General features: G+C 36.9%; 1 protein-coding gene across 1 annotated transcript; it reads left to right on the plus strand.

The window, feature by feature from the left end:
- Positions 1 to 28,105: 28,105 nt before the first annotated feature.
- Positions 28,106 to 40,704, plus strand: AADACL2 (arylacetamide deacetylase like 2; the record flags this gene model as incomplete). Its single annotated transcript, XM_084231447.1, has 5 exons — positions 28,106 to 28,243; positions 31,120 to 31,342; positions 33,233 to 33,302; positions 35,517 to 35,688; positions 40,102 to 40,704. The coding sequence occupies 5 exons, from the start codon at positions 28,106 to 28,108 to the stop codon at positions 40,702 to 40,704; spliced, it is 1,206 nt and encodes a 401-aa protein (XP_084087573.1).
- Positions 40,705 to 64,636: the final 23,932 nt, after the last annotated feature.

The raw sequence follows: 64,636 nt of genomic DNA on the forward strand, positions 1-64,636 counted from the left end.
TGGAGGAGGCGCATGGAGCCTAGAGACACGTGAAGAAACTGCGCTTGTCTTGTGGTCGTGGACGGGGTGACACAGATGTGGGTGAGACCCATGGGGAGGTGACAATGGCAGCTTTTATCTTGATGCTGATTTTGCTCTTTTCCTTCCGGGCTTGTCTGGTTGTTTCTGACCCTTTGAAGTGGGTCCCCACTGGAAGATGCTTTAGACTTGGGGCAGGCTTTGGGGCCTTGCTCTGGGCCAATCCCATATGGATGGACTTTTATCCATGAGGGGATGGGTAACTTTGGGTGCTTGATTTAGAAACTAGATTCTTTGCCTTTTGTATCCACCTGGCTGCTTAACCCCACCCTCAGGTCCCAGCTACCTTCCCTTTGGTGGTGATGGGATTTGGAGTTCCCAGTGTCTTTGGCTTTGACCCGGGGTGGGGGTGGAGTCCACAAAGCCTATATGGAATTTGCTTTGGGACATCCTTTTCCCCCTAACAATTCTGATGAACTATTTTTCCTGGAGTAGAGAACTTTTGCTTTCCACAATGGACAAATACCTGGAGAGACTGGTTTTCTTTCACACTGGAACCTGAAAAAATGTTCATCTAAGACTGCATCCCAACCTCCATATATTCGATCTTCATCACCATGGAAATGGTGGCAAAAAGTGAAAGGGGGGAATTGTTAGGGGGAAAAGGATGTCCCAAAGCAAATTCCATATAGGCTTTGTGGACTCCACCCACAAAGACACTGGGAACTCCAAATCCCATCACCACCAAAGGGAAGGTGGCTGGGACCTGAGGGTGGGGTTAAGCAGCCAGGTGGATACAAAAGGCAAAGAATCTAGTTTCTAAATCAAGCACCCAACCCAAAGTTACCCGTCCCCTCGTGGGTAAAAGTCCATCCATATGGGATTGGCCCAGAGCAAGGCCCCAAAGCCTGCCCCAAGTCTAAAGCATCTTCCAGTGGGGACCCACAGCAAAGGGTCAGAAACAACCAGACAAGCCTGGAAGGAAAAGAGCAAAATCAGCATCAAGATAAAAGCTGCCATTGTCACCTCCCCATGGGTCTCACCCACATCTGTGTCACCCCGTCCACGACCACAAGACAAGCGCAGTTTCTTCACGTGTCTCTAGGCTCCATGCGCCTCCTCCAGGTCTCCTTCTGGCTCCATCCTGCTTCCTTCCTCAGTCTCTTCTGCAGCTTCTCTTCCTGCTCAGCTCCACCCTCCCTTGGGTGGGGCAGGGAAACTCCCCCTTTCCTGGGGACCACCCTGTTACAAAACCAGTCACCAATCTTTGTCAATCTGACCGATTGATCTTCCTTTCTCTTAGTTTTCAAGAATCCAAGGAAGTTTGATTCAGTTCCTCACCATTTCTCACATAGTTTTACAAGGACCTCCTAGGTAGTTTCCTGGCTCTAGGTTCACCATCCTTATCACCACCACTAAGATAGTATTTGAAGAACACAAATCTGTCACCCCCTTTTCTCTGCCGCTTAAAACTCCCTAATGCCATTTGAGAATAAAAGCCAACTCCTTAACAAGGTGTATAGGCTCTTGATGATCCCCTCTTAGCTTGCTTATTCAGACTCGCATCTAGTCATTCCCTTACATGACAAAATAATTTGCAGGTCTCAGAATGTGCCTTGATTCCTCCAACGTCCAACATTTTGTCCAGGCTCTTTGCCAGAATGTCCTCATTCTATTTTTCACATGGCCAGAGTGGCAATTCAAAAAAAATGTATTTTATTTTGTTTGTTTATTTCCCACATATGGTAAAAACATACAGTATTCGTCTTTTTAAATCTGATTTATTTCTCTGAACACTACTCCCTCAAAGTTTATACAAGTTGTTAGAAATGGCAAGGTTTCATCATTTTTTATAACAACTGAGTAGTATTCCATTGTGTATATATTTATCACATCTTCTTCATTTATTCATCTGTCAAAGGGCATTTAGGTTGTTTCCATATCTTGACTATTGTGAATAATGCTGCAAAATCTCTAAAATAAATCTTCCTTTTCTTATTATCTGCTACTCATCGATGAAAGCATTTATTATTGTGAATTATAATTGTTTGTGTATAGTCTCTTGCACCACTACACTGTGAGCTCAAGTAAGGATAAAGTTTTATTTCTGTCTTTTTTTTTTCCCCAGTGTCTAGCACAGTGTTAGAGAACAAGCTAATTGTTTAATACCTTTCTAATTGAATGAGATATGACATGACACTGGAAAATACTGGCTAAGAAAACAAAAAAAGGAGTAAGGAGGAGAGTTAGCTTATTGTCTTAGGTGCTAAGGAACAAGTCAGGAAATTTTAGAGGAGACCCATCAGTACATACACCTATGCTGATGTAAAGATTAGAAGAGGGTTTTCAATACTGATGACTGCCCCAGCACAAAATTCAGGAAATAGGTCATTGGATTGGATAAATTAAGTCATCAATGCCATCAAGAGAGTTATTTCAAGTGAAGTGTAAAAGATGCAGAAGGGCTAGGAGGTGAAGGAAAAGGGTCCTCAGCTAATTGGGATCAAACAATACTTCTTAAACTTTACTTTGTGCCACTAAGTGGGGATAGTTTGCTCAAAATGCATATTCCAAGACGCCACACCCAGAGATTCTAATTCAATCAGTCTGTGGGTGGTCTTCATGCTAGAGCCTGAAGTACACCAGATAAAAGAAGAGACAACTGATGTAGAGATCAAGAATAGTGCTGAACTGGAGCCCCAGAGGAACCATGACACCTGTGTCAGGTCTTCCCAATCTGGCCCAGTGGTGTGGGTGTTCTGCAGAAGCAGGCGTCTTCTTCCTGGAGCAAAATATATATACCTAGTGTAGGAATTGAAGCATGGATGAAGGTCCAGGGGAAAGCAATTCAGTTGCAAACTGGGCCACTTGCTCACAGCAATCACATGAACCAGCAAATAAGCAATAATTTTTGTGAGCTAGAAAGCATCTCCTGTTTCTCATCTACCCTCCAAATGTCCTGCGAAATTCTTGTAGCTCATTCTATGGACTAGAAATATGCAGAATAAGGAATTCTGGGAAATGTAATCCTATCTAGCCAACTCAACACATTATTGCAAAATCACCACAAGGGGTGTGTGTGTGTGTGTGTGTGTGTGTGTGTGTGTGTGTGTGTGTGTGAAGAGGGGTTGGGGATCACTAAATGAAAAGGCTGGGGAGTCAACCTTTCCATACAGTTAATGGATCAATATTGCAGCAAAAGACAGAAGAGAAGGGGTGTTGATTCTGGTGCTTGAATGGAGGGACATTCCTTCCTGCAGGATCAATAGAAAGAAGGGAGGACAGGCTGGCGTGGGGACAGTGGTATAACTTGCACCAAAACATACTTGTTTGAAGAAAAGGAAAAGAATCAGATAATTAGACCAGAAAGGAGGATGAACACTTTCAAAGACAAAGAATTAACTTGTTACACTCGTTTTGAGGGTCCTCACATAAGCAAGCTTCCAAGAGTGACAAAATCTGCAGTCTTCTGGTTGTGGATACAAAACGAATTGCTGCTTTTCCAAAATTCAAACTGTGACATCATTTTAAAATATAGTTATGAAGCACCTGCTTGTTCATTTACTAAGCACCTGCTTGTGAATTTAAGGACATTTACAGAGGTCACATTTTAGCATATGGTCTGCTTCTTCCTCTGAGAAGTTGTTGGCAGCATAGCTGTTCACAGCATGGTGTACTGTGCTAGCACCAGCGTATGAAGTTAGGGAATGCCATGCTGTGCCAGCAAGTCCATCTGAGATTTCTGGCAGAGAGAGACCCTTAGGGAGACTTTGTGTAGAAGGCAGTGTTCTTCTTTGGAATGTAAGATTTCAAATGAAGAATGTACCCAGACACTCACCAACTTCCCTAACCAAAGTCTATCATGAATGTATGACCTAAACCATCATCGACCAATACACTGAGTCTCCTTCATTTCTTCCTGAGATAGTTATTTCTCTTAGCTAGCTTTCTGTGAAAAATAGAGAAATTCCTCTTTTATTTATTCCTTATTTTATTTAATATTTTTACTTATTTAGCATGAGCATTCTATGAATTCCCCTAGTCCCAGGAGGTAAGGTTTGATGAAATATATCAATTCAAACTATCCTTACTTTATTTTATGATCTTTTAATGATTTCACCAGGATCTTCTAGTCACTATATTACAAATTTTTTTAGTTAATGTCCTGAGAAGTATCAACTTAGAGAAAAGAATTAGACTTGAATACAGATTTCTAGGACTTGAATTCCAGTTTTCCCACTTCTTTGGGCAAGTTAATATCTGGATCAGTTTCTTCATCTATAAATGGGGATACCAACAAATACCTCACATGATAATTTTCAGGATTAGTAAGTCCATACATTATTAGTCAAGATATAGATTAAGCTTTTAATTAAAAAATATTGGAGTTACCAATGAAAAACAGGATGGAGTTTTCATAAACTATTAAAAATAGCCCTACCACATCATCCAGCAATCCTACTTGTAGGCACATACCCAAACTATACAAAAAACAATTTGAATATATGAACCCCTATGTTCATTGCAGCACTGTTTACAATAACCAAGTTATAGAATAGTATTCAACACAGATAAGCAGATAGAGATGTATATATGTACACAATGGAATACTATTCAACTATAAAAAGGATGAAATCCTGTCATTTGTGACAATGTGAGTGAAAATGAAGGGGATTATGCTAAGAGAAATAAGCAGAAGGAGGAAGACAAATACTGGATTATTTCATGTGGGCCATAAAAAACAAAAATGGACAGACAAAAATAAACCCTTCACATCTGCAGAACTGAAGCTACAGCAAAGAGTGGGATGAGAGAGGAAGCAAAGGGGGCAGGAGACCCAATGGACTATGATGGAGGATTATTGGTGCTTTGGTGGTGGGCATGATATGATGACGTATTTGAAGAACTATAAGCCTATACTCCTGAAACACTCAATGTTATATACCAATGTTACCGCAATAAAAATAATTTAATTTTAAAAATAGGGACTTAAGTAAAATAGAACAATTTCTTATGTAATATTTTGAGGCAGTAGCTCATTGGTGTCTCTATGTTCTTAATATATAGTTTCTATTTGTGTATGGGTCATCTCCCAGCCAGCAGTGTGGAGGAAGAGAGAAAGGTGGCAATGCAATCCTCTTTTAAGGTGTGACCCAGAAAATGCACATATCACTGTTCTATCCTATGGGCCAGAGGGTAGTCATGTGGTTACATTTAACAGTAGGGGCACTGAGACCTGTAGTCTCTATTTGGATGACATGCATCCAGTTAAAATTGTTAGGAAAGTAGTTTATTATTGAAAGAAAGATTGATAAAATTGATGTTAGGGAATAATGAGTGATTTACATTAGCTACTCTCTCACTGTTAGATTTTTAATATGGTAAACACACACATATATTAGTTGACATTTCAGTTCAGATTGGACACTGCACATCCCAGGTAGCTCTGTTCATGTTCAGAATGACTGCTGAATCCTGCAAAAATTCCCAATTCTCATAAGATTTGGGTTCACAAAATGAACTTTGCAGTGTTGTTGGGGTAATGACCTTGAATGATGCTCCTATGTACTGCTATGCCTGTGGCTCCATCTATCCCTAGGTTGGCCCAGCTCGCAGATGAAAACTGAGACCCCTGAATGCTGAGTCAGAGACCTGCTTTTGTGCAATATGTTTCCAGGTGGCCAGGACCACTTGTCTGAGTGCAGGTGATAAAGCCCATCCCCCAGAGATCTTGACATACAGTTAATTTTAGACAGATTGATGGTTTAAAGTATACTTTCAAACAAGGATACTTCATTTTTCCATATCGTAATTTGATTAGTTTTCCTTGTCAATGAATCAGGTTTTCCCTCCATTCTTTTTGTGATTGATTTCTAGTTTGATGCAATTGTGGCCAGAAAAGATACTTGATAGAATTTCAGTCTTCTTTATTATTGACACTTATTTTGTGACCCAAATATGGTCTAGCCTTGAGGAGTTTCCATGTGCACCTAAGAAGAATGTATACTCATTTATTTTGGAGAATGAAATGCCCTATAAATGCCTATAAGACCTGTATATTTGTTTATTGCCACCAGGAAAAAAATACCAGGTGGCAATAAATAAATAAATATCAAAAATTCCCTCTGGTGTTCAAGAACACTCCAACACATCCCAGGGGACACACTGAGGGACGAGTCATGGAGCAGGTTGGCAAGGTAGGCCTCTACTGCTCAGTGAGGAGCCCTCTTGTTATTTATTTAGTAATAATGAACAAGCATGATTGATTATGTGACAATGGCAGGAAAAGCAGGGTCCAGAGGAAACAAAGGATATTCATCTAATGGGGAACAGGATTTCAAAGGGATCAAATGGTAATCAATTTTATGGGGAACAGGGGAGGACATATTGACCACATATATAGGGAGACCTTCCCGTGCAGGTGCTTGGTATAATTTCCCTGACCACACAATCACTCAACAGCTACCTAGGTGTCCCTGTCCACCTTGTTATGTGGGCCATGTCTCAAGGCAGTCATGCAGGAGTGCCTTATCCAATTCTTTCACACACACACACAGGTGCTGAGGCCCTACATGGAAAAGAGGCCACAATTTCCCTAAGCATCAATATTTGCACTTACTATTCTTCTGTTACAGTCTTGCTTTAGATTTACAGTCCATAGGGGTTGGTCTTGGATGCTGTACTTATTGTAGTTTTGAATGAAAACTCTTCATTAATTAGAATGACTAGAGCTCAAGAGCCTGTACAGGGTAGTGGTCCAAGAACCCATCCTATAGGGTATGGGCCAGATGTGAAAGTTGCTGTAGTTGATTGCCAAGGGACACAGTCTTCCTTGGTGCTGCTTCATTTGATTCAAGGGATTTGCAGTCACCATCTGGCCAAGGGTGATATGGCAGATCACTGGTGGTGTTTGCCTAGAAGCCCCAAACTTCAACTGACTCTCGACACACCATAGTTCTCACATCCAGAGATATGTTCTCCCCAAATATGGAGCCACTCAGTTTGTTGCTGCCCCTGGAACAGCCAGCAACTATGCTAGCTACTGTTTCCCACTTCTGCTATGTTTTCAGCTTTGTCCTCCCACTCGGGATTCTGCCAACTCCAGACTTTTTGGTTACCCCCTTTCAATAACGCTGGTGAATGGCTAGTCAGGTGACCTCTGGTGATAAGTTGATACAAGATATATGAAATATTAAGCTATTTTATGGATGTTCTTAGGAAGATATTTTCCTCATATGACTTTGCTGTGTTTTTTGAAAAGTACTGTTCACATGCTTCTTCCCAGTACAGTTTTTCAGGGTAACAAAAGACATATTTATTAACAGACCCTAATTTCTTTAGTTAATAAAAATATCACACTCAATGATAATAACACTAAGGATATACTTATTTTAAATTAAACCACCTTTTTTTAGTATTTCCATATTGGGGTATTTAATTTTCTTGAAAAACTAAGACTTAGTCCAGCTATAAAAAAAAAATGAGGCACAATTAAAGATGAGACATGTTTATTATAAAGAATTGCAGAATTCTTTAACAAAAATATTTCAAGACCCAGATAATAAAAATACTTCAGGCAATATGTAGTAAATATTTTCATTTAAATAAAAGCATAAGAAAACTTTTCAGGAATATTGTTCTACATTATATCTAAAATTTTATAATAACAGAGAAAGTAAAACTAGGGATACAAATATTAATGGCCAGTCATCAAAACTAAATTATTTTTTATCATAGACTTTGTTATATGAACAAAGTAGGTAAAATCATCAATCTGACTAAATATAAAATATATTTCTAGCATATAATTATTTTAAAATGAGAATTATCAATTTTAATCTACCAGTTCAAGTGTTTATTCAGCCAAGGAAACAAAATAACGCTCTTAAATATTCCAGACATACAGATTTATATTAGAAATTTTCTCAATATTAATATGTAGAACATTCTTATCTCCACTGAATTATACTGTACAAAGACATGTAGCAATTGCTTCATAACTTACAATCAAATATATTTGATCACTAAAATTCCTGGAGTAAAACATCACAATTGTATGAGATGAAGTCCCATAATAAGGTGAATATAATAATGGTGCAATTTTCAAAAACAGAAAACAGAATATGGAAATTTCTGTTTTCACAATGATGAATTTGGTTTTACAAAGTCTGGTTCTGGAAGCCAACTTTTGAATATTTTAGCAGAAGTGGAGCAGTAATGCAAGAAATGATTTAATGAAACTGAGGAAAATGAATAACTATCTTAATTCTTAGTTTGAGAAACGTATTTGACAATTATATTTATCTTTCAAATATATCTTAAAGATACTCAAAATTACACATAGTGCTTATAGCAGAGTTTATTGTTTGGTTAAAGGGAAAAAGTAAGAGGCAAGTAAAATGCAGCATTCATTTTTGATAAAGTAGAATGACTAACATTTTAAGTAGTAGGGAGATATAGAGAAAAACTCAAGCAAAAATTTCTTCTGTGTTTTCTATATAAACATCTATATGAGTTCTGGACTGTTCGTGAGTGCTCAGCTGGTAGAAAGGAGGAACTCTACCTGTTATAGGACAGGGAGAGGGGTAGCCCAAGCCCCGCAAACCTGCCTATTCTATGCTTTCCAGACCAATAGGTCCTTCTTCAGCTACTCTAGAAAGACAGTTCATTCTCTGAGTCCCTGGGCCCCAAGGGAGTGTAGAGAAATAGGAAAACGGAATCCAATTTGCATAGAAAGTTAATTCATCTTCACTGGACTCTGGTGAACCGAGTTATTCAAATATCAGCTAAAAATACAGACTCTAGCTAATAAAACATAGATATAAGTATCTGTTTTGAAAATGCCTGTAAGAGGTCATGATATGATCTTGAAGTTTACCAGCCCTTTGTTTTCCCAGAATAAGTACTCTGTAAGGTTCGGGAAATCTCAGTGTCCCTTATCTATCTTTCCAAATAAAATCTTAATGAAAGTAGTTTAAATCCTTTTCTGGGATTCCGTATTCCTATTCTCTTCAACCAAATGGGTTGCAATTGCTTTAATGTAACTTGTTTTATTGTAATATGTGGGAGGGTATTTTGATATTAGTTAATTAACATGAATGTGTAAACACTGTGCACCCAAACCAAATCGTGCTACCTTCAGAGAACTGTCAGAAAGAAATTAAACGGAACACCAGTAAAGCACATTTGATGCATAAGCAAAGTCCTTCAGCACAACTTGATTATGTTCTTTATGAGGCAGCTTCAAGCATTTATTTATTTTAAGCGTGAGGCAATGGAAGTCTTAATTGAAAGTCAGAGCTTCGGAAGAACTTCAATTTTATAGTGAAATCATGACTACACCTTCATTTGTATTGTGCTGTTAATTTGTTGTCTTGTTTGGGCCTCTATATTCCAGATATTGAATGAAAAATTATTTTCAATGACACACAACAGCCACATGTAGAAACACCTACCTTTGACCCATGCTGGTATTGCAGTGAATAATGATAGGTCCTGTATCTGCCCTGGCTCTTCCTCACGTATTGAACAAACTTTATCAAACCATCTACTGAGGCAGCAGTGCCATGACCTGGCCAGTTGGTGAATTGCACTCACTTTCCAAAGTGACTTGTCTGTGAATTCCTCCAACTTGAAATACTTGAATGATGAAAAATGATGAAGGACTACTTGGTGGTCCTCAAGCAGATACAAAAGTTTTCAATTCAAAAGACTTCATAGAAATGGGGCAGAAATGGTGGCATTTGATAACTCCATCTTCTATATCTATGGTTATCCTGGCAATAACATTAGAGTTATTTCCTAAAAGCATTTACCAAAGTAGTTTGAGGTACATGGCAGTGATTCCTGGGTAGTTATATAAAAATGCTCATCTCCAGAATTAACTATTCTAATATAACAGCTTGACATAGTCCTTGCTTTCCTCAAGGGAGCATGTGTTGAATCATATGGAGGCGTATTTCTAAATCTGTTCTCTCCGCTGTATGGTTAATACCCAGAGTTCAACTCTCCAGGAAAAAAGAAGAGCTCCAAAAGACCCATGGTCTTGGGGACTCTGCTAGATGAATATTTCTGAATTTAGTGATTTTTGTCAGTTGACCACATTGGTAACAATTCATTTTTAGGGTGCATTCTCATGCATTTTAAGTGAGGAATAAATTCGTGCTGAAGTTTAACTGGTAAAATGAGTTTCCCAACTTTCTCGGTTTATGTGCTCTTTATGTCTCAGAAACTTTTTATGACACCAATAGCCAAAAACAAACAAAACCCTTCCATTAATTTTCAAATAGCACCTTTTTTTCTTTCCATCACAGTAATCATAGAAAACTGTTTTACCAACATCTGATGTCAATAAGATGGATGTGGTGGGAACTAATAATGAGCCACTCTGAAAGGATAGTTATTGTAATACCCCACAGATGTCAAGATATGTTTCACTTGAAATTTAAAAAAAAGTCTTACTATAGTGTTGTATGTTTTTTGCAGTATCTTGATGTGTCTTGACACATAATTTGAGGGAAAAAAATCTATATTGAACCCCTATATCTTCACCACCCTTCTATAGGACATATTTCTATGGCCCTGCTAAATTTAGAGTTTTTAGTTAGATTTTTCTTTTTCTAGTTGCTCTATTGCTTGACTTCAAGCCATTGGTTAGGGCATTGATTAGCATGTTAAAGTAAGCACGCAGTTAACCAATGTGTTGTGATAACTATTCCTATAATATCATTATCAAGATTTTCAGTGTAATCTGTGATTGAAATGTGTTAGTTGGAATATATTCCCAGGAGATGCTCAAGGAAAAGCAGAGACAAATGTTCAAAGAAACGTCGTAGGTGTAATTTGTATATTTCTATACTTATCCTCAATAGAAGTGCAGGTATAATTGTAAATCTTGCCATTGATTTAATAACTTTTGGAGAAAAGTTCATAGTTACATTAAACATACACTCAATTATAAGTTAAACCCTATATTCTGTAAACATTACAAAGCATCTAAGAGTGCACCATATAACTGAGAATATGTTGTATATCCTCTGTTTTGGAGAGCCAAAATGCAAACTAACATAACAAAGGCTTTGAGAAATCTCACATTAATTAAAAAAAAATCTGTTTATATGTGTCTTATCCCAAACTGATCACAAATGTCCATTTGATGTATCACCCCATCACATTGTGACTCCAACGATCATATTGCCTGCCTTATCATGTGACTGTTTAAAAATGAACCCAGTATTTCAGTCAAAAGTGTCCAAAAGACTGATTCTAGAAACATTTTTTTTCCTGATCAGATTTCCACTAGGTGGTAGTATTACATCAAAATCCTTCACAAGAGTGGTCTAGCAGCTCTGATTCAGTTCCATAGCATTTACTGTGTGTCTGCTTTGTGAAAGATACTGTCTAATTATGTATTATACAGGTGGAAACCTTCTTGAAACAAGGATGCAGACTTCTTCACTCTCAGAATAATGTTTTTTCATTGTGCACAACATGTTCAAAAAAGAATCAACTGCCCAGTTTTCTTTTTTAAAAATACTTTGTATTGAGTTAATATTGATTTACATTATCATTTCCATAATAGGAGTGTAGGATGTTGCTTTAGTGTTAGTGCTACACACTTCACAGGAAAGTTCATGTGCTTTAACCATATGGGTTGAACAATTTTTTTCGTTTGTTTTTCACTTTTTTTAAGGGAGGGTGTCATGTACCTCTATTTATTATTTTTGTACATAAGGTCAAATGTAATGTTCTTTAGGTTGGAAGTATACTATAGAAAGCTACTGTTTCTCCTATTAGTGAGAAAATTATTAGTAGCTTAAGATAGGGCTTATTTGATAGAGGTTGAGAAGTAACTGTCAAACGTCCTATATCTGTAAGTTTGAAGCTCCTAGGTTGGAAACCTTTCTACTGGGCCAAACAATTTTAATCAAGAGTTTTGTAATTCCCTGGGTTTCAATTCAAAAGTCACACCTTCGTCTGAGTTGAGGCTGAACTTGAAGAGGCAAAAGATAAGGATAAATACAGGAACCAGGGCAAAATCATAGATCTGGGACATAGAACTATCGTGGTGGATGGTTTTATTGGAAACACTAGAATAAAACACTTTGGTGAGCAAGGAATTACAAACCATAAATATTAAACTTGGCTAGGTTACTGACTCAATCTATCCATATTCTTTTCCATGTGACTCCTGGGATTGCATGATACCTTCACTCCTCTAGGCACATATGACAATGTGCACCTAATGACATTCCCTGTATGGGTTATCCTAAGGTTTTGGGCCCTGGAAACATGAATAGTTTTGTAGATTGAATCAATTAAAATGTGAGATGGGAGAAAAAGTAGATGAGATTTGAGATAAGGGATCTTCAGTAACATTTCTTCACAAGGAATTTTCAATTTGCACTTAAAACAGTTCCTGGAGCACTTTGACTTTTCGCCTAGACTAGGGTGACCAATGACTCAAAGTGTTAGAGTGCTCACTAGCACAGAGCAAATGAAGGTTCACCATTGGAGATAACTAGATGGGCAGTGTCTATTTGCGGTGCAAATATCAGGACAGCTGTTTCTCATGTGTGATTAACAAGCAGAGAAAAATAGTTGAGTGTCATTTCAGTGACTTTGGTCTTTGCTCTTTAAAGGGTATCAACAGTGGCCCTCCCCCTTCCAACTCCTGATGGACACACAGTCAGAACTTCATAAATGTGACCACAAAAGATTAGATGAAGATAGAGGGCCAGGCAGCCAGAGTCTGGTTGGGTGTGTTTTTTCAAGACACCCCTCGTGTGGGCCAGGATTTCTGTTTCCTCTGTCAGCTTGGCCCAGGTGCTAGGTCCAAGGACTCATTCTGCAAACTGGATGTTACCTAGTGATTTTTAGGGAGTGGAATCTAAAGAAAATTTAAGGAGACTATCTCACTTCTATTTTAACTATAGAGTTCTGAGATTGTTTGCAACAAACACGAAGGGACCACTATACATCTGCAGCAGATTGGCCATGAATACTTTTGGGAGAGCAATAGAGCACCATGAATTTAAAAATTTCTGGAGAGGGTTATTTGAACAGCTTTATCATGCTTGCTGCTGGTGCTTGAGCATGTTTGAGCATGGATACTTACATGAGGATGCATACACACACACGATGTGAAGACAGATGCAGAAATTGCAGTGATATGGCCATAAGCCAAAGAATGTCAACAACCACCAGAAGCTGAGTCAAGAAACAGATTTTCCCCTTAAGCCCCTGGAGGGATTGTGACTCTGCTGATAACTTCATTTTCTCTCAGTGAGGTGCACTATGGATTTTGGACCTCCGGAATTAAGTGAATAAATTTTTGTAGTTTTAAGTCGTCAGGGCTGTAGTAATTTCTCATAGGAAAATAGTACAGTGTGTATTCAGCAAACATCAATGGCATAAATAGGAAAGCTTTATGCAGAGACCATGTCCACTTAACTAATAAATAAACTGAATGTTTGTTGTGTCAAACTATATATACTGTACATGTTTAATGTTTACTGCACAGGAGTCCTGGAACTATTGCCAACCTCATATTTCAATCCAGCAGTGGTTTTTACTCCAAATGCCTATTAGAACCATTTAATTGGGGGCCTGTAGGGTTTAGACATTGTCATTAAAAAAGTTTGTTAGATGATTCTAATGTGCAGTTAGATTGAAAATTGTCCGTACTAAGTTCTTCATAGTTACTGACCAATCCTCACGATAACCATCAATGACTTGAATGTGAGAAGCTTCAGAGTTTGCAAGGTAATGTTGACCCTTACACAATAGGGGCAGGGGTGCTAAGGGTTCTGACACCTCCCCCTCCCACCTTGGGAATACCAAAATGCCTGGGTGCTTCAATTCCTTAGAAAGTCCTCTGTCTTGATGGGTTCCACTTTCAGGGATTCAATTTAATTCAATTTAGCTGGAAAATATTTTTGACTGAGTAACATAATATTTAATAGTTCAAGGTATTATTTAATAGTTCAAGAAATAATTAAGACAAAACAGGTTTCACAAACAGAAATTCTTCACATAGTTCATTTTGCTAACTACAAAGGTTGGACTTAAATCTGGAGATAGTACTTCTGATAATTAATTCCTGGATCCTTTCAAAAATAAGCTAATTTTTTTTTAGCTTAAACATTGATTTATTGTCAGTTAAATCTCAATGATTTTATTTCTAGGATTTTGTAATTTTAGAAAAGCTGGCCTTAATAGAGGTTCAGAAAATGTCAGAATATGGTAACTGTAAAGCACTGAAGTTTTTCAATATTTATTACAATGGGCCTACAATACTAGAGACACTGTTTTTGGCTCTGAGGTGCAATGGCAAACAAGATATAACCTCTGTTCTCAAGAAGTTTATAATCTAGGGCAAATAAGCTTCTAATTCTCTTTTTGTAACAGTAATTCTAATTGAAAAAGTCTAGATTATAATATACCTCTGGAAGTTTATTCTCCAACCCTCACAACCCATGCTCATTTATTTTAGCAAGAACTTTAAAAGATAAATGTCTACTTCACTACTATTAATAATATGTTCCTTTAATAATTTAAAAAAAGCAACATGTAATAGGTGGTCTGTGTCAATATGATTAAATAGTTCATTTTTCTGGTACCAAAAGATTAAACATTGGTGCACTAGTAGCTAAACTGCAAATTTTCTTTAAAATTTTCTCGGCTCAGAACTTCAAAAATCTATGGAAACTTTGAAGTTCAGCTACATTTCATCAGAGGCTGATTTGAGATCTAAGATTCATTTTCCTTTGCAGGACTTTATATGTGTAGCCATATGCAGATGCACAAGACCACATTTCATACCCAGTTCATCATATCTTTATTAACTGCTATGTGCCCTCTTCCTAATGAATGTCTCCAGGCAACTAATGATTATGTTGTAGAGCAACCCCGATACAAAACAGGGTGCCTGACTGTGGGTCCTCACCCACGCGCTTAAAAGGACTTATCAGTGCTCTACTGCAGGCACATGCAAAAGGTTAATAAAAGGTTTATTTATAAGGGAAGGGGAAACGAGGAAATGTACAGCTCAGGGAGAAAAGTGGGAGACAAAGTTTTAAATGAGTCCTACCCGATCCGCCAATCAGGAATCCAAAATGGCGCTCTAAGGGCTGGCCGCCAGCCAGGAGCCGTGAAGCCAGGAGGCGAGCGATAGCGAGTCCCCCAAGGCCCACGTGTTTGGCTTTTATATCCAACCTGGCTGCCCAACTCCACCCTCAGGTCCCAGCCACCTTCCCTTTGGTGGTGATGGGATTTGTCTTTCCCAGTGTCTTGATGGCTTTAGTCTGGAGTGGGGGTGGGGTCCACAAAGCCTGTATGGGATTAACTCAGGATATCATTTCCCCCTAACAATTAGAGTTGATTTTTAGGTCATTGCAGCTTTTTCCTTATTCTCAAAGCAAAAATACTTCTTAAAAAAAAGATGAAATGATAAGGGTACAAACCCACAGTTAAGCTAGTACAGGAACTTTGATGCAGGAAAGACCACATATTTCAAGCATTTCTCTCACTACAAGAGACCTGCAGTTCTGCTGCTTTTTCTACCAAACAATTAAATTCTTTTACCTGTCCAACACCTGAACAAGCCAAGGAAAGACATTCAGAACAAGACTCGTGCAGCAGAGGGTTCTATTAATTGGCCAAGGAATGAAAGGAGTTCATGCTCTACAGGTCTCCTCCCCAAAGAGGGGAGAAACTGAAATACAAATGGGGACGATTAAGGATAAGCTAAAAAGTTTGCATCAGCAACATTTCAGAGAAGTAGGCAGGGATTTACTGGAAATGCATTCACACCTCCTCTCTCCCCTACCCCACCCCCATTTCACCCTCAGTTTGGTCTTTACCAGCTGTCATGGTGCTGGTGGGCATGCTTTCTACTCTGGCTGTGAGGCTGTATCTTACTTAACTGGTGTCATTCTTCTACCTCCATTCTGATCTCAAAGAGTCTTGCCTGCTTTTGTTTGCAAAAAGATTAACAGGAGCAGAGCAAGTATAAACAGAACAAGGACAGGGAACTTATGGTTACTGGGCCCTGTGATACTTTGACAACTATAGGCCAAGCAAATTTGACAACTATAGGCCAAGCAAAATGGTGCTGTCTAGTGTTTCCATTCCTGCTTCTGGCTTTTCCTCTCCTTCTGATTCTTGATTTCTCTAAGAGAGGTAACTTGTCAACACAGTAGTATAATGTGTACAAAGTGAAGGAAAGACTTCAAAGGGCAACTGCATCCTTGGCTCTTAAAAAAAAAAAAAATGCAGGTTACAAATATTTCACAAACATTTGGCCTCCTGGGGACAGCCTAGGCCTTGCTTCCCCTGGAATAGCAAATAAAGCAAAAATAAAGGAATGTTTAAAGGAACAAGGAAAAAAAATTAAAGTAAAGGAAAAACATACACACACACCAACTCCCATGTTGAGTTTCCATGGAAAATCCAGGTAATTTGCAGGAAACATATCTGAAACAAATTTACCTGAACGATTTGGATTAAATTATTTGTCCATTGAAATACTTGGATTCGGACGAGAGAATAGTGGTTACAAGATGGGAAGGAGGCGTTGGGAATGTATGGAGGGACTGAGTGGTTGGTGGGGAACAGATGGCGACAGGACATTTGGTGATGGGAGTGATGTACTACATGCAGCTGCTAAAGTGAGAACATGTACTCCTGGTGTAACAGGGTGGTCCTCAGGAAAGGGGGAGGTTCCCTGCCCCACCCAAGGGAGGGTGGAGCTGAGCAGGAAGAAGAGAAGCTGCAGAAGAGACTGAGGAAGGAAGGAGCAGGATGGAGCCAGGAGACCTGGAGGAGGTGCATGGAGCCTAGAGACATGTGAAGAAACTGCGCTTGTCTTTTGGTCGTGGACTGGGTGACACAGATGTGGGTGAGACCCATGGGGAGGTGACAATGGCAGCTTTTATCTTGATGTTGATTTTGCTCTTTTCCTTCCGGGCTGGTTGTTTCTGACCCTTTTCTGTGGGTCCCCACTGGAAGATGCTTTAGACTTGGGGCAGGCTTTGGGGCCTTGCTCTGCGCCATTCCCATATGGATGGACTTTTACCCACGAGGGGACGGGTAACTTTGGGTGCTTCACTTAGAAACTAGACTCTTTGCCTTACCTGTATTGTTTCCTAGTTGTATTAAAGTTCCTTCCCATTAAAGTCTCCTATGTTTTGTGTTGATGCGGCGGATGGCAGAACCCATTTAGAATAGGCAGGTTTGCGGGGTTTGGGCTGCCCCTCTCCCTGTCCTATAACACTGGGACCTATGTTTATTATATGGAAATGATACAAAAAAGGGTTAAGGGCAAAAATCAAACTTTTATGCTGAACAATTTCATGTCAATGTAGAAAGCAAAAGAAGTTAGAAACCAAAGAAAACCTAACTAAAACCCATTACTACTGGCTGTCTTTCACTACTCATGGTCAGTAATTACTAACAACATCCTAGGACGTCTAACCAAATCAAATATAAAAACAATAAGGGCGAAAGCACCAACCAACCAGGAAATACAGGGCTCTCGTGAAAAAAGAAAGTGAAATAAGCTGCATGTAGATGGTCTAACAGTGAAATATTACAAAATACATGTTGAAACATTCCGTCAAGAGAAAAAAAAATAAAAATAAAAGAGGCCTGCAGGATGAACTATTCGTCTTTCATCTTCTCATTTCAATAAATGTACTTGAGCATCCACGATTTGTTAGAAACTGCCCTAGCCAATGCGGATCTACAGTGAGAATAAAAATAAATCCAGGAGAGGAGGCCGAGGAATAAACATGTAAGCACATAATAAAAATTGGGTAGAGCCAGGCAAGTAAGGCGCGGTGCTCGCGCGATTGGCTGCAGGCTCAGTCAGTCACTGTCAGTCCCGTCCCCCCGCGACCATCCCTCGCCCCCCGAAGCCCCAGCAGCGCCGCGGGTGGTCGGCCGGGCGCAGAGCGGGCGCCGCGGCGGTCAGCGCGCCCCGGTGGCTGCTGCGCCGAGGGGGTCGCCGGGGTCCCCAGACCCCTCCGAGACGCCCGCCGCGGCCCGGGTGTCCTGCTCCGCTCGGAGCCTGGAGGCGCAGGACCCGCGGGCGGGCGTCGGTCCCTGCTCGGCTGCGGGCGCCTGGGGGTGGCTCCGCCGCGGGGAGGTCGGGGCTGGGCGGGACGGACTCCGCGCCCTTCCACTCGCTCGGGAGCTTCGGGCGCCGCCGGGTCGCAGCTCCGCCCGGGGCTCCGTGGCGGGTCCCTGAGACCTCGCGCCGGGCGGGTCCGGGCTCGGCCCCCCGTCTTCCAGGAGCGGATGCCTCAGCGCCCACGGGCGCTCTGGGGCAGCCTCGGCGCCCAGGGGCGCGCAGGCAACATTTCCCGGGGAGCTGGCCCGCGAGTTCCTGAATGACGTACCCGGCTGCAGCCAGTTTAGCGCAATAACCCGGCTCAGCTGAGCGGGTCTGGGTCTCAAGTGGCCTCCAGAGTAGTTGCGGGAGCAGCGGGCTCTGCAGCAGGGGCTCCAGTGTTGGGCAGTTTTCGAAGGGCATTTTCAGCACGAATATTCAACTTTGTAAGGAATGGCTTTCTATTAATTGTTTTTTTTTATTTTTATTTTATATATTTTTACATCATTTTTCGTTTTTGCAGAATGTATGCATTTTCATCTCGGTTATAGTCCCCGTACAATTTCCACCCCGCTTGTTTTGATCCTACTCCCTCCTACCCCCACCCCCGAAGTGTGTCTCTGGTTTATAGTTGCTTGTTGATTTTCATTTTTTCTTTATTGTAATTAGTCTTTTTCCTGTCCCTTATTTAAGTTTTCTAGATTCCTGCTATGAGTGAGATCATCCGGTATTTTTCTTTTTCTTTCTGGCTTATTTCTCTGAGCATGATCCCTTCCAGCTCCATCCAGGCTGCTGAAAATTGCTTGAGTTTATCTTTTTTGATTGCAGAATAATATTCCATTATGTATATGTACCACATCTTCTTGATCCAGTCATCTATTTTTTGGCAGTTGGGTTGTTTCCATAGTTTTTTTTTTTTTTTTTTTTTTGCACAGCCTCTGTGACTGAATCATAATCTATTTATTTTTTTAAATTTCTTTGTTGTTTTTATTTATTTATTATAAATTTTCTTTTTATATTCCCCATACAATTGCGACCCCCTTATTTTGACCCCAATCCCTCCCCTCCCCGCCCCCCACCCTCCATAGAGTGTCTCTGGTTCGTAGTTGTTTGTTGATTTTGATTTTTCACTTTCTTATAGTTATTCTTTTTCCTGGTCCCTTATTTAAGTTTTCTAGATTCCTGCTATGAGTGAGACCATTCGGTATTTTTCTTTTTCTTTCTGGCTTATTTCACTGAGCATGATCCCTTCCAGCGCCATCCATGTTGCTGAAAATTGCATGTGTTTATCTTTTTTGAATGCTGAGTAATATTCCATGGTGTACATGTACCACATCTTCTTGATCCAGTCATCTATTTTTGGGCATTTGGGTTGTTTCCAAAGCTTAGCTATTGTAAACAGTGCTGCTATAAACACAGGGGTGCAAGTGCTCTTTGGAATTGATGTTTCTGTGTCCTTTGGGTTAATTCCTAGGAGTGAAATTGCTGGATCATATGGAAGCTCTATGTTTAGTAGGTCAAGAAATCTCCACACAGCTCTCCATAGTGGTTGGACCAGTTTGCACTCCCACCAACAGTGCAGAAGAGTTCCTTTTTCTTCACATCCTCGCCAACATTTGTTGTTGCTAGTTTTTTTAATATATACCATTCTCACTGGTGTGAGATGTTATCTCATGGTAGTTTTGATTTGCATTTCCCTGATGACAAGTGATGTTGAACATTTTTTCATATGCGAGATGACCATTTGCATTTCCACTTCAGAGAAGTTTCTTTTTAGCTCTTCTGCCCATTTTTTGACTGGATTATTTTCTTTGTTGTTGTTGAGTCTCATCAGCTCTTTGCAGATTTTTGTGATCAGTCCTTTATCATTAGTGTTGGGTGCAAAAATGTTCTCCCAGTTGGTGGGGTTTCTCTTTGTTTTTGTTATTGTCTCTTTTGCTGTACAGAAGCTCTTTAATTTGATGTAGTCCCAGCTGTTTATCTTTGCCTTCACTATCACTGCTTTGGGTGATATGTCTGTAAAGATGTCTTTGATGTGCATATCACGTAGTGTTTCGCCTATATTTCCTTCTATGTATTTTATGGTCTTATGTCTAGTTCTTTAATCCCTTTTGAGTTGGTTTTTGTGTATGGTGTGAGGTAGTAGTCAAGTTTCATTCTTTTGCATGTAGCAACCCAGTTTTCCCAGCACCATTTATTAAACAAACTTTCTTTGCTCCAAGGCATATTCTTTGCTCCTTTGTCAAAGATTAGTTGACCATAAATCCGTGGGTTTATTTCTGGAATTTCTATTCTATTCCTTTGGTCTGTGCATCTGTTCTTGTTCCAATACCATGCAGTTTTGATGACTATGGCTTTGTAGTACAATTTGAAGTCTGGGAGTGTGATGCCTCCATTCCCTTTTTTTTTTTTTCAGGAGAGTTTTGACTATTCAGGATTTTTGGTGATTCCATATGAATTTCATCAATAATTGTTCTATTTCTTTAAAGAATGACATTGAAATTTTGATTGGAATAGCATTGAATCTGTATATTGCTTTTGGTAGGATGGCCATTTTAATAATGTTTATTCTTCCAATTCATGAGCAGGGGATGTCTTTCCATTTCTTTGTGTCTTCTTCTATTTCTTTTAATGGTGTTTTATAGTTTTCTTTGTATAGGTCCTTTACTTCTTCTGTTAGATTTATTCCCAAGTATTTGATTTTTTTTTTGTTTCGATAATAAAAGGGATGGTTTTTTTGATTTCTTCTTCAGATTTATTGTTTGTGCATAGGAAGGCTACTGACTTTTGCGTGTTGATTTTGTATCCTGCCACTTTACTGAACTGATTGATGAGTTGAATTAGTTTTTCTGTGGAGTTTTTGGGGTTCTCTATGTATATTATATCATCTGCAAATAGTGATAGCTTGACTTCTTCTTTTCCTATTTGTATTCCTTGTATGTCTTTCTCTTGTCTTATTGCTCTGGCTAGGACTTCCAGTATTATATTGAAAAGCAGTGGTGAGAGTGGACATCCTTGTCTTGTTCCAGATCTTAATGGAATTGCTTTCAGTTTTTCACCATTGAGAATGATACTGGCTGTTGGCTTGTCATAGATGGCCTTTATGATGTTGAGGTATGTTCCTTGTATCCCAAGAATTTCAAGGGCTTTTATCATGAATGGATGTTTCACTTTGTCAAATGCTTTCTCAGCATCTACTGATATTATCATATGGTTTTTATGTTTCTTTTTGTTGATATGTTGGATAACGTTGATTGATTTTTGGATGTTGAACCATCCTTGTGTCCCTGAAATGAATCCTACTTGGTCGTGGTGAATTATCTTATGGATACATTGTTGGATTCTGATAGCTAAAATTTTATTGAGGATTTTTGCATCAGTGTTCATTAGGGAGATTGGCCTGTAGATTTCTTTTTTTGTGTTGTCCTTGTTCGGTTTTGGTATTAGTGAAATGTTGGCTTCATAGAACGTGTTTGGTATTATCCCTTCCTTCTCAATTTTTTGGAAGAGTTTGTGAAGGATAGGCACTAATTCATCTCTGAATGTTTGGTAGAATTCATTTGTAAATCCATCAGGTCCTGGGCTTTTGTTTTTGGGGAGGTTTTTGATTACCATTTCAATTTCGCTGCTTGTAATTGGTCTGTTTAGGTGTTCTATTTCTTCTTTATCTAGCTTTGGGTGATTGTAGAGTTGTATGAATTTTTCCATCTCCTCCATATTGTTCAACTTGTTTCCATATAACTGTTCATAGTAGTTACTGATTATTCTTTTGATTTCTGCTGTGTCCGTTGTGATTTCTCCTCTTTCATTGATGATCCTGTTTATTTGTGCTTTCTCCCTTTTTTCCTTTGTGAGCCTGGCTAGGGGTTTGTCTATTTTATTGATTTTTTCGAAGAACCAGCTCTTGGTTTCATTGATCTTTTGGATTTTTTTTTAGTTTCGGTTTCATTTATTTCTGCTTTGGTTTTTATTATTTCTTTTCTTCTACTGGTTTTTTTTTTTGTTGTTGTTGTTCTTTTTCTAGATCTTTGAGCTTTGAGATTAGGTTGTTTCTTTGAGTTCTTTCTTGTTTCTTTTTTTTTTTTTTTTTTTTTAGTAGAGGCATGCTTTATTTATTTGTTTGCTGGTTTGTTTGTTTGTTTGTTTTTTTTTGTTTATACATGCACTGGGTACAGTCAGAAGCACGGGAGGGTGAGAGAATTCACCAGAGCCAGAGCGGGGAGCAGAGCAGGCAGAAGGACCGAAGTACACTGCTGAGGGGAGCAGCGGGCGGCAGGAGAGGTCTGCGCGCCATGTGGGACCCTCCTCCGGTGGCCGGGGAGCAGCCGGGGATAGAACCGGCACTGCAGAGGCTGCGGGCAGCTTCGCAACCCAGCGCTCAACCGCTGCGCCACAGGGGAGGCCCCTTTCTTGTTTCTTGAAGTAAGCATCTATTGCTATATATTTTCCTCTTATTACTGCTTTTTGCTGCATCCCATACATTTAGGAAATTGGTGTCCTCCTTGTCATTCAATTTAAAGAATTTTTTAATTTCTTCTTTGATCTCCTCGTTAGTGCAGTGGTCTTCCAGAAGTGTGGTTTTCAATCTCCATGACGTAGGAGAGTTCCTTGCCTTCTTTTTATGGTTTATTTCTAGTTTGATGCCTTCTTGGTCAGAAAAGATGGTTGCTTTGATTTCAATCTTGGTGTATCTGTTGATGTTTGTCTTGTGTCCCAGTATGTGATCGATCCTGGAGAATGATCCGTGTGTGCTTGAGAAAAATGTGTACTCAGATTTTTTTGGGTTTAGCGTTCTATAGATGTCTGTTAAGCCCAAGCACTCTAGATCCTTATTTAGAGCTTTAGTGTCTTTACTTATTTTTTGTCTCGTTGATCTATCCATTGTTGTTAGTGGTGTGTTGAAGTCTCCCACTACGTATGTGTTTTCTCTGATGTCTGTTTTCAGAGATGACAATAGTTGTCTATTTTGGTGCTCCTTCATTTGGTGAATATATGTTAATGAGTGTTATTTCTTCTCGAAGTATTGTCCCCTTGATCATAATGTAGTGACCATTGGGGTCACTACATTGGAATCTGTTTTATCTGATATAAGTATAGCTGTTCCTGCTTTGTTTTTTTGGTCCATTTTCTTGTAGGATTGTTTCCCATCCTTTAACTTTGAGTCTATTTTTATCTTTTGTAGCTAAATGTGTTTCCTGGTGTTTCCATAGTTCTTGAATCTGCATCCCTCATGAGCTGCTGGGAATCGATATCCACCTGTTATGTGTGAAGGACTTCATTGGGGGAAGGTGGCTGGAGGGCGGTTAGCTTTTGCCTTTCCCAGAGCCCAAGTGGGAGAGTTTAAGAAGAAAAGTGAAAGGGGTGACCAGCCTGCTGGGTTTGTGTTCAGTTTGGGCACTTGTGTTTATGGGATGTTTATCTGTCACAAAGTTGAAAAAAAATTCAGGGTTAAGCCTGACACTTCATTTTCAACTCAGTCTGGGATTGATTTTTTCCCTCTTAATAAAAGGGGTAAAAGCAGCTGTATTTTCCTGAAGATTATTACATATAGTAGTTTGTATTATGTTGCACTAAATAGAATTGATACAACATTTTCTTGTAATTCTTATTTGATGTGAATGAGTTTACTGAGAGAACAAGATGGAGATGTGGATACAGAATTTGGGAATATTCTATCTGATCTTTGCAAATATATAAAGATGTATAGCTATTCATGCATGTATACATGTATTTGTGGGAGTACATATATATATGTGTGTGTATGAAATTGATAGGTGAATAGGTAGAAATATATAGAAAGAAAAACTCAACCTTGAACTTACCTTGGGTGAAGATGAAACTTTTGATCTAGGGTGGGGTGAATGATTGTGTGTGGAAGGAGTATGAAAAATGCTCAAGGTCCCTTTTTAAATCATCATGAGTTCAAGAGGCACTGCTGTTCTTCCACATATGAATATGTTATCATGATGCATGCATATGAGTGTGATTGTGTGTACATGTTTGTGTGTATCTGTGAATGAGTTTGAGTTTTGTTTTGGCTCTGTGTGTAGATGAAGGTGCTTGAGATAGAATATGGAATATGTGTAAGTATGTGAGTGCATGTGATTGGTGTGAGTGTGCATGCACAGAGATACTTTTTGGGATCCTATTTCTTCAAGAGATGTGCTTTTATGTGTGCTCTGTGTAAGTATGGTTTTGTCCAAATTTATGACTCTAATTTCTGCCTTGTCAAGAGGGATAGATTAAGAGGCTAAACAGTGATAGTCTATGTTGTACTAAGTTGCCAGCCTGTTTCGATGTTGTGTTTTGTGTTTCTGCATCCTATCATGTCTATAAAACACTTCATTATGAAATTGGTTTTGTATTAGCTAATTTTGCCCAACTGTAGGCTCATGTAAATGTTCTGATCATGTTCATGTTGTCTTCAGTTCATTGATTTTATTTCTAAGCACATTCATTTTTTTCTGACTTTTCCTCCATTTCTTTTAATTTGTTAATTATTGTAATTTTAAACTCTATATCTCATTGGAAGAACATAGCTTCCATGTCTTGAAGTTGGGTTCTGCAGATTTTTTCTGTGTTATAGTGTTCCCTTGAAGACTCATGTTGCCATTTGTTGGGTTTTAACTTCTTCCATTATTTTGGGACCCAGCTGCTATATGTGGGGTTTCCTATGGGTGTGGCTTCTCTGCCATCACTGGTCAGGGGTCTGACCTGTATGAGTGAGAAGCTGGTGGTGAATCACAGGTGGAAAGGCCTCTGCCATCTGATACCTCCCCCAGCACGGTTCTGGAGTTGGACAGGCACTGTTAGGGCCTTGCCAGAGGTTGCAAGGGTTCTGCCAATCTGGGTAGGTGCTGGTGGGGTCTTTTGGCAGGTTCTGAGGCCTGTGGTTGCTGTGGCACCCTCCCTGGCATGAGTTTGGGGTCCCACTAGTCTGGGCACATGCTGGTGTGGTCTCATAGGAAGTTGCACAGCCTATGATTGCTCTCACAACTTACCCAGCATGGCTATGGATTCTCACCAGTCTGGGTGGGCCCTGGTTGACTGGGGGCTTCTCATGCGAGTTTGCGAGGTCTCTTTCTGCTCTGGAGCTCACCCTGTATGGATCTGGGGGTGTGGATAGTCTGTGTGGGCACTGGTGGAATCTCATAGGAGGTGGTGAGGCCTCTGGCCACTCTCGCACTTTCACACAGGTCTCCTTTCAAATGTAACCACTATTCTGAACTTTATAGTAATAACTACATTTCTTTTTTAAAATTCTATTTATTTTTTCTTACACTGTTTGCTTTCTTTTCTCAGGTATAGTCCCCACTATACCACCACTAATTTACCCATGCACCATCACAATAGTTCCCTTGTGTTCTTCCCACCCTCGTTTTTTTTTTTTTAAAGATTATTTATTTATACAAGAGCTGGGGTACAGGCCAGAGATGCAGGGGGTGAGAGGATTCACCAGAGACAGAGTGGGGAACAAAACAGGCAGATTGACCAAAGTAAACTGCTTAGGGGAGCAGTGGGTGAAACAGGAGAGGTCTGCTGTGCCGTGTAGGTTGCTCCCTGGCTGGCCTGGGATCGAACTTGTGCTGCAGGGGCTGCAGATTGCTTCATAGTGTGGTGGAACCCCTTGCGCCACCAGGGATTCCCCCCCTCATTTTGATCCCTTTCCCTTCCCTCTCCCCTGCAGAATGTCTCTGATTTATAGCTGTCTATTTTTGTTTCGTTGTTATTAGTATTTTTTTCCTTGATCCCCTATATTCCTCCTATAAGTTAAACCATCTGGTATTTTCCTTTTTCCTTCTGACTTATTTCACTGAGCATAATCCCTTCAAGCTCCATCCATATTGCTGTGAATGCCATGAGTTTATCTTTTTTGATTGCTGTGTAGTATTCCATTGTGTATGTATACCACATCTTCTTGATCCAGTCATCTATTTTTGGGCATTTGGGTTGATTCCAAGTCCTACATATTATAAATAGTAATGCAGTAAACATAGGGATGCATGTATTCTTTTGTTTTAATGTTTTTGTGTCCTTTGGGTAGATCCCTAGGAGTAGAATTGCTGGATCATATGGTAGCTCCAGTTTTAGTAGACTGAGGAACCTCCACACAGCTTTCCATAGTGGTTGGACCAGTTTGCACTCCCACCAGCAGTGTAGGAGAGTTCCTTTTTCAACATATCCTTGTCCACATTTGTAGTTGCTAGTTTTTTTAAGATGTGCCATTCTCACTGGTGTAAGGTGGTATCTCATGGTGGTTTTGATTTGCATTTCCCTGATTATGAGGGGTGTTGAACATTTTTTCATATGCCTGTTGGCCATTTGCATTTCCTCTTTAGTGAAGTGTCTTTTAAGTTCTACTGCCCATTTTTTGACTGGATTGTTTATTTTGCTTTTGTTAAGTCATGTGAGTTATTTGTAGACCTTTGTGATCACTCCCTTATCAGTTGTATGGAGTGCAAAAATTTTCTCCCAATCAGTGGGGTATCTATTTGTTTTGGTTACTGTGTCATCCCTCCATGTGTGGCCGGGGACATTCTGACGCATTCCCAACCCAACAGATGTGATTTTCTCTTTTATTCTCTACAGGTGTCCTCCCTTTCCACAGACTTTCACAGATCCTTCTACAGTGGGAACCATGGGCAGTGGTTACTTGCACCTACTAACTAGAGCAGATCCCTTTGGGAGATTATCCAGAAAACCTATTGTTTAGCTCTGGTCTCACCTTAGAATCACCTGCAAAATCTGATTTAAAAACCACACTGATATTTCTGCCCATATCAATGTAATCTGTAATAGGGGGCAAGGCTGTTCAGTTCTTGGTGGCAGCAGAAAACAGTTCATGAAGCCAATATGTGGGGCCAGGAACAAGTCTTTGATAGAAGGCAGCAGGAGATAATATACAGGTGGCAACAGCAGTACTGTTAGACTCCTGGGCTCCGGCCTTAGCAGTTGCCTCGTGCCCTGTGAGTGGCCAGTGAGTGCCTCCCACCTCCTCAGGAGCCCTATTAGCTTTTTTTTTTAATTAAAGATTTATTTATTTATGCATACAAGAACTAGGGTACAGGTCAGAAATGACCATACTTCTGGGACCTGATGTTCAGAAGTACCGTGGTTGAACATGATGGTCAGGCAGGGGCACATGTTCACAAAAATTCCTCCAGAAATAAACTTGGTCTTCTGTAACTATAAATACAATGTGTTTTTGACCTCTTCAATAAAGAACAATAAAATATGCCACAGAGTGGGGGAAAAAAAACATACGGGTCATCAGTTCTAAAGACAGGTGTCTGTCAGGATCTCAGGTTGTTTCCTGCCATGCTAGTCCAAATTATTGGAGTAGGGTAATTTTCAATGTAAATCACTTAACCATATGACTGAAGTTGCTATGAAATCTTTAAAGAAAAAAGCAAATTGTTTGCTGAGATACTTGTATTGAGCCTTGTGGTACTTGAGATATGAAGAAATTTCAGCTTGATGAAAGCTTAGTTAATCTTTTGGTTCAAAGCTAGGGCCATCCCAGCAAGTAAGGTTTATTTACATGATTAGTAATCTGTACAAATGGTATTAGAACACATTTTGATTAAATACCAATTTGTTTTAAAAACCTCATAAAATATTGCAGGTAATCAATCACAAAATTTAGGGCTTTTTCACAGCTCACAGAGTCTCTGATCTATGTCTCAATAGTAAAGTTGTTTTGAGTTGATTGCATCACAAGGTGAAGAAACACTGGGAGGTTTTATTTGCATGCTAATAATATAGGCGATGAATTAGGACATCTGTCTTGGCATCTGTGTATTTGCAAAACAAGTTACTACTGACTGCAATTTTCAAATTGAGATTTAGCTTCATATTGTTAACATGATCATATTACCTGAAAGAGTTTCCTACATATGTTCTGCTACTTATTGATTCAATATTTATGGAAGATTTTTAATATCAGCACTGAGAAGAGGCTGAAAAAGGCATACTATGGGGTTCAAAACTCTCTGTCTAGGACTGTTTTGTATTCTCTTTGCCTCTCATATTTATATAACCATACCTGGCAACATTGAAGAATTCTGGAAAGTGATGGCCTTGGATGCAGTTGCTAAAACGTGTACATTTGTGGTAAGTTTAACCTTTTTTTCCCCCTGGATATTGGGATACATGTTGACTGTAAATCAGTGTTTATGAAGTTTTTATTAATAACTATTTTGCGATGATCACTGATTGTTAGAATAAATCAATCACAGAATTAAATAAGTGAAACCTGCTGTATTCATGCAAAGTAAAATAGTCTAAATATAAAGACTGTAAGTTGTCATATCCATAAAATAAATGGTATTTTCTAAGAGAAAATCTTTGAAGTTTATCTGATAACTTACATTTGAATTTTCAGGGTAAACTAGTCACATGATTATAGTACACAGATGAACATTATTGATGCTTATACCTGTTGTTAAGTTAGTGCTCTTTTCAGTAACTTCCACTGTTTTTCTTCAGTCTGAATTGCTGGACTTCACAGATTGTCTGACTTGGAATATCCGTGGTGGGTTATGAGGTGAAGCTAAAATATCTTCTTGATATGGAGAAGATATTTTTGAGATTTTAGAACATACTGGTTTCTAAAATGTATACCTCCACTCATCTCCACTCTCTTCCAATTTTTTTTTAAACCAGGACTGAAAAAAGAGGCTCAGAAAAACTCATGCAGATAGAAAGTGACAACTGTGGCAAATTAGACTTTGAACCCAGACTGCCTCATTTCAAACCATGGTCATTCAGTCAAACCGGGTGGCTTCCAGAAAGGTTCTCTAATGTTAGTAACAGTAGGAGGCTGAAAACAGAAAGAACAGAGAACAATCCATGGCATAAGAGGGAGAGTCATAGAGCAGTTCTGTGAAACCACAGCCACCTGCTATATCTAAGTCCTCACATTTTTCTCTTCCATCACTTCTAGAGTTCACCTTCACCAAACTGTCTCTCTAATGTCCCTACTCCTGATTTAAAATGAATAAGGATGTGGGTAAGCAAGCATCAGTTCTATAGAAATGCTATTGTTTGTCTTGATTATTTTATATTAATTTTAAAACACAAAATGACTGATAGTGAAATGATATTCAAAATTATATTAGCAGACTATTCCACTTAAAATTCTAGTTTTTCTATCTCAGCTATAACTTATTCTTGCCATCTGTAATAAAACTATGTACTTCATATATTGGGAATTATTTATAGATTGTCCTCTTTTTTAAAAAGAAGAAAAACATGTAATTAAAGATTATTCTGGTAAAACTTATGTTTTTTTGTTCAAGGAAAAACAACTTACTCTTTTTAGCAGTAAACTTTGTAACTCAAAGTTGTGAACCAGTAAGAAAATTAATTCTTTTAACCTATGAAAGGGAAGTGAAAATTAGAGTTCCTGACAAAGTAGCCTTGAAAAATAAATGCATTATTGTCGAGTCATATGTTAAACTGTATGGCAGAGCTTGGTAAAAGCAAGCTTGTCCAACCCTGAAAATTTTCCTGTATCATGTATGATATAAAAGCATAAGGTAATCTCTATATTAGTAGCTTTTGTTCAAAAACTACTTATCTGCTCAAAACCAGAAAATATCTAAGAAATGAGAAATAAGGCAATTTTCCAGAAATCTAATTTTTAAAAACCAATGTACCAAATGAAAAATTAACCTAAGTTTTTCATTTACCAAAAACTTGCTTTAAGGGATAGTCTATTAACTATGTTCAATTGGCATGAGAATACTCAAGCATTTTTATTTGAAAAGTATACTCAACAAAATTTATTGAATACTTACATGGGGGGGGACTCCCTGGTGGTGCAAGGAGTTAAGACGCAAACTATGAGGCAGTTTGCAGCCTCTGCAGCATGAGTTCGATCCCTGGCCAGCCAAGGAACAACCCACATGGCTCAGCAGACCTCTCATGTCGCGCCCGCTGATCCCCTCAGCAGTGTATTTCAGACAGTCTGTCTGTTCTGTTCCCCACTCTGTCTCTGGTGAATCCTCTCACCCCCACACCCCTGGCCTGTACCGCAGGCTCTTGTATACATAAATGAATAAATCCTTTTTTTAAAAAAAGAATACTTACATGGTCTATACACTCTTCTGTGTACATTAAAAAAATCCTAACTCATATAAAATCTACTATGACCCACTGAGGGATTTATTGTTATTATTACAATTATATAGTTTAGAAAATTGAAGTAGAAAGAGTAATTTGGTTAAGGCCTTAAGTTGAGTTTGTGGTGGTACAAGAGGATGGTTTAAAAAAAAAATGGGTGTAGATTTGGTTTTGATTATAGGATTACTGCATGCTTCCTCATTATTAACTACAGGGATTAGATGTTCTGAAAGACCTGAATGAAATTCATTGGAATAATTGTCATAATAAAGACTGTCTAATGTACTGTTTATTTTTAAGGTTTTTCTTTTGTGTAAACTGTTCAGTGACATGTCTTAGAAGAAGTTGGTCAGATATACCAAAGAGAAATTTTCCCAGTGATACCAGATATTGGATTTTGGTGGTGTGGGTAAGAGGGTGAAAGACACAAATATATTGCAGTTGAAACCTGGATATTTGAATAATTAGTAGTGTGGTGAAAAAAATGACACTTGAAAATTTGGATTAAATAAAATGAACAAAAAAGGGAAAAATATGACAGCATACTTACAAAAACAGAATGAAAAAATGTCATGAGACCTGGAACTTTTTCAGATAAGAATTAACAAGTAAGGAATACTTGTGGCAGACATTTAAAAAAAAAAAAAAACCTTCAGTTAAATTGACAGTTTTTGAATGTCATAATTATTAATTTAACATACAGAATTGTTGACATTTTCAAAGGCAACAAGGTTATATGCACTATGATCTATATATTATTATTTGGGTAATTTTTACAAACATTCCATTTTTTATTTAATTTTCTCTTTATTCACTTTATATTATTTAATGATGAAAATGTTTAATTTTGCTTTGTTTTATAGGCTATGTGTTTTGAAAATATAGGCATTATGAGATATGAAGAGTTTATTTCCATTATATTGAGACTGGATTACACCCAGCCTCTTTCAGATGAATACATCACAGTGACTGATACAGCATTTGTTGACATTCCAGTACGTCTGTATTTGCCTAAGGGAAAATCAGACATGGCAAGACGAGCTGTAATCTACATTCACGGGGGTGCTTACTGTTTTGGAAGTTTCAGTAAGTTCATCACATAAGAAAAAAGTATCACTGGCTGTATGTTTGTGATAACAAAAACTATTTTATGTAAATATACATACTGATGTATACATGCATATATTATATATGATTACTATGTATAAGTTTATCTATAAATATTAGAGATCCAATACAGATCTCTGTCAAAACATATAGAGATTGTGCATCCATTCTGTTTTGTGTTTTGATAAGCATTTTCTTCTCTTCAGCTTTTATACTGAAAACTTAATCAAATGAAAGTTGGACATGAACAAGTCAATTAGTAAAACTTTTTTCCTTTGGCATCAGAATATATTCAAGAGAAGAAACATTGAAATGATGAAAATGTTTTAAATAGTAAATCAAAGCATATGCTGTTGTTCCTATAAGATCAAGTTTTAAAAATTTAAAAACATTTTTGGAGAACAAACAATTAAAAGAGCCAACATCCATGCAAAACAACATCTCAGCCTCTTGAATGTTCTCAGTAAATGGCAATCATGGTCAATTTTCACTGTTCCTTAGCTCTCATATTTGGATTCTTCTACCCTGCAAATCTGGTTATGTATTTGATTAAATTGTTTAGTGATTCTCATCACATAGTGAAATAAATGTAAATCCCTCAGCATAGTGTTCAGATTTCCAGATTCCTACATTCTTTAATTTTTTTTGTCCCTGCTAATGTTCCTCTCAATAATTTTGTTTCAACCCAACCCTAATGAGCTGCTTTTGTTTTCCTGACCACTCTGCATACAGTATCCTGTGAGTCCAGTGCCCTACAGAGCACCTTAGATTTTCCTCTCTTGCCACCTTCCCCTCAGCCTGTCCCATCACCATTATTTCATTTTAAATTATTTTTTCCTTACATTGTTATTCATTTTTGTGCAATAAATGAGTAAATCCCCATAAATCTCCTACCACATCACCTATGACCATCACCACAGTGCCTTTTGCTTTTCTCTCTGTTTTGACCTCACTCCCTCCCTGCTCCATGTCGTAGATCTACAGTTTGCTTGAAAGTTTTGTCTTTATTTATTTTTTGACCCTTTGTTTGGTTTCCCTGTGTTCCTCCTATGACTGAAACTATCCGATATTTTTCTTTTTCTTTCTGGCTTATTTCACTGAGCATAATTCCTTCTAGCTCCATCCTTGTTGCTGTGATGGAATAAGCATATCTTTTTGGCTGCTGAATAATATTCCATTACACACAAACACACACACACACACACACCTGTTGATCCAGTCATCTGTTTTGGGCACTTCGATTGTTTCCATATTTTAGCTATTGTGAACAGTGCTGCAATAAACATAGGAGTGCAGGTTTCCCTTGTAATTATTTTTGTGTCCTTTAGGTAGATTCCTAGGAGTGGAATAGCTGGATTATATTATAGCTCCGTTTTTTAGTAAATTTGAGGAACCTCCACTGCATAACTGTTATTTCTAATGAAGACTGGCAAACATGTATTTAGGTATTATTGATATATCACTTTTGAGTGAGAAATGAACTCATCTGGAGCCCGGCTGTCCAATCACAAACTTTCTCCCTCTGGAGTTGCTGCTTAGAGGAGCAGAGCAGAGTAGAAAGCACTGGCCCCCACAATGGCCAGTGCAGGCAGACAACAATGCTTAGAGAAAATTATAATGGACTGAGCCTAGTTTCCTTTCCCCAGAACACCAGTTTCAGGTCATCTTTTACTCCTGGAGAGAGTGAGTGAAGAACCACTCCTATGATAACGTCATGTTGATTCAGGTCCCTCTACATGGAAACAGGCGGGAAATAGAGGTTCTTTTGTAACACTCACAAGTCACATATCTTTCTAAGTTCGTAACTACAAGCATTTCTGTTGTTCTTTATTTATAGGGAGTACCTTGACATTTCTTTCTTTTTTTTAGAACAGACTGGTTTTGACTTCCTGAATAGATGGACAGCAAGAAAACTTGATGCTGTTGTTGTGGCATTAGAGTAAGAGCGTTTTTCTTGGCGTACTATGATTTTTTTAAATTGAGATAACATGGGTTTATAACATTGTATATGATTCAGAGCTATAGGATCACACTCCTTCAGAGTGTGTTACCACACCACACCCACCACCAAGTCTACTATGATTTTTACCTTCACAAAGTAGAGGTTTAATTTCCAAATCAAGTCAGCTGTGCTTCTAATGTAATTTTTTTAAGATTTATTTATTTATGCATACTAGAGCTGGGGTACAGGCCACAGATGTGGGGGGTGAGAGGACTCACCAGAGACAGAGTGGGGAACAGAATAGGCAGGCTGCTGAGGGGAGCAGCGGGCGAGTCAGGGGAGGTCTGCTTTGCCATGTGGGTTGTTCCCTGGGTGGCCAGGGATTGAATTTACGCTGCAGAGGCTGCAGATTGCTTCATAGTGCAGTGCTTAACCCCTTGTTACACCAAGGAGGCCCTAATATAATTTTTAAACAACTAACGTATTTCATTTGTTACCACCTAAATATAGATTATTCCTCAAAGGGGTCCAGCATTTCATTATCCTCTTGTAGTTGTGGGAATCTGTGAGTGACACTCCAGAATGAGCATCTTTAGAAACTCTGTTGCTCTAAACACATAAAATTCAGACTTAAGGACAGGAAGAAAAACCTAAATCATAAATTTGGGATGGTAAATCTCTCATCAGCCGTAATTTAGGCTGATAATGTTTTATTTTAGGATAATTCTTATTTTGAATGATATAGGAGATAAAGGTTGGGGTCAACTGAGAATTTTAAGCCACTCTCAGTAGAAATGATTTTGCATTCTGAATTTTATTAGAATATACTAGAATGTCTTAGGACAGTTCAGTATATTTTTATTCACTCTGGTATAGTCTGAGCCAGCATCCTTCAGAGGAATTTGTTTCTGCTTTAATGTTTTCCCTAGTCCATGGTAACAAAAACATCTTGGAGATTCTTAATCCAATACTTCTTAAAGGCTATAGTAACACGATTCTTTTTGGAGAGAGTAGGGGCAATTAGCTAAAAAGCTAGAGAAGTTGGGCATGAAAGCCAAGGTAAAAAATTGACCACATAAAGGGTGATTTTCATTATTGTTGTTAACCTAGAAACACATCCTATTTTCAGGCATATTTATAATTTATAATATTAAGATATTCATTATATTATAAATACTTCTTTTTGAAGTAATATAAATCTAATCTTATTTTAAATCTGTTGTAATATAGTGCTTTGAGCCTAGCTTATATATTCTATCAGACCTTAATCTGTGTTCTTTGCTCTAAGAGGTCTGCACCTACATCTGCAAAGTAATAGATGATATTTTTTGGTACATATTCAATACATTTGTTTCAGTTATACATTTTAAGTATTTTCTAAATACAGTTTACAATAAAAATGTAAAGATCATCTCACCAACATTTAATGTTGGTAGTTTGTAGAATTTTTATTTAAATGATCTTGAAGAAAGTACAACTCTTGTCTAGAATATGCTCTCAGGTCTGCTACTTTCAAAAATCTATGGTGTTTTTCCCATCATTCTTTTTAATGTTTGGATTGTGAGTTACATGGAGAAAATGACTTAAAATAGCAAACATCTATAATCTAAAATGTAGTGGATTGAAAATTATGCTTACGGTCTTAGTGAGTTCACAATGTTCCACCTACTGCTCACATGTAATGTGTCTGTGGACCTTACGAACAAGGCTGAAAACCTTTATGCCAATTTTCTCTTTTTAATTTTAATTAAAAAAAAAAAAGAGGTAGTGGAAAACCCAGGTTTGATTTTTTTGAAGATTAAGCAATAGAGCCCCATGTCAAATTGCATGTACTTGATATTTATTTATTTTTTCTAAGATTTATTTATTTATGCATACAAGAACTGGGGTACAGGCCAGAGGTGTGGGGGGAGGTGAGAAGATTCACCAGAGACAGAGTGGAGAACAGAATAGGCAGATCGACTGAAATATACTGCTTGCTAAGGGGAGCAGTAGGTGAGTCAGGAGAGGTCTGCTGCACCATGTGGGTAGGTCCCTGACTGGGGATCGAACTCATGCTGCAGTGGCTGCGAATAGCTTCATAGGTTGCGTCTTAACCCCTTGCACCACCAGGGAGGGCTCTGTACTTGATATTTAAAAGCTATATGGATAGATGCAACCATTAATGGTTCTTTTTAAAACTGTTCACATAAATTGTTCTTTTTTTAAAAGCTACAGAAACGCTCCTCAGCACCTCTTTCCTAGTCAGTTTGAAGATAGCATCACAGCAGTCAAGTTTTTTCTTCAGGATAAAATTCTTACAAAATATGGAGTGGATCCTGCCAGAATCTGTATTTCAGGAGACAGCTCTGGGGCCACATTAGCAGCAGCGGTGACCCAACAGGTATATTATGCTTGCTTTATTCTGAGAGGTAGAGATTGAAGCTCATTTTCCCCACATACAGACTGCCAGTTCTTTCAGCACTATTTGTTGAAAAGATTAGCCTTTATTATTGGATTAGAGTGTTACTTGAGTCTAAAATCAATTAATCAGAATATGACATTTTATTTCTTAATTCTTATTTCTATTCTCTTGCACTATATAGCTATCCTAATGCTAAAACTACATTAACTTCAGCTTTGTTCTTTTCTCCTAAATTATTTCTCTGTATCTTTCCATGAAAATATTAAGATATCACATCATTGTCTAAAAGAGAAAGGCTAATTGAATTTTATTGGTATTGAATTTTATCTATAGATTTGGGGAAGACTAGCATCTTAATAATGTTGTTATTTCCAATTAATGCACATGGTATGTCTCTTATTTCATTTAGATTTTCATCTCTCTCCTTAGTATTATTTTGCTCTTTTCAGTGTAGAACACTTAAAACATTTTTGAAAGATTATGATATCATTTTAAATAATATTTTCCAAATATTTATACACACTATATAGAAATGTATGTGATTTTCACACTTGTCTTTCACAATGATATCCTTGAAAAATTCACTTTAAATTCTAGTGGTTTTTCATTTCCTAGGAAATTTACATAATTATGTATTCTGTAGCTAGAAATCATTTTAATTCTTCCTTTCCAGTCTCTATGTTTTTCTTAATTAATGCATTGACTAAGATCTCTAGCACATTTTGATTATAATTATCTTGCTCTGGATCTTAGGAGGAAATTACTAAGTATTTCACCAATAGATATGATGTCACTTGAAGACTTACTATAATTGGCTTTTTTCAGATTGAGAAAGATATTTCTATTTCTAGTTGCTGATAGTTTTTGCATAAATGGGTATCGAATTTGCCAGTTTTTAAAGAGTATATATTGATATTTTTTAAAGATAAAAAAAGGTTTCATATAAAAACCACAATATGAAAAGATACATAGATTTAGAGGACAGTTAGAGCTGCTGTTAATTTTCTTGTGGGGACTTTGTTCATTTGCAGTTATATTCCCATTATTGAAAGGGAATGAATAGTTTCCCATGAATATTCTAAGATTTTCTGGCAACATTACATAATGTTACTAAAGTTGCTTGCCAGGCACAATGATCTGGAGTCACTACAGTCAAAGAAACTTTTCTGGACACAGTTCCTTAATCTTTAATTAAGAAGAACAAATATTTTTTTAAATATAATAGCATTTAGATCCAATTTTATGGCCATCTGTTTCAATTTTATTTTAATCTATGCATTATTCATATATTTTCCATGTCTCCACTTTTAGTCATTCTGCCTTTTATCTCATCTGGTCGCAGAACTTCAGCTCTGATTTATCAGCTTGAGGCCCTCAAACTTGTGCCTTCCATTGAAGTCATGAAATATATATCCAAATAGATTTCTCCATTTGGGTGTTAACTCTGAAAACTCCCCAGGAAAATCTCTTCTACATGACTGAAGCAATTTACATACAGTTACAGTATAGTGATTATCCTATTATTTGCTGCCAGTGCAAACATGAGACACTACGTGTTTTTGAAACCTGGAACAATAGTTAAAAAATATTTATATATTTGCAAACCCTGGCATGATACTTTCAGTCCTTCTGTCTTTTTCCACCCTTCAGAATATTCCAGAGTTTGACCTTTCTTCAACCTGTTTTACCTGATTGGCAACTTTCCTTAACCTGACTCCTTGTGTAACAGATACATTCTTACAGATCATCCTCAATGTGTCTTTGCGTAAATTATTTAGAGATTGCATAAAGACACACACCCTGCTTACTGGTGGAAGTAGTAGCAACTGATTACTCAAGTTTATAATCAGGTATATTTGTTTTTGCTCTTTGCTTGAGAAGATGTGGGTAGATTCATACATGTTTATGCAGTTACTTATTACCTTGGCTTTTGGTTCAAAGAAATGACAGAGGTTTATAGATATTATATCAGGGGGGAAAAGGAAAGCACCTGGTGAAAGAGGTAAGTAGGGGCAGATCATGGAAGACCTTCTTATTTCTTTTTTTAAAATGACTCCAAGGAATTAGGAAGTTTAGAGGACTTGAGAGAAAGAGAAGTTAAATCTGATTAGGTGTTTCCCGGCATAATCCTGCATACATGGTAATAAGTACATGTAAAATGTAGAGAAAAAATTCTGAAGAGATTTATGTCAGACTGATAACATAGTTGTTCAGATTAGGGCAAAATTGTCAGACTCAGGGGATCTGGCCAGCTGGACTCCTCCCAATATCTTGGTCTTGAAGGGGGCTGACTTCAAAATGAGTTTTGAAGGAAGACAGATAGGAAAAATTATTAAATATCCAAGCAAAAAAATGACCTAATAAGGATCTAAAATGGCAAATGGTGATACATTTGTGAAAGTGATTTATTTTATATGGTATTCCAAAAGGAAAGTTAGGGACAGATAAAGATGGTGGATTCTTTTCGCCTCTTCCCAGTATATGTGATTGTTTCTTTTCTAAAATTTAGGGCATTTAGGATGGGTTTTTGATCATAAATCATCTATCCATTCACCTTTGCAAAATTTTGCATTTAGGGATATTTCTTTTAGGAAACTTTGTCTTGGTTCACATTCTAAGCTTGTGGAAACTTCAGCACCTTTGGGGTGCGTTGTGAAGGTGGTATGATACCATTTCCCTTTATTTAAGTCCCTTTTGGATGTTAATTTATTCCTGTTTTAGGGGTCAGTCAGTCACTGCAGTCAGTGATGACTTAGAGATACGTGTTCCATGTCAATTATTCCATATCCCTCCTTTCACATCAAACTCTATGAATATCAGCAAGTTTTTAAAAATAATTTTGTCTTCTCTATGGGAGTTGGGGGGTGGGGAAAGGAGGGCTTGGGGTCAAAATAAGGGGGTTGTAATTGTAAGGGGAATATAAAAATAAAATTAAAATAATAAATAAATAAATAAAAGTATACCAAAAGGAAAAAAAAAGTCAATATACTTTTAAAATGAGCCAACTTGGTTATAGAATGGCATAGTGCACCATTTTCTACTTTCCAGACCAAGAAAAAAAAAGGTCACTAAGAAAAAATAAACTTACATTCTGTGAATAGGTCTATTCATAAAAGAACAAAAAAAATAATAATAATTTTGTCTTCCCCCACAACTTTTCACCATTCTTTCAGAATATAAATTATCTATCAAGTGTTTTTTTTTTAGATTTATTTATTTATGCATACAAGAGCTGGGGTTCAGGCCAGAGGTGAGGGGGGCGGTGAGAGGATTCACAAGAGACAGAGTGGGGAACAGAACAGGCAGACTGACCGAAGTACACTGCTGAGGGAGCAGCGGTCAAGTCAGGAGAGGTCTGCTGCCACCAGGGAGGCCCTATCAACTGGTTTTTTAAAAAACTTGATCTGTGTACCAGTTTATAGTTGGATAATGTTTCTCAAAATTTATGATATGATGCTGAAACTTTTGCTGAATAGCCAAATAATATTGTTTTAAACTTAAACAAAATCTTAAGATATTTTAAACTTTATAATTAAAAAAATTTTAAAGAAAATAATATTATTGTAATAGCTATATTTGTTTCTTCTATTCACTCTGGTTGCTTTAGTTGGTTGCATTTATATATATATATATATATATATATATATATGATTTTTGGCAAAAACAATTATATGCTTCCCTCTTTTAATTTTCCCTCCCCCTTGCCTACTGTACTGAACTCATACATCAACTCGGTTGATGACAAGATACCAGTTTGCTAGGACAAATCTAGGGCTAGTGTGTGGTGTTACTGCGTTTCTGGAGCCAACTGCTGCCACTTCTGTCATCACCTCAGAATGAGGAGCTTACTCAGGATGCTATTCTAGTCTCTCACATTGCTCTGGTGTAGTCCAGGAGTAGCCCCACCTCCTGCCTTATGCCTCAATTTTAGATGTAAGTGACATGTAACATTATGTTAGTTTTAGGTATATAACATAGTGACTGAATATTTGTATATGCTAAAAAATGATCATATAATAAGTCCAGATAACATCCATCACCTCACTGGTTACACATTTTCTCTTGTGATGAGAACTTTCGAAATCTATCTCAACAATTTCCAAATATACAATAAAGTATCATTGACTATACATCCCAAGTACTTATTTATTTTATAACTGGAAGTTTATATCTCTCTTTTTCATACATGCAACTAAAAAATTTTAAAATATCACTAGTGAAATGAGCTTGACATTTTCATGTCACTGACATTATAAATATTGTAAAAATAATACCCCACTAGTTTATATCAATATGTTTGCATCAAGATTACTTAAATTGTTAAAATCAAATTTCTTCTTCCTGGTGTTTTGAAAATCATTGCCTTATAGGACATCATCATATTTTTTTCAGGTGCGAAATGATCTTAAAATAAAGCATAAGATCAAGAATCAGGCTTTACTATACCCTCACTTACAAATAATTGATTCTGACTTGCCAGCTCACAGAGAAAATGAGCATGGTATACTTCTGACAAGGGACTTAGCCATAAAGTTCGTGAGCTTGTATCTAACCAAGGATGAAGGATTTTCCCAGGCAGTGAAAAGAAACCAATTTATGCCTCTGGAATCAAGACATCTATTCAAATTTGTTAACTGGAGTACTCTCTTACCTGAGAAGTATAGAAAGGACCATGTTTATACTGAACCAATTCTTGGGAGATCTAGTTTTCCATTGCCGGCACTTATGGATATCAGAGCATCACCCTTATTGGCCAATGATTCTCAATTACAGAATCTGCCCTCAACTTACATTCTTACCTGTCAATATGATATCGTAAGAGATGATGGACTCATGTATGTTACAAGACTTCAAAATGCTGGTGTTCAAGTTACTCACGACCATATTGAAGATGGAATCCATGGAGCTTTATCGTATATGACTCCACCATTGTATTTAAATCTAGGTCTCAGGATAAGAGATATGTACATTAGTTGGCTGGATAAAAATTTATAAATATATATAAAATATATGTGGCCATCTCCTAATGGACTGTAATTTATGACATTTTTAAATTGTAGTGCAAAACACTATCATTTGTGTTCTCCAACTCTAGATTTGAATCAGTGGTAACAGTTGCTGTATATCTCAGAGAATTTCTGGAAGAAAATCATTTTGAAGGAGTTACTGCTGGATAGACTTCCACTGCATTCCCTCACACTGGGTACCTGACTGCCCTCCTCCATGATTTTGTCTCGGCCTTGACTACTGTTCACTTGCCACAGGATCAGTTTCCCTGGGCTGGCCTCCTTAAATTTATTGCCTTTTATGTGGTGGCATTTGAGCATTATTGTCAATACATTTAGTTTGGAAACATCCACATGAAAATCAGGTACACTATATCCATCCTCACTTAACATCAATAGGTTTTGGGAAACTTACTTTAAGCAAAACAATATATAATGAAAGCAGGTCCTTGAATAACCCTGTTTTTAAGTTGTGAGTTTCATTTTCTGATCAATATTATAACAAATGACACTGGACAAAACAATGTTATTCAAAGACCTGCTGTATTTTAATTTCTTATTGGCAATAAACAAGAAAACCTGATTATAGCCCACACCATGACAGCTAAAAACTACAAACCCTCTGTTCTCTTTTCTTGCTATTATCTAAGTATTCATTTGTTACCATATTTTGTATTTTTCCCCAAAAGAAATTGTGATATGAAACATGAGAATCGGTAAATATCCCCTAGGTTCCAAGAGAAAGGATTGCATTGTAGTTTATGTTTAGAGCAAATAATGTTGATACATCTTCATAATCTACCTTTGTAATCCTGAGAAAATTATACACAAGAATTTTTTAATTTATTCAGCAACATGTCTATAATGTCATTTTTACTGATAATCTCCCCTCTGCCATGTGGAAATGTAAAAGGTATAGGTTTCTAAAATTCAGATCCAATATGTAAACAATAAAAATTCCTGAAGTATGTCTACAATGCCCAATCCTAAAGGAAATTTCTAGGTATTTTACTCTTGAATTATCCATTCCAGCAATGTATTTATAATCTAGGATTACCATAGCAAAGTACCACAAACCAAATGGCTTAAACAACATGAATTTATTATCTCCACAGTTCTGGAGAATGTAGTCTGAAAACAAGGTGACTGTAAGATTATATTCCCTCTGAAGGTGCTAAGGAGGGGTTTATTCCAGGCATTTCTTCTAGTGTCTGCTTGTTCCTTGGCTTGTGGGGGCATAATTCCAGTCATTGTATTATATCATCTTTACATACATGTCTCTTTCCAAACTTTCTCCTCTTTATAAAGACAGCAATCATATTGGATTAGGGTCAGTTCTAATGATCTCATTTTAAATTCACTGACTCTACAAAGACTCTATCTCCAAATAAGGTCACGTTTCTATTTACTGGGGTGTAATAGTCCACAGTATTCATTATGGGGGAACACACCAACCATTCAAGCCTTAGCAAGCCCCATGTATTCCAATTTCTTAAAAGTAACTCTATTGAAAAAAGGAATCAGGGGACAGGGAGGGAGAGGGGTCAAAACAAGGGAGGGAATGTGTTCTGACACAAGGGACTATGGTGATGCTGCATAGGTGAATTGGTGATGGGAATTTTGTGGGGACTACACCTGAAAGGAGAAAACATGCATTGTACAAAAAGGAAGAACGATGTAAAATATATATAAAATTAAAAAAAGAAAGAAAAAAGGAATCGCTTACCATTGATCGTGCTCTGACTAAAAGGCTCAAGTTTCAGTTTACTTCTAGGGAACAGGGCCTCAACAAGAATTGAGCTTCCAGTTGGATACACCATAGGCCACATCATAGTTTGCAAGGACCCAAAAGTCTCATTGGTGATTACGTACATGATAAGACATACTACTGTTCTACTATCATGGTTGATACCAGCTAAGGGATGCACCAACTACCCATTGTTGCAAGGTGACCAGCTGCCTGTTAGACACAATAGTTACCTTTTAATCTAGCTCCCATCAATTCAGAATATTATTCCACTTGGATCTAATGAACTAGAATTTTTCATTTTTTAAATGTAATTCTCTAGAAATCTTTTCAAAAAGTCTGTCATTGACATCAGTTACAAGAATAACATCTTCTAGCAATTTCTGGTGAGAGGTTAATGACACTGAACAGGATGGTGGGAAGAAGTGTGCCCCAAGTCTTTTTACCATAAACAGCAACTAACCTTGTAGAAAGATCATTTAGGTATACTTCTGTTGGACACTATTTTCAGCAGGAAGTCTTCTTTCTGCATCACATTTTTTTTTTTTTTTTGTAGTTACGAAGGGAGCACACATCAGGAACAAAACCAACACTACCCAATTGAGGTGGCTAGGTTCACCTTGCAATATGTAAATTTTCTTACGTCATTTTAATTCAAATGCAAAATTCATATTTATATATACATGTTTATATGCAACACTCATGTTTATATACAATACAGTAGTTCAAGATTCTTGGGTTAGGGGTGCCAACTCTATCTCCCATAGCTAAAAATCCATACATAACTTAGACTTCCAGATGACTTAATTACTGTTGACCAGAAGCCTTACTCCTAACATAAGTTATTAACACATTTTTTGTATAACATGTATTATAGGTATTTTACTCTTGAATTATCCATTCTGGCATTGTATTTATAATCTAGGATTACCATAGCAAAGTACCACAAGCCAAATGGCTTAAACAACATGAATTTATTATCTCCACAGTTCTGGAGAATGTAGTCTGAAATCAAGGTGACACTAAGATTATATTCCCTCTGAAGGTGCTAAGGAAGGGTTTATTCCAGGCATTTCTTCTAGTGTCTAGGCATTTCTTCTTGCCATAGAGTAAAGCAGATAAAAGCCAATGTTAGCAAGAAAATCATAAGGAAGAGAAAATAATTTTTCAGTTCTATAGGTATTTATCAATACTATAAATTTATACCACATGCTTACAATAAAATCCAGACAGTGTGTCAAGGCAGTTCTAACCTGCAGTGTTCAAGGGGCCACTGTAACTGTACACATAAGCAATTAGGAAAATAAGTGTGTGTGTGTATATATATACATATATGTGTGTATATATGTATATGTGTATATATATGTATATATGTGTATATATATATATATATATATATATGTATGTTTGGTCATTGACAGCTCTTTTAGGTTGACCTATCTGACCCTTTGACATACTCTCAGTCTTTTAATTTTTGAGCAAGTCCTTGTTTCTAGCTCTATAAGATTCTCCAGGCTCATCTTGCATTTATCCCATCTGAGTCCTAAACTCAGCATTTCTATAAGAAGCCCTGGTTTCTTTTATTAAGTAATAGTGTTTACAAAAAAAGTTCTGGGGATGCATAGGCTCATTGCTACTTTTTTTTTTAATCCAGAGCTTTGTAACACTTAATTTTCTTCTTAATTTCTATTATGTCTGTATTTTAATATTTCCTTTTTAAATTTTTATTGAAGTAATATTGGCTTACAAATATATAGCAGTATCCGGTATACAACATTATAGTTAGACATCTGCATATGCTGTATTATGATCTCCACCCAGCTCCCATCAATCACTAAAAAATTGACCAGTGGTAGTAGGATTTGATTTACTGCTATGTATTTATTGCCATTTGTTAATTATCTGTTCTTTCCTTTGTTCATTTCTTCTTTCTTTCTTGTCCTTTTTCTTCCTCTCTTCCGCCATCTTCTTCCTTAAGGCATTGTGGCTTTTTTGTAGTGGCTTACTTAGATTTAAAAAAAAAAAATTCTTTTGAGAATTTGCTATATATTTTTGCGAAACAGAACATCTAACACATAGAATGTTACATCTGATCCTCTTGGTAAAACTTACACTGTTATGTTTCTTGTTATATTAGTTCTTATATTAATTCAAAATGATATTTAATTTCAGCCATTATATGATGCTCATTTTTCATGAAGTTAGCTACTTTGACTTTCAGGAAGTGCTATGATTTGCTAACTTTATGACTCTTGAGCTCCCTCTTGTGCTGTTTTTGTAAAATGATACATTTACTAAAAATTTATGGCCAAAATATTATTCACTATGAAAATTACAAAATATTTTGTATTGAATGATATACAATTATGTGTGTATATATAATTAAACAGTTGATGCTTTATCTCTTTCTTTACAAATTTTTTAAGTGTTTCAACTTTTCTGATATTTAATGTAGCTCTGAATAAATTCCAGTGGGTCTTATTTTCATCTTATTAATAATTAGATAATTTATTAATAATTTTAGTAGCATAATGTCATTGTTGGATTTGGGTCAATTTCACTGGAATATAGCTCCATTTTATTTTCTGAAGTTATTTTTAAAATTATGTTTAAAACTATATTGTATTTGTTGTTTTAATTTCTTATATAATTTGGATGAGTTATATGCATGTTTATATACTTGTATACAACATTCACATGCACATATAGTCCTCTGTCTTCTAAAAGGATGTCATTTTCTCTCTATTTCTAATCTTTTTCTATATTTTCTTTTGTCTGTCTCATTATTTATATCATATAAAATATCTTGTGATTCTTTAATTTGGTGTGTATAGCTGAAATCACTTTGACCATTTTTTAAATTATTTTTCTAAGTTCTATTGGTGTCAGTTTTTATTTACCCCTTCCTTTTTATTACATATATTCATATTTATTTATACTCATGTATACACTCATATACATCCTTATGTATGCGCACATTTATATATAACACAGTGTGTGTATATAAATGATTATATGTAAATGTATTTCTCTCTTTGTAAATAAGTGTTTATTTACAAAGAACCATGAGAAAGTAAGGAAAGGGGAATGCAGATGACTAGTGAAAGAGGGGTGCAGCTGTATTTTCTTTGGGAATTTGTATTAAGTGTTACCAGTTCCTAAAATCAAGCCAGGATCTTTATCTCAGAGGTTGCATAGCTATTTTTGGAAGCAAAGAAGACTAGATTTGTTCCAAAAGCATGAGTTCATGAGCATTTAACAAAACTGTCACAACCTCCTACCAGATTCATACGTGCCCCAGATTCTGTTATGGTCTCTGGTACTGCTCTGGGTAAAGAAGATTGAAGTGTAGTCTGGACCTGATGCAGCACCTCCCCTGTGTTTAGTTTCTACTTTAAACTAGCAGGCTAAGTATCTTACTTGGCAAATGATTAGAGAAATTTGCTATGACAATTTCAAACAGGTCACCAAGTATTGTGCATTTATTAGGGATGAGGGTACAAGATAAAGGAACTTTTTCTCACATTGGATAAAATATTGCAATAAGCCCAAACTTCTGAAGATCTAGAAACTTGGTCAAAGTGGCAAGTCCTACAATGTGGGTAAGGTTTACCATGTATCCTTTGTCACTGACATGTCTTACCAAGCTATGTATGGTATTTGCTATTTCCTGATCAGTGACACAACTATCATGAAACCAAAAAGGATTTCCTATTGAACAGGAGGAAAAAAATTGCACACCATACATCTAACAAGAATTTGATATCTAAGATCTATAAAAACCTCATAAAAATCAACAAAAAGAAAACAAGTAACCCAATCAAAAAAGAGGCAGAATAATTAAATAGTTATATCTCTAAAGAAGATATACAGAAGGTCAACAAGCATGAAAATATGCTTACTATCACATATAGTCAGAGAAATGCAAATCAAAACCACAATGAGATACTATCTCACACTTGTGAAAAAGGACCATAAAAAATGCCAGAATCAATAAGTGTTGGTGAGAACTTGGAGGCAAAGGAAACCTTCTACATGGTTGTTGAGAATGTAGATTAGCCCATCCCCAAGGAAAGCAATCTGGAGATTTCTCAAAATACTGAAAATAGATCTACCATATGATCTGGTAATTCCTTTCCTTTTGGACTCACCTTGGATTATGGTGGAGGAAATTCAGTCCCTCAGTGGTGGGTGTGGTGTGACAACATAGACCTGAAGAAATATGAATAACCTGTACCTCTAAATCATATACACTGTTGTAAACCAATTTTCACAACATTACGTTACATTACAAAATTCAATGTCAAAAGCAATAACCAATTGCATAGCAGATTTCTGAGACTGTCTTGAGTAGTTTCATTAAAGAGATCATATCTGGAATAGCAACTGCCATTGGAACTGCCACCTACCTCAGTTCCACTTTTTTCTGGGTCAAATTTTATCCCCCACAACAAAGTTATCATCTGGCAATGAAATGATATTTTTAACAAAAAAAATTTGACATTCCATGCCCAGGTTAGTTTCCCAGAGTCTACTCTGCTTCAAGCACTTCTTTAAAAATATTTCCATCAAAATATTCCTGAAGAGTACAGGACCCTTATCATATTGAGGACAGTTTCCATGGAGCCTATGCCTATCATGAATTTAAAATTGAATGTATCATAGAAAATGTATAATAGAATGTATAATAGAAAATATGAATTGGCTAAGTGAAAATCTATAACAAAAATCTGAGCCATAGTTTATTAAAAAATATATACGCCTCAGTGAGGAAACAAATTAGAATCAAAAGGTTGATGTTTGAATTAATGTGATCATCTATGACCTTTCTAAGGTCCCTAAAGCAGTAGCATTTTTTAATTTTAATTTATTTTAAAGATTTATTTATTTATGCAAGAACTGGGGTACAGGTCAGAGGTATGGGAGGGTGAGAGAATTCACCAGAGAGAGCAGGGAGCAGAGCAGGAGACACTGCTGAGGGGAGCAGCGGGCGAGGCAGGAGAGGTCTGCCATGCCATGTGGATTTCTCCCTGGCCGGCCAGGAGTCGAACCTGCCCTGCAGAGGCTGCAGACAGATTCCCAGTGCAGCGCTCAACCCGCTGTGCCTCCAGGGAGGCCCAACAGTAGCATTTTTTTAAATTGTTAGCAGATTCCCACTTACATTAATTCTTAGTGTCTGTGTTACTTCCATTCTACTGGATCTTAGAAAATATATACTTTCCCATATTTTTTTCCTGCTATTGTTACTCATTTCTGATAGCTCTAATTTACAACCCTAGTTTTTTGATTGCCTAAGAGTATTACTGCTGAGAAGAAATTTTAAGAAATTTAAATTTTTAAGTGTTGGAACTGAAGCCAGAGTTTCAATTGGCAGGGATTTAAACCCTGCAAGCACTGCTATAAATGATGTGCCAACTGCATTTCAAAATTTTGCCTCAGTACGGTGACATTTGCCTATTACTATAAAATTCATTCCTTAATGAAAGCCTATTTGTGTGAGGATAAATTTTAACAAATTTCTTGGGTTTTTTTCCTTTTAAATTGTTTTTTTTTTTTTTTTTGACGTGATGTTGGTTTACAACACTGTGTATAATATAGGGGTCCAAGTTCACTCCTCTTGAGAAGAATGTTACTGTACCACATTTACCATCAAAGCATCAATAATCCTCCACTATAGTCCATTGGAGCCCCTCTGCCCTTTCTTCTTACTCCGCACCCTCTTCCTTCTAGTAGAGACCACTGTAGTCAGATCTAAGTATTGTTTTTTTTTTTTCTGCTTCCTTGTTGTTTTAATTGTATAAAAACACATTTCATTTGTGTTTGTGTTTTTTCATTTGTCATTTCTATATGGTACATTCTCATTTTGTTTTGAGATAGTCATTTGTCTTTTGAGTTGTCTGCATTCTATAAAATCTGAGCTATATTGGTTTAAGGGAATTAAAATTCTTTAAGTGTTTCTTAATTTTTTTCTTTATATTTCTCTTCTACATGAAATTTTTGTGCATTACATCTTCAAGGTCACTAGTTTAATCGTCTGTTTGGTCTGTTCTACTTCCATAACTTTTTCCAGTGATCTTTTCAATTCCGACATCTCTGTTACTTTCTCATTTAAAAGTTCAATTTCTGGGCCTCCCTGGTGACACAGGGTTTGAAGATGCAGCACTGTCAAGCTATAGCCAGCCACTGCAACATGAGGTCAATTCCCAACTGGGGAGCTAACCTACATGGTACAGCAGACCTCTCCTGTGGCACCCGCTGCTGCCCTCAGCAGTGTATTTTAGTATGTCTGCCTGTTCTGCTCCCACTCTGTCTCTGGTAGGTCCTCTCAACCCCCACACCTCTGGCCTGCACCCCTGTTCTTATATGCATAAATAAATAAATCTTAAAAAATAAAAGTTCAATTTCTATCTTTTTAAAATTGATTTTATTATTCTGGACATTCATTTGTTTTTCCTGAGTTTTCTTATCTTTGATCTGCTCTTCTGTGTTTTCTTCTACGTCTTTGAATTTCTTTATCATCACAATTTTGAACTCTGTATCTGATAGAAAGAAAAGATTTACCATGTCTTTGTGGTTGCATTATGGAGATTGTTCTATCTCTGTGGTGAATTATTCTCCTGAGGACTTAAGATAATGTGTTGAATTTTTCTACCTGCCTATTTTGCTGCTTGAAGGATGCAGAACTTCTACTTTTCCAGCAGATGGTGCTCTCTCTCTCTCTTCCTTGTGTGGCTTTTCAGTAAATTGTATGAAACTGTAAGTCATGGAGAAATGATCAGTAGCTGCTGAGTCAGGGTGTGAGGGAGGGTTCCTTTGGGGTCCAGTCATGGGTAAAAGTGGTGTGTCCACATGGCTCATGCTTGCAATACCTCTGACAGTCCTCTCTGGGTTTCCAGACCCACCTTGCTGCTGGTCCTTTCTTCTTCCTAGGATCAGCTCCAGTCTTATGGTTGTGAAAGAGAGGGCATTGAGCCCTGTGCCTTGTAATCTTCATTGGAGATACAACCTCCCTGGCTCACTTTCACAAATGTCTCCCTTCAACTAAGGGTATCTCCACATCAATGAGCTTTCTCCTCCCAGGGATGCTAAACAAATACAGGAACCCAGATTTGCACCTCTGGCTCCTGCCCCTGCAGTCTCTAGCTGACTCTCCTCACCCACCTTTTCTTATATGGAGCTGACTTTCCTCAAGGAGGGTCTCTTCTGTTATGGTTGGTATCTGTCTTTGATATGCAGTACATATACAATCGATATGCAGTAGAAGATTTTGGGTCCAGTGCCTCTCTGGACTATCGTAGGCTATCGTCCTGGGAGTGAAGTAGGTAACCTCCAAAGTCATCTCCCTCTGGCCCTATTTCTTTTCCGTGTTCTTTAGCATACAGACCCATGTAAGTATTATTGTCCTTTTCCAAACCATGTTCTTTTCTAACATGCTTGTCCTAATGTACCGTGCTTCTCTGTACATAGTATTTGTTTATAGATAAGGAAAAATTTCCCTACTAGTTTATACTTGAAAGTCTGACTTTCTTGATGTGACCCAAGTGGGAAATGGAAAAAATCCACATTTTTTCATATCAATGTGAAAGCTACACTCTTTTCATTTATGGAATCCATTTAGAATGCCTGATTTTGCATCTCTTGTCTCCATTTTTAATGAATTAGTATTTCATAAACAGTCAAGGAAAAAAAGATTTTCATTCTCATTAGTCATTATGACTTTATTGTACTCCACATTCTGCACTGTAAAATTTGACCTTTGGATTTGTGACCCAATTTGCAGGAGCAGTATTGAGGGTTCATAAACTTTAAATTGTCGAACATGCTTCAATCCAGCATTGTAGACAGCATCATGGGGTAAATTTTTTTTAAATGATGGAGATTAAGTCAGATCCATCTCAGCATGAATTTTGATTATATTCCTTTCTCACTGTAATATTAATAATAGTAATTATATGTACAGTGGTAATAATAGTAATTATAAAATTACCATTTATTGGGTACCTCCTAAATGCCAAGAGCTATGCTTAGTTCTTAATTTTCTTAGTTGTTTAATCCAAACAAAACCCCACTAGGTATAAATTATCATGCCTTTACTTTAAAAGAAATTATCACATCAGCAACTTAGTACCTTTTATTTGATCATATAGCTAGTAATTATGTAAGTTTAAATGACCTCAGTTTTAAAATGATGAGCATAATATAGGCTTATTATAGGACATTTTTAAACAATACATAATTTTATTACATAGTCTATAATTGAACAGAAAATTTATTTAACTTTATGTACTTCACCTTACTCAGAATTACAGCTTCTTGATCTTTGGAACATGGAAAACTTTTCATTTACATTGGGACTGAATTGCTCTTAAAGTGGTGAACACAAGCTGCCCCCTGCTAAAATTCCAGCAAGGTCTAGTAATCTTAGCATTCTTTCTTCATATTGCTTTTGAATTCCTCTCTTCTCTCTTGGGTTTTTGTAAATAAAACATAGAGATTAGTTACAAAGACTTTTTAGCTCAGGTCATAAAAGTCATCAAGACAGCCTTCTCAAAATTATTATATTAGGAAGAGAAATATACACACACGTACACTCAAAAGATTGGGGAGACTACTGAAATCTTTCCCTTATGGCATAATCTAGGAAGGGGAACACGGCTATTGTAGAAGAGTGACAGAATCTATTAGGACTATATCTCCTTTGAAATAAAACCTTAATAAACAGCAAAAAAGGGCACAAAAAACTGTTATCCTTTAGGCACTGGTGAAAATATATCACAGTGGTCATAAGGGAACAAAAGGCAGGAGAAGCAACGCAAAAGCAGGCCTGAAGAGGTGTGGACCTGTAGCTCTGAGTCACATGCAATGTTGTAAACCAATGTTATTTCCATTAAAAAATAAAATATTTTGAAGAGAAAATAAAAATGTTATCAGAAACAACAAAATTAATAAGGCAAATAAAGAAAGCCCTAAGATGGGCACATGTTAATTCTATAAAACTCATTCCCTACTTTTGATAAATTTTGACTGCTTAAAAAAAGAGAAAAACTCCTATGGTGAGGAGGAGCAACATTTAAAATGAGAATATTTTAGGTTAAGAAAATAATCTTTTTTTAGCTTTATTGAAATATAATCGACAAAAAAAGCTCTGTTTTTTTTAAGTGTAAAATGTGATGATTTGTATACATTTTGAAAATATTCCATCATTTCTCATGTCTAAGATTTTGATGGTTTTATTTATTTACTTACTTTGTGAGGACACTTAAGTTCTACTCTTGTAGCAAATTTCAATTATTCAATCAATACCTATATTTACCAGTATAGTAACCACATTGTACATTAAATCCTATTCATCTTACAAGAGAGAGTATGTACCCTTTACCAATATCCCCTTAGCCCTCAATACATGAAAATCACTTTTCTATTCTGTTTTTATGAATTTTACTTTAAAAATAGATACATGTAATTTATACCATGAGGTCTTTGTCTTTCTCTGTCTGATTTAAATCACTCAGCATAATGCGCTTCAGGTTAATCAGTGTTGTTGCAAATAACTTTAAAACTGAATATGTTGTCTTGATCAATATATTGATTAACAGACATAGATTATTTTCCTATGTTGTCTATTGAGAATAGTGTTTCATTAAAATGGAAGTACAGCTATTTCGACATTGGTGATCTTAGCAATGATTTTTTTTTTTGATACCAAAAAAGGCAACAAATACAATAATAATGAGTAATATTGCATCATATTAAAGAAACTTCTGTACAACAAACTATATCATCACCAAAGAGAAAAAAAAACCCTATAGAATAGGAGAAAATATATACTTATAAACCACATATTAAAAAAAAACTCAGTAGTTACAAACCACATTTTCAGAATATATAAAGAACTCATACAACTCAATAGGAAAAACATAAATAATGTCCCTTGTTAAAAATGGGCAAAAAATCTGCATAGGTATTTTTCCAAAGACATATAAATGGCCAATAGGTACAAGAAAAAGAGTTCAACGTCACTAATCATCTGGAAGTTACAAATTAAAACCATACCTGTTAGGATGTCTATTTTGAAAAAAATGATGAGATAGCAAATGCTGGTGAGGATATAGAGAAAAGGGAATCCTGGCATACTGTCTGGTGGGAATATGAATTGGCACAGTCACTATGGCGAATACTATGAAGATGGCTCAAGAAATTTTTTAAAATCTGAATATACGCACACAAAAATATCTGAATATACATTTAATTTTTACTTATCTTTTTATTTGAGCTAGGTTTGCTTTTTGATAAGAAAATTATAACCTACAATTTCTATTACTTATACTTATTAATGGGATTTATCACTAATTTTCAATGTTCTTTAAATTAACTACTTCATATAAATGAGTAAGAAGAGAAAAAAATTAAGAAAATACTTCCATTTATAATTGCATCAAAACAAATTAAATACTTAGAAACTAATCAAGAAGATGAAATATTTATGCAATGAAAATTATAAGACACATTAAAATATATAGAACAAGACAAAAGAAATGAAAAGATACTCCATGATCATGGATGAGGAAAAGTAGCATAGTCATAGTGATTATATCACCAAAAGCCAAGCATAGATTTAATGCAATTCCTGTAAAAATTCCAATGATATTCTCCCAGAGAATAGAAGGAGAAAAAACTTAAAATTTATATGGAAGCATAAAACACCTTAAATAGCTAAGGCAATTCTGAGAAAAAAATAGGAAAAATGGAAGCATAGTACTACTTGATTTTAAACTACATTATAAAGCAACAGTTATTGAAAAATATGGTATTGGAATAAGAAATGGACACATGGATAAGCAGAACAAAATCAGAAGTCCAGAAATAGATCCATGCACATATCAATACCTAATCATGACAAAGGAGGCACAATCACACAATGGAGAAAGGAGACTCTCTTTAAAAATGGTGCTGGGGGCCTCCCCGGTGGCGCAGTGGTTGAGCGCTGGGCTGCGAAGCTGCCCGCAGCCTCTGCAGTGCCGGTTCAATCCCCGGCTGCCAGGCGAGGGTCCCGCATGGCGTGCAGACCTCTCCTGCCGCCCGCTGCTCCCCTCAGCAGTGTACCTCGGTCCTGCCTGTTCTGCTCTCCGCTCTGGCTCTGTTGAATTCTCTCATCCTCCCCCACTTCTGACTGTACCCAGTGCTTGTATAAATAAATAAATAAATCTTTAAAATTTAAAAAAAAAGAATGATAATTTAAAAAAAATAAAAAAATAAAAAATAAAATAAAAATGGTGCTGGGAAAACTGGAGGGGCACATGTATAAGAATGAAGTTGAATCACTCTTCTGCTCCATAGGCAAAAGCAAATTTAAAATGGATTAAGACTTAGATATAAGACAAGCAACCACAAAATAGAAGAAAACTTTGGTGATATATTCCATGATGTCTATGATAGAGACATCTTTGAGAATTAGTCCTTAGACCCCTATGGCAAGGGAAATAAAAGCAAAAATAAATGATTGGTACTAACTGAAATGAGAAACCTACACAGCAAAGAAAATATTATCGTATTAAAAACAGATCTGACTAAATGGGAGAAGATATTCATTCATCACACACAAAAAGCCAAGGCATGCAAACGAATATGCAAATATTCGTTAAGGACAAAAAAATCCCAAACAACTTAGCTAATACAAGGAGTAGGTAGTATGAATAGCTAAATTTCGAAAGCAGTTATATAAAACCAAAAAAAAAAAAAATACATGGAAAATTGCTTGTCATCACTTCTAGCAAGGAACATGTAAATTGAAATCACATGAGATCATTTCACTCCCACGAGAATGGCATACATCAAACAGATTAACAAATTGGTGGAGAGAATGTGGAGAAAGAGGACCCTCCATCCATAGCTGGTGGGAATGTAAATTGGTGAAATCATTTTGAAAAATGTCCTGGACTTAGATTAAAATACTAGAAATGGAAATATCATACATTAAAGTGATTCTACTTCTGAGTATCAGTGCAAAGAACATGAAATTTTCAGCTCAAAAATTTATGTGTTCCACAGTGCTTATTCAGATGCAAATTACAGAAGACCTATATTAACACAATTTAAAATAAGGGGATTTATTGTACTACTGTATAATGAAAAGTCAATTCCACAATGACTGATGTGGACATGTGTAATGTCACCGATTCTGATTCAGGATCTGTACTGCAAAGTTTAACACATCAAAGCAATTGACTTTAACTTATGTTTGACAGAACAGTTTGAACTAAATTAATTCTGCTTAATAGCCTTGTTTTCAAGGTTTGATGTTTCTTTCTAACAGCCAACAATGCATTTTTTTTTCTGTTTAAAGGAAAATGAAGAGAAAGAAACCTGCTAAACCGGTATATATGATACAGTTAATCATGGAACTTTCCCCTGTTTTTTCTTCCTGATTGCTCCACCTCTGGTAAAGATTTGCAAAGTGATCTAGTCTAACCTTTCTCTTGGAGGAAAAAGTTAAGTAACAATTTTATTTTATTTTATTTTATTTTTCGAGATTTATTTATTTATACAAGCACTGGGTACAGTCAGAAGCGTGGGCGGGTGAGAGAATTCACCAGAGCCAGAACAGGGAACAGAACAGGCAGATGGACTGAAATACACTGTTGAGGGGAGCAGCGGGCGTGGCAGGATAAGTCTGCGTGCCATGTGGGGCCCTTGCCAGCAGCCGGGGGATTGAACTGGTGCTGCAGAACTGTGGGCAGCTTTGCAGCCCAGCGCTCAACTGTTGCGCCACCAGGGGAGGCCCATAAGCAACAATTTTATAAGAATTTCCTAAGCAAAGTGAAAATTAATGAGCGTTAAAAATTAATGAAAGTGACAAATCATTTTGTAAAACGAGCTTAAGCTAAAGCTAGACTCAGGAAATATCTGTAGCTTTAAATATTTTTAATTAAAAAGAAACCAAACTAGTGAATGAGCTATCTTTCAAGAAACTAGTAAAATAAACTCCCCAAAAAGGCAAAAAAAAAAAAAAAAAAAAACCTTGAAGGGAACAAAAAATAAATTACTTGGAGCATACTTTGAAAGATGCTGTTGAACAAGGCAAAAGAAAAAAGAAAGGGTAAGGAAGAAAGGTGAGGAAGAAAGGAAAAGAAAGAAGAAAAAAACGTGATAAATAAACTAGCATTTTTTTCCTGGGTCTTAAACTGCCACTTATTTCCATCTATTGTTTTCTTCCTACTGTCAAATAATAATACAAAGACTATACATTTGTTTGTTGTTGTCTTTTTAATGTTGAGTTAACTTGTCAGGCAGAGTACACATACCAGATAAGAAAATCATTGAGACTTCTGCTGAGAATGAAAGCAGACTCTTTTATTTATTTTATTTTTTAATTTATATCTTATACATCATTGTGTATTCCCCGTAAAATTCCCACCAATTCACCTGCGAGCCATCACCATAATCCCTTGTGTTCTTCTTTCCCTGTTCCTCCCCCTCTCTCAAAGAATGTCTCTGATTTATGGTTGCCTGGTAGTTTGTTTTATTGTTATTTTTTTCCAGATCTCTTATTTGATTCCCCTATATACCTCCTATAAGTGAAACCATTCAATATTTTTCTTTTTCCTTCCGGCTTATTTCACTGAGCATGATTCCTTCTAGCTCCATTCATGTTGCTCCCAATGGCATGAGCTTATCTTTCTTGATTGCTCAATAGTATTCCACTGTATATGTAAGTACCACATCTTCTTGATGCAGTCATCTATTTTGGGGCATTTGGCTTGTTTCCATATCACTTTTAAACACAAGAAAGTGAAGGTGCACAGTCCACAAAGGTTGTGGTATTTCAGAACTGAAACCCAGCTTTCCAAAACCCAGCTTTCCACATAGTGTAAATGAACCCAAATGTCTCTCGACAATTGATCAAAAACAAGCTCCATTGAGTGTGTCCTCTAGTGAGGACACATCTTCAGTTAGATTCAATTCAGAATTAACAGGGTCTCTTAAAGTCCATGGTTTTCTGAAAGCATTGTGTCAAAAGTGTTGTACTGAAACTCAGCATGAAGTTTTGTTTCTCTTGTGGGCAAATGCTGCTATTAGTTGAAGTTTTGTCTTTTATATCACTCACCCTCTGCAGGAATTTCTTTGACAATCCAGGAAACAACAGTTATCCAATTCTTCATCTTGCTTTTCTAAAAAATAAAATCTTCAAAAAAAATCTTTCATTAAAGTCAGAAAAATCAGCTTAAAGATACATACATCTAGACATTTTCATCTCTCATAGAATTCAGTGGAGTTATTTAACAACCGTCATCAAGGTTATATATTAGCCAAGACAGAATATCAAAGAAAAATAAGTTATAAATTAACCTGAGAAATACATCTTAAAATGGGGCTTACAAAGTCTACCTCAAAGTCCTTTATTTTACAAAGTCCTTTCTCCTTTCTCCAGTCCACTGAACAACGGGCCTTTTTTTTTTTTTCATTTTATGTAATTCTTACATCATTTTTTTTTTTTGGCGCAATGTATGCATTTTCATTTTGGTTATATTCCCCATACAATTCCCAACCCTCTTATTCTGACTCTAATCACACTTCTCCCCCCACCATAGTGTGTCTCTGGTCTATAGTTGCTTGTTGATTTTGATTTTTACTTTATTGCAATTAGTCTTTTTCCTGGTCCCTTATTTAGGTTTTCTAGATTCCTACTATGAGTGAGACCATCTGGTATTTTTCTTTTTCTTTCTGGCTTATTTCGCTGAGCATGATCCCTTCCAGCGCCATCCATGTTGCTGCAAATGGTATGAGTTTATCTTTTTTGAATGCTGAGTAATATTCCATGGTGTATATGTACCACATCTTCTTGATCCAGTCATCTATTTTTGGGCATTTGGGTTGTTTCCATAGCTTAGCTATTGCAAATAGTGCTGCTATAAACATAGGGTTGCAGGTGCCCTTTTGAATTAATGATTCTGTGTCCTTTGGGTTAATACTAGGAGTGGAATTGCTGGAGCATATGGAAGCTCTATCTTTAATAGGTTGAGGAATCTCCACACAGCTCTCCATAGTGGTTGGACCAGTTTGCCCTCCCACCAACAGTGCAGGAGAGTTCCTTTTTCTCCACATCCTCGCCAACATTTGTTGTTGCTAGTTTTTTTAATATGTGCCATTCTCACTGGTGTGAGATGGTATCTCATGGTAGTTTTGATTTGCATTTCCCTGATTACAAGTGATGTTGAACATTTTTTCATATGCCTGTTGGCCATTTGCATTTTCTCTTTGGAGAAGTTTCTTTTTAGCTCTTCTGCCCATTTTTTGACTGGATTATTTTCTTTGTTGTTGTTGAGTCTCATCAGCTCTTTGCAGATTTTTGTGATCAGTCCTTTATCATTAGTGTTGTGTGCAAAAATGCTCTCCCAGTTGGTGGGGTTTCTCTTTGTTTTTGTTATTGTCTCTTTTGCTGTGCAGAAGCTCTTTAATTTGATGTAGTCCCAGCTGTTTATCTTTGCCTTCACTATCACTGCTTTGGGTGATGTGTCTGTAAAGATGTTTTTGAGGTGCATGTCATATAGTGTTTCGCCTATGAACAACGGACTTTTTAAAGTCTTAATAAACTTAGTTACCTTTGCAAAGATTTCCATTATTCACTCCAAACACTCCATTTGCTACTTAGTGATTAAGATATTTGATTTGCATGTAATTATTTGGCTTTATTAAAGATATAATAAAGCTGAAGGTATATCATTGAAAATATATCAAATTTTTTTAAGTTTTTTTTTTAAGGATTTATTTTATTATACAAGAGCTGGGGTACAGGCCAGATGTGCGGTAGGGTGAGAGGATTCACCAGAGACAGAGCAGGGAACAGAGCAGGCAGACTGAGGAAACACACTGCTGAGGGGAGACAGGAGAGGTCTGCTCACCATGTGGGTTGCTCTGAGGCGGGGTGGGGGGTGGTGGGAGGGGGTGGGGGAGTGGGGGGGTGGGGGGGTGGAGCGGTGGGTGGGGGGGTGGGGGGGTGGGATCAAACCGGCACAGCAAAGGCTGCGGATAGGTTCACAGTGCTGCGCCCAACTGCTTGCACCACAAGGGAGGCCCAGAAATATATCAAATTTTTCTGTCGATTTCTTTATCTTTTTTCTAGGAGAAAATGTGTGTTTGTTTATTGTATCCTCCAAAATTTTTGAGAATATCATACTTTCTTCAAATTGATATTCCACAAATATTTGTCCAGTGACTATCTGATGATGTAGTAATGAAGACAAATGTCACATAACTTGAGAGAATGTGAAAATTCATTTACACAATAACATGGGTATTGAGTTATTATCAGCAGTGCCATTCCTTGATTCCTGCACATGACAAACTGGTTTGATATTGAGGAAACTGGCTGGGAATTTAGATTATGATTCTGTGGGATGCTTGCCTAATTTCTATTTAGTCAGGTGTTGATATAAAGTGTATTGAACTGCAAATTATTATACTGTTTTGCCAAAGAAACTGAAGAGTTATAAAATTGAAAACATCTTTTTACCTTCTGTATTGGAAATCCTCATAGCATATTACAGCTACATATCCATCCCAGATAATGTTGGGGAACCATGGAAAATAATGCTCTTTTAAAAACAACAACATATTTGTTAAGAATGGGTGTCTTGGTGGTGGGGACAGTATGACAACAACTGAAAGGGGAGGCTTTATACTTTTAAAGCACAAACAGTGAGGTAAACCAATGTTACCTCAATAAAAAAAAAATCTTAAAAGAAATTTTAAAAAGAGGGGCCTCCCTGGTGGCTCAGGGGTTAAAGACAGTGCTATCAAGCTCTTGCCAGCCACTGCAGCAAGAGTAATCCCAGACCAGGCAGGAAGCTGAACCACATGGCACAGCAGTCCTCTCCTGTCTCACCTGCTGCTCCCTTCAGCAGTATTTCAGTAGATCTGCCTGTTCTGTTCCCTGATCTGCCTCTGGTGAATCCTCTCACTGCGCCCAACACCTCTGGCTTACACCCCAGTTCTTGTATGCATAAATAAAGAAATCTTTAAAAAAAAAGAAATTTTAAAAAAAGAAAATACTTAATAAGTAAGGGAGACAGGCCTTCTAAGAAGGTTTCTAGTTTATTTTGAGTTCTCCATATCCTTTTTTTTTTTTCTATTGTCAAATTCTACTGGCTTCTTATTTTGCCTCTGAGTAATCTCAACATAGATCATTAACACAATGAACAAGGAGGCATTCAGATTATAATTTGAAAATGATTGATTCTAATGCCAATAAAGTTAAAAAATACATTGCTTTTGTTTTATTTCTTCTTATGTGTAATTTTTAAATTTCATACAAAATTCACAAGTCATATGTTTGAGTTTTTCTGTAGTTTACTATGATATTAAGCATTAATATTGGATCTGCAGTATATGCAATAAGCATATTTTGTTATTAAAATATACCATAGATTTACTGAGTAGAATGCTTAATAAAAATTGAGTGGCAATGATAGAGAGCCTTTCTACTATCTCTATAATTGTTAGGGGGAAAAGGCTGTCCTAAAGCTAATTCCATACAGGCTTTGTGGACTCCATCCCCACCCCAGGCCAAAGCCAAAGACACTGGGAACTCCAAATCCCATCACCACCAAAGGGAAGGTGGCTGGGACCTGAGGGTGGGGTTAAGCAGCCAGGTTGATATAAAGGCAGACACGTGGGCTTTGGGGGGGTTCCCCCATTTTGGCTCTCCGCCAGCTTGCAGCTTCTGCCAGCTCTGAGAGTGCCTTTGGGTTTCCAGGTCGGCGGATCGGGTAGGACACATTAAAGACTTTATTTCCCTATTTTCTCCCTGAGTTGTACATTTTCCTTATTTCCTTTTCCCTTGTAAATAAACCTTTTATTTACCTTTTGTGTGTGCCTATAGTGGAGTATTAATAAGTCCCTTTAAGTGCGGGTGAGGACCCCCAGCCAGGAACCCGTTCAAAATCGGGGCTGCTCTATAACATTATAACTACTTCATTGGTAACCTGAACCAATTTTTTTCCTCTAACCTCTTACTACAATGTATAACCTCTATCTCCCATATGTATGATATAATATATAGCATAAATAATATACATTATTATACATGTACTATATATATGCTATATATATATATATATATACTATAATATGCAACAATGTTGTAGTATACAGCATTATTTTTTTGCAAAGAAGAGCTGGGGTATAGGCCAGAGACAGAGCTGGGAGCGTAACAGGCAGATTTACTGAAATATACTGCTAAGGGGAGCAGCAGGGGAGACAGGAGTGGTCTTCTGTACCATATGTGGATTAACTCGCTGGCCAAAGATAGAACTCAAGTCCTAGCAGTGGTACCGCTGAAACTTAACCCCTAGGCCACTAGGGAGGCCCTACAGTATTTTAAAAATAATTAAAATTAATTGCACATTATGTGGCCAAAATTAAAACAAAATTTCAATCCCCATGAACATACTCAGAATTAGAAAACTCAGAGCGATTCATCATGAACCCAAATCCTGGAGTTTTTCTGTATATTTAATGACTTACCTGCATGTAAAGGAATATTTATCCAAGTGGAAGAAGGTCTATGACTTCCAAACTTTCCATTGTGATAAAGATCCTAAAATTGCTTAAGGAAATAGTTTTGGAACTGAAATGGCAAATAAAATCTTATTAATTATGTTTTCACTAGCAAATCAAGGTTCTTATCAAGAGCTTGGGAAAATATTCTAGTTTGGATATATTTGATTCTTGCCAAGTTTATCTGAGCTTTCCACTAATATATTCCTTTAAAAAAATCCTGGAATCTACTCACAAACTTGGAATATTAGATTTTAGTATCACTTGCACTATGAACACTGAATAATTCAAATTGAATAGAAATTCAAGAAATTTTGTGTACTTGATCTCATTAAAAGAACCTGACCAAAATGTATAAATTATGAATTATATTGTTATTAAATATTGGGAGACAGAGGACCAGAAAAACCTATCTTTATTGCTTAAAAAAGCATTATACTTGCTAAACAAGAATTAAACCAATTGTAAATCAATGTAGCATATCATTGTAGCCATTCAAATATGGCAGTTTCTTGACATCACACTCTAGCATTTCTCACTGGAAGTACTAGCCATTGTTGCAAGGATTGGTAAGGTGCCAGTTTGTGAATTTCCTATGCAACTCTGAAACTATTTATCAGAGAGCCCTTGTACATGACTTTCAGGCTCCCTCCGGAAACAGAAGTTTCTCTCCCACAGATAGCCCTTTAACCTGAGTCATACCGCTGCTATTACTAAGTCTGGGAATGTTTGCAAAAGGCTAAGAAAGTATCATATGTTTTTAACATTTATAACTGCCAGTTCTGTTGTGATTTTTGTAGGTGCACTGGTGAGCTCATGGTATGGGCTGGCATATGCTCCATTATGGATGCAAAATTATAGTCTAGCCCCTCATCTGTGCACTGTGCCATCTAAGATATGTATATCAAAGTGGACATCAGTATTGGCTACATAATTTGTGGGGCCCAATTCAAAATAAAAATGAGGGACTCCCCTTCAAAAGTTCAGTTAAAAATAGTACAAGTTTATTTTCCTTTAAAAGCATTTTATTACTGATGAAATATAATAGAAGCAATAGTGACACATGAATAACAACATAATGTAACAAATTGCAAAAATACATGCTGATACAGCTTTATATAATGCAATATATAGCAATCTATTAATATGATGCTTTGATCATAAAAATGTTTATGAATTTTTTTCTGACTTGCTTTTCTGTATATTAATTGATTAGGTCATCAAAATCCATACATTTAGCATTTCCATTTTCAGTTCATATAATAGAAAGTGAAATCAGTTGCTCTTGGCAAACACAGGATCACAATTAATTTTTAATGATCATTAATTTTGTGAAGGATAATTCTGTGGATGCTTCTGCTATATATTGTGATGGTGTTGTGATATATAGTAATATAATAATCTGATATAATAATCTGATATATAATAATATATAATAATATATAATAATCTGATCAATTATTCCAAAAGATGAATTTCACTACATCTAGAGCTGGCTATTCTTGTGCAACAATTTTTCTAAAAGTATTTTGATTCTTCATACAAATCAGTTACATATAAGCTGAATTCAATTTTTTTTAAAGATTTATTTATTCATTTATTTATACAAGCACTGGGTACAGTCAGAAGTGCGGGAGGGTGAGAGAATTCACCAGAGCCAGAGTGGGGAACAGAACAGGCAGACTGATGATACACTGCTGAGTGGAGCAGCTGGCTGCAGGAGAGGTCTGCGCGCCATATGGGACCCTCGCCGGTGGCCAGGGATGGAACCGGCGCTGCAGAGGCTGCAGGGCAGCTTTGCAGCCCAGGGCTCAACCGCTGTGCCACTGGGGAGGCCCTGAATTAAATTTTAAATGTACATTTATACAAAGGAATTTTAATGTTTTCTCTGACATATTGAACTTGCGGAGGTTGTACAAAAACTGCATTTATGCATTCTATAACTTTTATCTTCAATTAAAAGAAAAATTAATTTTTTAATTGGAAAACTATATGGAGGGTCCTCAAAACACTAAATATGGATCTACTATATGACCCAGCAATTCCACTGCTAAGAATCTACCCAAAGAACACAAAAATAGTATTTTAAAAGGAAACCTGCACCCTTATGTTTATTGCAGCACTATTTACAATAGCCAATATTTGGAAACAACCCAAATGCCCCCAAATAGATAGCTAGAGCCAAAATTTGTGGAATGGAATATTATTCATTGATCAAAAAAGATAAGCTCATGACATTTGTGGCAACATGGTTAAAGCTGGATGGGATTATGCTGAATGAAATAAGTCAGAAGGAAAAAGATAAATATTGGATGGTTTCACTTATATGTGGAATATAGAAAATTCAAACAAAAGGTCAAAAAAAAAGACAAAACTTGCCAGCCGATGTTAGATCTGAGGCATATAGCAAGGGAGGGATCAATACAGGGAAGGGACGAGCACAAGGGACCATGGCAATGGATCACAGTGCTGTGGTGATGGAGAACTAGGGGACTACACGTGAGGGGAGAAATCAAATATGTACAAAAATGAACAATGTAAGAAAATAAACAAATAAATTTAGAAAAAAGAGTTTTGTTTTATATCTATGATGGTGGTTGATGCTTTATACCTGAGAATTTCATGCTTGAGGTTGCTGTGAATTGTGACCTTTCCTTTCTGTAATTTAAATTTTCTAATTGCTTATCTCTAGTATATAGAAAGTCGTTTTTTTTATATTTATCTTTTCCGCATTTATCTTGTTTAATTCACTATTATTTGTAATAGCTTCTTACTAAATTGTGATTTTTTATGGATAATTATGTCGTCTATGAAGAAAGAGTTTAAATTAGTTCTTTACAATATGGATGCATTTTGTGTCTCTTTCTTGCCTTATCACAGTATGTGGTTACACTATAATGCTGAAGAGAAAAAAACTGAGAGAAGGAAAACACTTGTCTTTTTTTCAAAGTTTGTGGAGAGATATTCAGTTTATTTTTTTTTAATAGAGGCATGTTTTATTTATTTATTTATTTAATTTATTTGTTTGTTTGTTTTGTTTATACATGCACTGGGTACAGTCAGAAGCGTGGGAGGGTGAGAGAATTCACCAGAGCCAGAGCGGGGAGCAGAGCAGGCAGAAGGACCAAAGTACACTGCTGAGGGGAGCAGCGGGCGGCAGGAGAGGTCTGCGCGCCATGTGGGACCCTCCTCCGGTGGCCGGGGAGCAGCCGGGGATCAAACCGGCGCTGCAGAGGCCACGGGCAGCTTCGCAACCCAGCGCTCAACCGCTGCACCACCGGGGAGGCCCAAGATATTCAGTTTTTAGTTGTTTGATATTAGATCCAGCTGTTGTATAATTACTCTTGTGTGATTTGTCATCTATCTTAAGTTTATTTGGTGACTTTAGGACAAGAAAGTGATTGTTGACTTTTGCCTAATATGTATGCTGCATACATTGACATAATCATATTCTTTTATTTATGTTGTTTATCCTGTGCATTAATCTTCAAAGGTTAATCAATTTGGCACTCCAGAGATAAATTCCACAATGATATGCAATACCTTGCACATTTTGCTTTTCCTGTATTGGCAATTTGCTAATATTTTGTCCAAGATTTTGATTTATGTCCATGAAGAA

This window comes from Talpa europaea (genome assembly GCF_964194135.1).
Source record: "Talpa europaea genome assembly, chromosome: 4".
Lineage (NCBI taxonomy): Eukaryota > Metazoa > Chordata > Mammalia > Eulipotyphla > Talpidae > Talpa > Talpa europaea.